The 70988-nt window shown below is 36.9% G+C and overlaps 6 protein-coding genes across 9 annotated transcripts; 3 read left to right on the forward strand and 3 right to left on the reverse strand.

Annotated features, from left to right (window-relative positions):
• The first annotated feature begins 1916 nt into the window (after positions 1-1916).
• On the forward strand, positions 1917-9383 carry LOC148861625 (uncharacterized). Its single transcript, XM_088986614.1, has 9 exons — positions 1917-2174; positions 2407-2519; positions 2667-2839; positions 6472-6565; positions 7694-7804; positions 7921-8010; positions 8172-8257; positions 8401-8465; positions 8835-9383. The coding sequence occupies exons 1-9, from the start codon at positions 1982-1984 to the stop codon at positions 8942-8944; spliced, it is 1035 nt and encodes a 344-aa protein (XP_088842740.1). The 5' UTR covers positions 1917-1981; the 3' UTR covers positions 8945-9383.
• Positions 9384-12280: 2897 nt separating this feature from the next.
• LOC148861626 (putative nucleolar protein 5-2) lies at positions 12281-19650 on the reverse strand. 3 transcript variants are annotated; one of them, XM_088982984.1, is made up of 9 exons: positions 19450-19650; positions 18824-18918; positions 18680-18721; positions 17224-17403; positions 16957-17121; positions 15795-15995; positions 13256-13753; positions 13034-13168; positions 12281-12926 (listed from the first exon to the last, which is right to left on the reverse strand). In XM_088982984.1, exons 2-9 carry the CDS (start codon positions 18899-18901, stop codon positions 12471-12473), a joined length of 1755 nt encoding a protein of 584 aa, XP_088839110.1. In that variant the 5' UTR covers positions 18902-18918; positions 19450-19650; the 3' UTR covers positions 12281-12470. The 3 variants fall into 3 exon arrangements, with proteins under 3 accessions (XP_088839110.1, XP_088839112.1, XP_088839113.1); XM_088982986.1 differs by having other exon boundaries at positions 19345-19521; XM_088982987.1 differs by lacking the exon at positions 19450-19650 and adding an exon at positions 19086-19424.
• A 6386-nt stretch (positions 19651-26036) lies between these two features.
• Positions 26037-26504, forward strand: LOC148861627 (uncharacterized). The gene has a single exon (XM_088985059.1). It carries the CDS (start codon positions 26037-26039, stop codon positions 26502-26504), a length of 468 nt encoding a protein of 155 aa, XP_088841185.1.
• Positions 26505-28159: 1655 nt separating this feature from the next.
• LOC148861628 (uncharacterized) lies at positions 28160-28663 on the forward strand. The gene has a single exon (XM_088985060.1). It carries the CDS (start codon positions 28160-28162, stop codon positions 28661-28663), a length of 504 nt encoding a protein of 167 aa, XP_088841186.1.
• A 14994-nt stretch (positions 28664-43657) lies between these two features.
• LOC148861629 (uncharacterized) lies at positions 43658-47744 on the reverse strand. The gene is made up of 5 exons (XM_088985061.1): positions 47678-47744; positions 46530-46703; positions 46264-46457; positions 45307-45552; positions 43658-44175 (listed from the first exon to the last, which is right to left on the reverse strand). Exons 1-5 carry the CDS (start codon positions 47742-47744, stop codon positions 43987-43989), a joined length of 870 nt encoding a protein of 289 aa, XP_088841187.1. The 3' UTR covers positions 43658-43986.
• A 174-nt stretch (positions 47745-47918) lies between these two features.
• On the reverse strand, positions 47919-58023 carry LOC148861630 (double-stranded RNA-binding protein 2-like). 2 transcript variants are annotated; one of them, XM_088982989.1, is made up of 5 exons: positions 57728-57991; positions 57358-57428; positions 56607-56893; positions 54447-54666; positions 47919-49540 (listed from the first exon to the last, which is right to left on the reverse strand). In XM_088982989.1, the coding sequence occupies exons 3-5, from the start codon at positions 56850-56852 to the stop codon at positions 48213-48215; spliced, it is 1794 nt and encodes a 597-aa protein (XP_088839115.1). In that variant the 5' UTR covers positions 56853-56893; positions 57358-57428; positions 57728-57991; the 3' UTR covers positions 47919-48212. The 2 variants fall into 2 exon arrangements, with proteins under 2 accessions (XP_088839115.1, XP_088839114.1); XM_088982988.1 differs by lacking the exon at positions 57358-57428 and having other exon boundaries at positions 57728-58023.
• Positions 58024-70988: the final 12965 nt, after the last annotated feature.

Here is a 70988-nt window from a genome sequence, read left to right on the forward strand (position 1 = left end):
ATAAAATTAGGGCCCTAACTTTCCCCACCTGAACAGGGCAAGTTTTCTCGAATTTTAAATAGGGATGGGGAGGAGACAGGGTGGGGATGAGGAAAATATTTTTTCTCTAAATCAAGGACGAAGTTTGCATATAATTCCCCAAACCTGATGGTAAATTAGTAAAATATCAGTATATTTAATATTGACTTTTAAGATAGCTCTAAGTTTTCCATATATTATTATAATCCTAGGATCCCACAATTCCATTTATAAAATACCCCCAAGTTGTCAGAATCCAATTCCTAAAATACCTCCAAATTCCCATAGTCCTATTTATAAAATATCCACAAATTAGATTATTTTTAAGTAGTTGCCTCGGGGTGGGGAAAATTAGGGATTCCCCATCCTCGATAGGAAATGGGTGCCTCGTCTCAAACCCACCCTACCACTGAGGACGAGGCAAGGATGGGGTAGAGTGTCTTGACTATGGAGGCAAGGGATAGGGAGGAGTGCCCCATCCCGTGCATCACATGGGGCCCCACTATTGACATACTAAAACCAAAAAGTGTGATCCATGGATCCGTGGTCACATAACTCACAATCCACAAATTTTGTCAAAAAAGGCTAAATTGATGAAACCTTCCTTGAAGTATCTGGTTGTTGCTAAAACCTCCCTTAAAGTTATGATAATTGCAATTATCTCCCCAAAATTTTCTGATATAGTTACAGGCAGATCCTCTTTGTTAGAATCTTGTAAAAGGAAGTATGAAAATGCCCCAAATACTCATGCATTAACTTTTGACCAAAATGTTTATTTTTCAAATTTTCTCTTCATGAGAATCCTTGGCCCAAACATTTCCATGATCCAATCTCTTTTTTCTGAAATTATTTATTTTCTAAATTTGCCCTTCAAATCAATCCCTCAAAGCCAAAGGTAATGCTTCGACTTTAAATTTTCTATTTTTTGTTGTTTATTATAAAAGTCGTATTATTTTTTTTTATAGAAACCAGTCTCAATAATAATTGTATGAGTATTTTGGACACTTTCGTGTATCTTGTTAGAAGATTCTAAATTCTACAAAAGGGGAGAAGATTCTAAGGGTGTCAATGGATTGGTTTTGGTTTGGACCCCACCTAGTCCAAAATCAATTTGAATGGATTGGACGGACCAACAAGACATATTGGACTGGAACAATCATGTCTAAAATATATATTAGATTGGATTGGACCTGATCCATCCATAACAAACTTATATTGGATTAGGTTAGATTAAGCCAATATCTGGTCCATTGGTATAAGATAAGAATATGTGTCAATAGATTGGGTTTAGGCTGAAACCAATTTAAATCAAAATGAATTTGAATAGATTGGACGGTCCAGACATTGAATGGACCGGTCCAAACTCCAAAACATTCATTGGATTAGATTGGACCTGATCCACTTATAATGGACTCGCATTGGACTGGATCGGATTGGACCAAATCCAGTCCAATTGACATGCTAGAAGATTCTAAGTTCTAACAAAAGGGGTTTACGGTCCAGACATTGAAAGGACCGGTCCAAACTCTAAAACATTCATTGGATTAGATTGGACCTGGTCCACTTATAATGGACTCACATTAGACCGGATCGGATTGGACCAAATCCAGTACAATTGACACGCTATAAGATTCTAAGTTCTAACAAATGGGGTTTAATTATAATTGCATCGAAAAGTTCAGTTAAATTACAATTATCAAACTTCAGGAGAGAGATTTCAGTAATAGTTAAAAACTTGTGAGGGAGGAGGTTTCAGCAAATCACAAACCAGAACAAAGAGAATCTTGTCCTACCAATCGTAAGATCTACTGCTCTGTCGCGCTGACGTGGATTCGTCGTGTCCGAAAAGTCAGCGACATGTCAGAATTAAACCCGATACCGAAATAACAAATTACAAACCCAATCCTTGGAGCTGTAGCTTTGCCTTGCCTCTCTGTTATCTACTTATTTTCAATTCAATTCAATGGGAACCATCGCTTGTTGTACTACTACCAAGGTTTCTCGTTCACCATGCCTCTCAGAGCTTAGCTCTTTACCTGCTCTTAGCTTAATTCTCCCGAGAGCTTCGTTTCTGCTCTTCCGAAACCTTTACTTCACACCCAGACCCAAATTACGAATGGCGTCACCGCTCCAGGTCTCTGCATCATCTACAGTTGGTCAGTACTTTATCTCTCTCTCTCTCTCTCTAATTATTGTCTTAATAGTGGCATATTGTCACTGGTTAATTGATTTTTTTTTTCATAAAATGATCTATTAACTTGAAATTGTTGTGTGGTGTGTGGAATTGATTCGTATTTGTTATAATATCTTGGGTGTCTCTGTGATGGGATTACTCTGAAAGTTTCTTTTTAGGAGAGGTGCACTAATTAAAGTTACTGATTGACGTAGGTGCATCACAAGAAGGACTGGAGGATTCGTCTCCCGGTTTGGTGGGGGAAAATGATTTGCTGATTGTTGGACCAGGCGTACTTGGGCGCATGGTGGCAGAGCAGTGGAGGAAGGTATTTATTAAGAGAAATTTTGAGACACAACTTGACTTTCTCTTACCTGATGTATTGAATTTGAATCTGAAGTTAGAAATTAGGACGAAATGGGATAGGTTCAGTCATCCAGATGCATACTAGGTCCTTAATTTCTTTTTTTAACAGGAACATCCAGGTTGCCAAATTTTTGGACAGACGATGACCACGGATCACCATGATGAATTGATTAAACTTGGGATAGATCCATCTTTAAGGGTAACAAGAGCAACTCAGCAGTTTCCCTATGTAATTTTCTGTGCTCCTCCTTCCCGGACTGTGGACTACCCTGGTGATGTCAGGTGCCTGTACACTTAATTTTGTTCCTTGTTTTACATTCGAACAAATCTAAAACATTATGCTCATAACCCTTTTTTAAAGCATAGTTGCTCAGAGACACAAACAAACACACACTCACATTCTTTATTCATGAATACATGTAGATGCATCTTTACTTCTGCTGTTTGTTTTCTTTATAATCGTTTGATTTAAGCAATTGCCAAATACCTAGTTCCTAGTATTTGTCTGAACACCAAGGTAATTAAAGCACTGCAATTGCATAAATGATGCCTAGACAACCAACTTGCCAAACCAGGGTCCTTATTAATTCCATTAGGCTACATGAGGACTTTCATGATTCAGGTAGATGTCTTCTCAAGCAATTGTCTATCTGAATTTGATGGTTGAACTCAATGGTGTATACCATGAAAGGGCATAAGGAAATGGCTTGAATAAATTCCTTTTGTTGCGACTGAAAAGTCAATACCATCTTATTTTTCAACTGCTAGATTCTGCTAGCATAACATATCTAGGTTGTGTATAGTCTTTATGAGGTCATTCTTTGCTTCATTTTTTGCTCTATTACTTGCTGCAAAAGAGAAAGGATGAAAGGTGTGACCAGATATTACTATAAATCATTTTCATCATGATTATTATACCTTGTTTCAGCTGTTTGGTCAGCACAAGGAATCTTGTTTCACCATACTATTTTATCCATGCGAACTGGGAATTCCACCTCATCAATGACACTATGCCTTCACTTGACACTAGAGTTACTCTTCATGGTGTTACATTTGTTGTGGCTGTGTGGGTAAATTTTCTTGGATTCCTGTTAACGCATAATTTAGCCCATGCTTCTCATCATTTTCCAGGGAGTATTTTGGTGAGAAGAGAGCATTTTCTCACTATTTTCTTTTAAAAATAATTAAGAGTTGAAGAAGTTCAGTTGGTATTATTCATAAGTGGCATTGTGATATACATTCACAACACATCTATGGCTAATCTAGAAGGCCGTCTATTAGATTGTTGCTCCAGGATTGCTCTTTCAACCATCCAATTGCCAGAAAATAACTTTCACTATGGTCATTAAATCCAACTGGAACAGAAGAGAATACTTTTTAACTTGGATCCCTAAACTTGTATGTACCCATTCTAATTAAATTTTGCTAAACTACTTTGGTTAGTGGTGTTCTCCTTATAAAAAGATCCATGCTGGACAAATGCCTATTATCAAATCTAGAACAGCTAATAGGTTCTTCATTTTTTATGTAAGTGCTGCAGCAGCTGCCCTGCTACTGGTGGGAAAACCTGCCATATAGGTCGGTCTCATGGCCCAAGGTTGCATAGATAGCACTATTTTGTGCCTACCTTCAGACTTGGGGCCAGTGGACCAGATATGTAGAGCTGTAGAGGTGCTGGGGATAGAGAAACTGTTTAGTAAATGGCCTTAGAACATATTTTTTTATAACATAAGAACATGTTTTATGTTAGAGAGAGAGAGAGAGTTAAGTAGTTTGATCTGAATGGGAATTTTTGTTATTTCTCTTTTGCTAGGAGCCTTTTATAGGCTACATCATCAAGATTCCATTCAACAGTTACAACAAAATGTCATGAGACTTGACATAGCTTACTCTTATATACTTGCATGAACCTGGGATCATCCAGGGTATCCAGAGCCTGATATGGTGTAGGCTTGCTACTGAGAGATCAAGCTGGGCTTGGGCTTCTAACACCTATCATTAACTATATAATTATCACAGTTAGGAAGTCTTACTGAAGGTTATTTGTATGAGACTTATATCCTTATAAAACAGCATGGACTGCACTAGATAAATGGCCATTCCACTTGAATTCTCAATCTGAAAGCCAAGATTTATCCTTACAAGAATCTCATCTGTGGGATCCATAACCACAACCACCCCTAGGGCATGTCAAAACAAAAAGGTGGCTCCCTTAAGTACATTGATGAGATAGGTATTTAGGAGATATTTCAAGTTTCCTTTAATGAGGGTGGTCAGTGGTATTTTTAAAATTGTAACTCTTTTCTTCAGCCTTTTATTATGGATCAATCTCTATTGTTTATTTAAAGCTCTTACTGTCTCTTGGGAGATCATAAGATTGACTAACTCTAGTCATTATTCTAGAAATTTACTGTTTCGAGTAAAAAACTGTTGAGATTGAGCTGATAACATTTGTTTTATTTATAAAGTTTAGTTAGAGAACTATTGAGCCCAAGGCCCATTAGTTTATGTTTAGTAAGAGTGTTCACTTATGTTTTTAGTAGTAAGGGTATACTTCATTATTCTAGAAATTTACTGTTTCGAGTAAAAAACTGTTGGGATTGAGCTGATAACATTTGTTTTATTTATAAAGTTTAGTTAGAGAACTATTGAGCCCAAGGCCCATTAGTTTATGTTTAGTAAGAGTGTTCACTTATGTTTTTAGTAGTAAGGGTATACTTGTCATTGTATTCAATTTTATTTATGAGTATATAAGATAATGAAAGGGGTGGCCAGATCTGATTTTTTTTTTTGGCTTCTCCCCATTCTCTTCAACCTCTCTCTTCTTCTCTTATCTGCACAGTCTTTTCTTTTTCTTCTTTCTATCACAGATTTCAAATCAGATCAGGTCTTTTACACTTTCTACTTGGTATCAGAGCAACTTTAGGAATTTTTTTGAGTTATTCCATCATGCAGATCTAGATCAGCCGACTGCATGATGAGTTAAAGAGCTGATCGAGGACTTCAAGATAACCCAGTTTTTGGATTTTTTTTGGTGGATCTACAATCCCTTGTAGTAGGTCTAGGGTTTATCACCAAAATCAAGAAGAACTGGAGAAAGGGGAAGAATCTTGATTGCAGTAGGACTCTTCAATTTTGATCTAGGAAGTGGTGCTCCAGGTTTTTTGGGTTTCTAGGTGTTTTCTGAAGAGGACGGTTCAAGTCCCAGGTTTTTTGGAGGTCTCTGGAGGGAGCAACAACCTCTTCTCTTCCTTCTACCTGCTCTCTCAGAGAAGATAATCTTGGTGGGAGGGGCTTTTGGGGTATTAGGAAGGTGTTTGAGGCTTCTAAAGGGGGATAAAACTTTTTCTTTTCATCTCCAATTGATTTCCTAATCTGTTCTGGGTGAGGATTGTGGAGTTGAATACAAAATCTACAGGTGAAATGGGACTGGGTGGAGGGAGGTACTAGTATTCTTCATATTTATAGTAAATACGTATTTACTATTCTTAGTAATTTTTAGTTTTCTTATCTTAGGTTAGAAAGTGGTTTCTTATTTTGGATATTTGTCTCTTGCATAAAAAATCTTTGATGAATATGATAGTGTTCTCACAAAGCACTTGCATATGAAAGAGATTGATCACCTTTCTAACAGTCAATAGCATGTGACGGTAATAACAGTTTTCTTTTAACAGATACTTCCTTTCATCTAGCCTATGAACACTCACTGCATCTTTTGTCTTGATTCTCATTATTCTAGAACTTAAAAATGATGCTTAAGTTGTTATTAGGAATGTTTCTAAGATGAGATTACAAGAATTGCAGTCATATGCTGGTGGTTGATTCATGACTCTATGACACTAGTGCACATGTCATTTCTCCGCCTTATTTTTATCATATTTCAGCATTAATTTGGTGTATGAAACAATGTGCAGGTTGGCTGCATCAAACTGGAATGGCAAAGGTTCTTTCCTATTTACATCAAGTAGCGCCCCATATGATTGCTATGACAATGGATCTTGTGATGAGGTGTTACATCTAATATAACAAATTGTTTAACTGGTAACAATATTTATTTTTGTGTTACGTCCTCTTTGCACTTGATAAAGTGGTTTTGCACCATAGTCTTTAAAATGCCCTAGGGATTTTAAAGCTAATGCATCACCCATTTGGCAGTTAAGCACTGATACTTGATTTCAGACCAGCATGACCTAGTTCACAAAAAAAAGTTCTTTACAAGTTTCTATTTGCATGATAAAGATAGGGGGAAGTGAAGTACTTTTTTAGTAGATTCATAATAGTATGTTTTTTCTTCAGATACTTTTTAGTAATAAATGCTTTGGCCTGTGACAATTAATATGGGGATTAAATTGCTTATTGACTTGAATTGACTGCTAATTCAAGTCTTTTTAATTGAAAGATGTTTCTCTGGTTTCTCTAACCATTTGTTATGATTTATGAATACTTGAGTATATCTCTATTTTCCAGTTTGTGAAACCGGTGTGCTTACTTAAAGATGAAAATATGTAATTCTTCATGTTTATTTGGTGGAAGAGTAAAAAGTAAATAACTATACTAATGAAGACCAAAACAAGGCAACAAAGGCAACCATAGTTGCTATTTGTTAACTGCATGTACATACAAGCATGCTTATTTTTGTTCTTTTATGTTTTTATCTTTTTTTTTTTTCTTTGCTAGGTGGGTTATGGTATTTTCTGAGAGATTCCGATGCCATTGATAAACTTGACCTTATAAGAAACACCTCATTCAAGTGGATTGGAAGATCAGCAAACATTTAGTAAATGCATTTGCAAGAGAGGGAGCAAATTAGGTTGATTTGAATTTGGGCTCTGCCCTTCTGGGGTAGACTGCAGTGGACTTTTGTGTATTTTGGATGGACAAGTTTTGGAGACTGCCTCAACTTCTGAAGAGTACTTTTTAATTTCTTGTACTATTAGCATTTAATATTTTAATAAAATTCTCATCATTTACTAATTAAAAGAAACATCTGGATGACCTGTTTAGAGAACTTTTTCCTATAATATCAATAAATTAGATAACCTGAAAAAAATATGCTCATTTTTTTTCCTTGGAAAAAAAAGTATTTCAGATACTGTGTATGGTGGTGGTTTAAGTTATACTCAAATGGTTATGCAGGACTCTCCAGTAGTTCCCATAGGAAGAAGCCCTCGGACAGATGTCCTTTTAAAAGCAGAAAGTGTGGCACTGGAGATTGGTGGTTGTGTTCTTAGACTATCTGCACTTTACATATCCTTACCTTGTGCCAACCATTAGCCTTCATTTCTATCTGGATCTTGCATGGATGAATGGTGAAAGTTTAATATTTACTGTGAACTAGTTAGTGTTTCCTCGACTGTTTATACAAAGCAGATAAAGGTGCCCATGTTTATTGGCTGGAGAAAGGGAGTGTAGAAGTTCGTCCAGATCACATTCTCAATCTTATTCATTATGAGGTTATTATCATCATCCTTACTCTTCTTTCTTCTTCTAGTTAATGAATTATGGCTACTATACTGAATTTTATATATAATCCTTGAAACTTCCATTGTTTATGAGCTTCCAGAATGACAAATTTGTCATAATTTACATATCTGACTTGTAACTTGCATGGCAGGATGCAGCATCCCTTTCAATTGCAATTTTAAAGAAGAAATTCCGTGGTCGGATCTTCTTGGGCTGTGACAATCATCCTTTATCCAGGTCTTGTGGCTAGGCTGCCTTTGAACTGCCTTTTTAGTTCTTACCATGCCAATTTCAGATACAACTTAGAAACAAGAGAAGCAGGATCAATTTTCTTTATCTGTTTTTTATCTGAGACCTGCTGCCATACCTCCTCTTTGCAGGCAGGAAATAATGGATTTGGTGATCAAAAGTGGGAAGTTCAGCAAAAAATTTGAGGGTTTTACAGGCAAGTACCTAACTGAAGTTTAGATGGAAATATCCTAAATTTTAGAATAGGAAAAAGGTTTCTAAGTAGGAAGCTTCCCTGCACAACCCCACACCTATTTGTGTCATCTGAATAAATGCCGTGGCTGATCTAACTCATCCATCAGAGGGCCCTCTAGGTTGGCCATGTGTTCATTCTCTAGGTCCACCTGAGGTCCTGAGCTTTATACTTGACCTTGTATAAGAGTTTTGCCCAGTTAATAATAGCTGTCCAAAATTTTAATTTTTCTTTTTATTCAAAATCTTGTGAACATAGGTTTGAAAGTCTTTTTTCTTTTCACTTTATTTTCCAACAGACTGAAGGCCAGGGCTTTAATTTCTTGTGTTGCAGGCAATAATGATCCTTTAGGAAAGAGGTTAAATAACTCAAAAACTCGTGCAGAAATTGGATGGGAACCAAAATATCCAAGCTTTGCTCAATTTCTTGGACTACAAGAATAACTGCAGTTTCTTTCTTTATTTTCAAGATTTCTTTCAATCAAGAAGCAAAGGAATAGGTTTGGTTGCATTGAGACCCTATGGTCTATGGAAGACCATTTTAAAGATATTATTTTATTGTCTTGCAATTCTCTCTGCTGCATTACAGATCTAAATCATTTATTTGTACACAGAAAGGTCAAACAAGCTCAAGATGTATGCAAGTTAATATAAAAATGCTCGAATTCCATCAAGACTCGTTCTTGGAACCTTTTGGTGAATTCATTTTCTGATGGGACCTGAGCTCTCTATCCTTGGACATGCCCAAGCTTTCCATTGCTGTGAATGCGCCACTGTGAAATCAATATATCAGATTCTTGGGATTATATGTAGTATGTTTCTGGGATCTGTGCATGTTTTATCAATCTTTGGCAATGACATGGCGTGACTTTCAGGGTATCAATTTTATTGATGTATGGTGGTTTGGAATGTGAGGGTGGGTGTGACTTCATAACCATGGTTCATTCTAATGAAACTATGTATCAAATGTGTCTAATGTCCGATACAGAGGTCGCATCATCTTTCTGGGTAACTTCTCTTCATGTTAGCATTTGGCAAGAGCAAAGGATTCCATCCATTTTGCCACTCAAACTATAGGAATTGTGCCATGTGGCAATACGAGTGTCCCTTCTCCCTTGTATTTCAAGTATGATATGAATGTAGGATATGCATGTAATCCACTCGGCTTCGAACAGACTTTATGGCCTTGCATTGGGAATATCTCTCCATGTGCATAAGTACGGAGATGTTTCCGATGCAAGGCTGTAAAGACTGTTTGAACGGGCCTTGCGCTGACTGAAGCCGATCACGAAAAAGTTGAAATCATGGAAGGCAGATAGGTTGTATCCTATAGACTGGATTGGAAAAGAGTGGCATAATACTTTCATTGCCGACACTATTGGGGTGGTTTTGGTTCATCCAATATTGGGTTTGGGCTTCTTAACGTCCACAAAACCCAATTTATGTTTGGCTCCATGAAGTCACATCACATGAGAGGAGTCACTTCAATCCAAAAAAAAAAAAAAATCATGTAAGGGACTGATCATTCTGGTTTAGAGTTGAAATTGGCATTCCAGGTAAAAACAGCAACCGTTCAGAGTTGAAATTCACATTTCAGGTAAAAACAGCAATTCATATTAATCAGCCCAAGACTTCTCTGATTTTTCACACCAATTTCTATTGATCAACCCTAAACGTTTCATGAATGAATGACAATGGTACCAAGCGCTAATGGGTCATGTAGTGTCAAATACATTAGCTGCCATATAGTTGGGATAAGGCTTGGATGATGATGATATTATGTCCATTACGAGACCAAATCAGCCCCCCACAACGTCCCACAACACATCCCCACTGTGTATTGGAAACATTTCCCAATGATAATCTCAGAAATGATGATGTCATCATTGGAAGATGTTCCTTGTACACGGAAGGGATGTGCTGTGGGACGTTGTGAGGGACAATCTTGTGGGGGGCTAATTTGAACTTGCCCACTACATAATGTCATAACCACTTATATAATTATTCATCCAGTCATCTACATTGGATTTGATATTGGGACTTCCAGACAACAGATAATTTATTAGGATAAGTGGACTGCAATCCACCTCAGAAATCTGAATTGCAGCCCCCTCCTAGTCTATTAGTAGTCCCCCCCTATAAATCACATCCTGCCCGTGAATTTGACATCAATCCACAGGCAGAATCCAATCCACCCCTAGAAATCCTAACTCCACCCTAGGGGTGGACTGAACTATAAAAACCCCTAATTCATGTTCCTCTAGGAAAGCAGTGGCCTCATTTTACTTACCATGCTCGGTTTGGAGAACAATCGGATCTGATACCACAGAAGAAGAATTTGGTGAACTATTTCCAGAGTTTGGTTGGTGATTAGAATTCTTATCTACTGTCAACATTGATGGGCCCAGATCTCACATCAATTGCAGTGTCCTGGGTTGAGTGGATTCATGGTGCGTCTGGTAGTTAATCCAGAACAAACAACAACTAGGCCCACGCTTTAAAGAGACTTCTTACCAAATCAATGGAATCTTGCTTTACCAAAATAAATGCCTTGTTTGAGCTCGGTAGATGTGTGTATGCAAAAGCAATCTAAAAAGTAAAGAAGAAAAGATTTGAAACCAATGTCCAGAAAATAACATTTTCATCTCTTCTTCCATTTCCTCTACCACAGCTTGGAGAGGAAAACAAGCCAAAGGGTGATTGCTTCTGCTGCTGCTGCTATTGCTGTTGTTTGGTGCTGGTGATGGGGAAGACCTGTTGCTGGGAGGAATCAGAAGATGGTGGTTTGGACATCAAAGGATTTCTGTTGGCAGTTATCCTTGCCGTCATGCTCTTGGTCATTTGTGTGTCTCAGTCACGACGCAGAGTTGTCGTCCATGAAAGATGGTGTTACTGAAACGCCCATAATTTGGTCTTTTACTCTAAGTGAAGCTCTTCTTCTTCTTTTGTATTAAACCTCTTATTATTATTACTAAGATGAATTGATGATGATGATGATATTCATTAAACATTTGACTAGATGAAATATTTCCATGGTGAAAAGGCGTTTTTGTCTTGAGGGTGAGGAGAGTTTGATCTGTAACGGTGTTGGTTTCTTTTTTTTTTTCATTTATATGGGGCAAGATACAACCATTAAGACTCACCCACAGGTGCAAGCAAATGCGTTTGGCCTTTTACCAGTTACCACGCAGCAAAAGAACTGATCTTAATCTTCTTCTTCTAGGAACCTAATTCTGTTCTAATCCCCATGACCTATCAACACTTTGCCAGAACTATCATAGATGCATCGTTAACCAACAGTTATTAGTGGGTTGGATTATAGAATTGTAGCCGTTTTTTCAAGAGAAATTGCAATCTCCATGTTATATAGGTGTTTTAAGCAATTTCTTGATTGATTGATTTTTTTTTTTTCTTTTGCTTCATGAGACTATACAACAGGGGTAGTCCATCCCTTTCCCTTCACCCCCCTCCCCCCAATCAGAGAACCTACCGACTGAGCTACCATCAGTTGGCAATTTCTCGTGTGATTGATTGATACAGGTAAAAGGTGGACGCAACTTTTTACATTGATTTCTGTGAAAATCACTTTTCCGGTATTTCTCCTCTGTGGTGCTTAATGATACCGTGTCTTGAATCACACAGAACGAAACAAAAATTGTGCCACATTTCAGTTATTCATTCATAATATGCCCCATCATCATCTTATTGTTGATTAATCTTGCTTATCGGATCAGACAGAACTGTTCTAGGGACTGGTTACCGAGTCAAACAGTCTAATCATCCAGTTCAAACGGCAGTCCGTTATAACCTAAAAAATAAAAAACGGCCAAAAACGTTGTTTGTATCAGGTCTGGTCCAGTCTTCAAAATAGTACCTAAAAATGGATATTGATTAAATAACTTTACAAACCAAAAAATAGTACCTAAAATATCGATTTTTCATAATGTAGGCCTCCTGCTTGTCATAAGGTTCACCCATCATTCTTCTTTTTCTCTTTCTTCTTGCTTTGCATCTTAGTTTCTTCTTCATCAGTTTCTTCATGTTTTCTCTTCTTTTTCTTCTTTTTTCCTTCTGCCTCTGGTTCAACATCTTGCCCCTCATTTTGAATTTCAGCACTCTCAGCTTCAGCCTTCTTTTTCTTTTTCTTTTTAGTTTCTGCCTCTTCCCTTTCGGGTTCCACACCACTATCCTTGTTATTTTGTAGATCAATGTCCTCAGCATCAGTCTTCTTTTTGTTCTTTTTTTTCTTTTCCTTCTTCTTATCACCTGTAACTGGTACCCCTTCAACTGCTTCTTGGGCCTGAGATAGTGGTGCTTCTCCATGCTTCCTCTTCTTTGGACTAGTGTCTTCATCCTGTTTCTCCGCCTTCTCAATGACTGGTTCAGTAGTCCGTCCAAGTATTGAATCAGCGGAAGTATTATAAGTCTAAACATGGAAACAAGAGTCAGTCATCAAATATCACTATAGAATTTACTGAAAGAAAAAGCAGGATATGTGAGTGAGTGTGTGTGTGTGGTGGGGGGAGGTCACACCTTAGCAGGAGTTATCAGTGCCCCTGCACCCTTCTTCCGATCTTTGTCATAGAACTCTATCTTCGGTTTGCCTTTAGTTGATCCAGCTGAACGGCTCAATTCTCTGCCCTCAAGATTCCTCAACCGAGCCTCAAGCTACAAAAAGAGTTAACATGAAAAGGCAACATCCAAGGGAAAAAAAAGGAAGTTAGCTTAGAGAAGAGACTTGTGTTTCCATATTACCTTGGCTCGATTCTCTAGCCCCATAGAGTTATCTTGACCATCTCCCAGAGCATCATATCGAATGGCTAATGCAGTCTTAGCTGCAAGTGACCGAGAAATTTTCCCCTTGAGCTTTGGAGCTGCCTGGCCAATCAAGGATGCATGGAAGATAAGTCCATATTTGGGGGTAGCATGTTTGGTTTTCAAAGCTCTAAAGAGGGCTTTCTCTGCACCAAGGATCTGGACAGTGCTTCCAGGTTGCTTTGCAAGATTCAACAAGCTTCCTCCATGTGCAATAAGACGAGCACCAACAAGCTCCCCAACAAGAGCAGTCAAATTAGGGGCAATGGCATTCATTCTGCTTTTCAAGTAGTCATATAGTTGAGCTCTATACTCTGAAAGAGCCAACACTTGATCACATAGGTCCCTGATATTCATCAGATCTAGGTCACTGACTTCAGTTCCCATGGAAATGACTGCTGCCTCTTTCAGTTCTGTCTCGACCTCTTCTGGTAGTATCTATGCATACCAAAAATACAGCATGTTATTCATAGACATCATTATTTTCAAAGGTAATCTCTTTACAGTAGAAATCAATCTCCAACCACATTGTCATGCAAGGAAATAAGAATTGAAAAAAAAAAGAATGCAAATGGACCAGAGAATAACACAGAATTTACATGGTTTGGGGCTTGTGTGCCCATGTCCATGTAAGATCCTTGTGAAATGAACTATTCTTAATTCAACCTTAGTGAACAAACAAGTTTATATAGAGATCACTGAATTACATTTCTTAGGGTTTCTAATTTGTCTACAACTGAGAATAAAACATATACTGCAAATACCCTGTACAATCAGTGTATGAATGAATCACAAACCATTTGGACTGGGGGTTCTGCCTCTCCGCTCTACGTAACCCCTCCCCCCAGGCCCCAGTGCCTTTCTTATTCCCTTGTCCTTTTAATATAAGACACCATTCATCACCATAGTTGTCAAGGCGACAAGGCGCCCCTGGAGGCTCACCTCACCTAATCGCCAAGAAGTTTTCTAGTGTGTTATAAAAAACTTTTGTATTTTTAATCTTTTGACATTATAATTATAAAATAGATATTTTTAAATTCATTTTGTGTTTATATACTAATTTCTTTTTTATTATTTTCTTATTTGTTAGGGTTTAATCAACACAAACATTGCTAAATGCTGTATTGAACCCTCGAAGACTTCAAAACCAGAACCAATAAGGAAGAACATAAAGTGTTGTCCAATCAACACATTTTCTTCTTTTTCTTTACTAAATTTTGTGTGTTTATATGCTAATTTCTTCTTCTTCCACCTTCTATTTTCTTCTTTCCTATAACAGAAAGAGGGGTTCAGCCCCTATATTTTTTTAATTTTCTTTTCTTTCTTCTTTTTCTTCTCATGAATATGTCAGAATATGTTGATTTTCTATACTTTAACATGAAGTTTATACTTTTCTTACGAGAAGTATAGATATTTATTAAGGCTATATGATTATGGAACCTAGGGCACTACCCTAGGATACATGTTTTTACTTAAAAAAATCCATCACCTAGGTGACTAGGCACCCCCCCCCTGTGGCCTAGCCTTGCCTTGGTGCCTTGAAAACTATGTTCATCACACACAATCAACATATAATTGCTGATGGATTTTTAATTAGGAGTTTGTTTGGTGGAACCCATCAAGCATAGTTTTCAAGGCGTCTAGGTGATTCTGGGTGACACTAGGGTGCCTAGTCACCCAGGTGATAAAAATTTTATAATATAAAAAACTAACTTTTGGTTAGTTCCCTAATTTTATATACCATTCAGCATGTATATTATGTAAAAAAAATAGCAATTCTCTTTATTAAGAACATTAAATTTCCTCTAAAAATGTGGAAATCATCACATCTAAAAGATAAAAAATCTTTTACATATATTAACTTCATTATTTTCAAAAATAATACTACAATAATAAGTTTTACTAGAGCAATTTCATATCAATTAGCAGCTAAAAAGGTTATTAACTATATATGATAAATATTCAAGATGGAAAGTAAAATATAAAAAACAAGGATGGAGTTTCTATTTTATTTAATTAGAGAGAGAGAATAGAAAAAAAAAACTCTTTATAATTCTATTCTTTCTTTCATCCTTCTTTTTTCTTTCTTTTTCTCTCCTCAAAACCCTTTGGTCTTTTAAATTTCAATAGTAAAACATTAAACCAAAGTATAATTGATATATATATATAGCATATAATACAACGTATTAAAACATACATTAATGTGATACAACAATATAAATGATATTATAAAAGATGCCCACCTTGTCATTTTTGTCGCCTAGGTGGGCATCTAGTCACCTAGAAGAGCGCCTAGTTGCTAAAAGTCAAGGCGTTTGGGCAAGGTGCCCAGCCAAGGGCACCTAGTCACCTTGATAACTATGCCATCAAGTAACAAATCCCACTGAGTATGAATATGTGTTACCTATATGGCATTAAGATAACAACCTTTCAATATTACTTTTAAGACACATGGAAGGATAAGTGAACAGAGTTCTACCTCAGAGAAATCAAGTTTTCCAGCATTTGAACGATTTCCCATAAGTTTCACTGCCTTTGCATAGAGGATATTGTCTTGTACAATCTTTGCAAGTTCTGGAAAATGCCAACCATACCATTCCCGGACTCTCATTGCGTAAGTGTTAAGCTCTTTGTCAAGATCATCCAACAAACCGATTGCCTGAATAATCATTGTATCCACCTGAAGAGAGCCAAGAAAACTGCAAGTTAATGCATTAACATCAACCCAATGGTTAGTTAGAGAACAACAAAGATAAATTCAATCTTAAGAAACAAAACCTTGAAAAGAAAAGCCCATATTTCTTTTCATAAACATTTAACATGTGATCTACTAGCCATATTGCAAGATGCTGGATATCAAAAGCTGGAATGAAGCATCCAGAGAGAGAGAGAGAGAGAGAGAGAGAGAGAGAGACAGGTAGACCAAAAAAGGAAATGGATATAGTAAGAAATAATTTAAGCACTAATAATTTAACAGCAGAGTAAACAGATTGGTGAAACAGGATTTATGTAGCCGACTCCATGTAGTTGGGGGCAAGGCAAGTACAAGTTTTACTAGCAAGGGAAACAAAATGATAGCCATCAATACCAAACTGAAGAACTTGCAAAGACAATCAAACCTTCTTTTTTTATGAGCATACAAGTACTCAAACTTAATGGGCCTAATAGAACAAAGTTGTTGGAAATTAATGTATCAAGGCATGAAGAATGTCATCCTTTCTGCTGCCCAAACCTTAAGAGGATCAGGATCCAAACTGAGGAGTAAAACCAAGACATTGTCTATGAAAACTCATCCTAACCAGATGATGGTGCAGCAGAAGTACTTACGAATAATAGGTAGAGTCAAAATATTCTGGAATCATTCACCAATCACCATATTTGTTCAGCTGATAGAGTGATCTATTAGGATCATCCCATCAGAGTTCATCTTTTGACCAGCATATCTAACACTAGCAACCATGGGCTACTACTATCTTGAATATGTGTATGTGTACAAAGTAATATACATCAGAAAACCACACAATGAAGCAGACATATTTCTTAATTCATTCAATCAGAAGTAAGGTTTTCACAGTTGAACACGAGTGCATTACAAACAACAAGGTAAAAAAGAAAAATGATAGACTTGAAATTAAAACAACCTTATCAGGGCTAAATTTTAGCTTGTATCTAGACAAGCTGTGAGATAAGCCCAAGCTCATTGGAGCCAAATCTTGGACTGCTAGACCAGATATTAGTTCAGTCAACTGACTTCTCACACCCCTCATCAGCTCCATCACAGCATTGTTGTGCACACATTCTATTTTCTGCAAGAAATTATGGATTCCAATTAGTATGGGATGATGAAGGCAGTAAATACTAATTTGGAATCTATGAGTTTATATTATTCAGTTCAGGGCTTAACATACCAATTTTTCCTTTATTGCATTTCCAAATTTTGAGTCTGCCACTGCTAGTGTTTCCCCATCACAACGAGCACGCAAGAACTTGCGAAGAGCCTTGCTAGGCTTGCTATCAATCAGCAAGGTTGCTGCTGACAAAGCTTCAGAAGTGTTCTCAAATTTGGAAAAAGCTTTCAGCTTCACTACCTGAAGGTGATGTAAAATCATATAGTTGAGAAGAAATCTAAGCAGAAACATGGCACACAAAACCTAATATCAACATTGAAAACATGCAGGCCACAACAAAAACGAAGCAATTCAAAAAGCATAGTATTGTATCTAGCACCCCACAGTTCATTATATAGATACCTTACTGGGGCCTAAAAGTGCCAGCATTCAAATCTCCTACAGGTAAGATTTGACATGATCGAGGAACCAAAAACAGGATTTCCAATTAAATGAGTTAACTTGCAGTCTAAGAAACTAGCAGTTGTACAACAGGGCTATGATAGTGCAATGAGAAAATGGGATAACCAGTTTTCACATGTAAAAACAAAACAAACCAGTGTATGCAGTTTCGAACAAAAGCTTTTTCGTGGGATAGGTTCAAATAAAGGTTTGCACTGAAGCCTTTTTTTTAACTTACTAGGACTACATTTTGTTATACAGAAGGGGAATGAAAACAACCTGTTGCTCCATATAATTTTAGGGTGTAAGGCTGCAAAAAAGTTTTTTATTCTTTCCATCAAAACAAAAACAGTCCAAAAGTTGGGGCAGAGGAGAAAGTCAACCGTGCAGAAGAAATAATTCCATCTAATGTTAAGCCAAATACTTCTAGTGTCGCAGGTAAGTCAGTTTGTTTCAAAGAATCTTAAAGCAGACTATTTGAAGAAACCGTTTGTACACCCACTTAATCGTATATTCTACCTTAAAGTAGCCTAGTAAGCAAAATTAGGTCAACTTTTTACTTCAGTTGCAAGGGATTGAACTGCATTTAGTTGGAAAATGATAGAAAAAATGGTGCTTCCTAATCTCCATAGAGAGACTTCCACTTTTAGCAGAAGTTGAAGACCATGGTGTTTGATAGTTCATTCTGAAATGTTGATGAACAGAGTTATTCTTACTTCTGTTTTATTTAAAAGGGGAAAGGGTGGTCCAGGAGAGAGAATGTGATGAACAAGGTAACATGATATCCAATATTAAGTAGAAGCCGCACTCCTCATAGCCATGTGACAGCCAGGAGAGAGAATGTAATGTTGCAAACACATATAACATTGGCGCATTCCTATAAAATCCCTCCTCCGTGATAAAAAAAAATGGTTGTTTGTTCATAATAATTACAATAAAGACTGTTAATCGCACGCCATTACTCAATGTTAATCACATATAAACATAAAAGAGGAGGACGACGACGACGGACAGGATTTCTGATTTCTCAGTTGCAACGTTCGGGAGGAAGAGAGAAGAAAAGGATAAGCATTACCTTTCTAGCAGATTCTGAAGTTGAAAACTCCTTCCACAAGTCCTGCAATCCAGACTGAGCATAATTAGGAATCCCTGGACCTTACCTTATCAAACGTAAACAACCAACCATATACAGATAAAGATCAGGGAAGACATGTATTACTTCGACTTTAGAGAGCTTCCCTTCATCTAATACTTTGAACAGAGCAAAGCCCGCAGGAGTCTCAAACAACAAGAGCATTTTCAACACTCAGTCACCTAAAGAACAAATCAGCACAAACACCTGATGTTAGTTAATTGACGAACAACAAGCTACCAAATATACTAGTCCTAACTCTTTCTTGTAAAGAAAATATCGCCTTTATGATCTCTATAGTTCGTAGTAAACCATAGAACATGCCAACAGAAGGAAGCAGAAGATATACTTCTCAGAGCACAACAAATGAAAACAAGGGAAGAAGATGGAAGTTTGGGGCTGAAGGAATCCATAGTTTTCGGTTTACTGGTTTTCAACGGATTTGAAGGTTTCGAGAAGTGGGGTTTGAGGTTTTCGGGTTAAGGGATTTATTAGTTCGAGAGCAGAAGATTAGAATGGCAGAATCACTCTTCCGGGGGGGAAAAAAAAGAAGTTTAAAAAACGTATTTGGCGGAGAGACTATGATTTGAAGGAAGGAAGCTATAGACCTGAAATTTATTACGGGATGAGTTGATTAAGGTAGGAGATGGATGTTCTGGGCGCGTAATGTAAACTTGCAGAGGAACCCTAAACAGCAAGGAGCAAACATTCACCTGTTGTTGTCTCTTGGTGCTTGATAGAGGAACACGAGTCAACCGTACATGCAGTGACAGTGATAAAGAAAGAAATGGGCTTTAGTAGGGTTTATTGGTTTAAAGCATGGACTTCGTTGAACGTTAGGGTTGCTGTATGAATTATGTGCGGTATAGAGTCCGACTATGACACCGTACCGAAATGGTATCATACATTAGATTATATTTTATAAAGTCCAATTTTAATATATACATTTTTTTAATTTTTTAAAACTATTCTTATGATTTAGTTAATTGACAAAGTATATCATATTATTTAACACTATCAGAAAATTACCATTATTGTTAAAATGTCCGTTTCACTCTTTATCTTCCTCGATTTACCTTCGATGCCTAGGTCTTTCCCTGCTCTTACATTGCAGAAATTTACGATTACCGAAAGCAGTTGCATGTTTAAACAAATTGTCTTTTGATTCTTATAATGAACAGGAAGTTGGAACCGCGCGGAACTGTAGATCGGACAATAATAATCTTAAATCTCCTCTCACTAGATGGGAAAAGCAAATCGGAAGAAACATGAAGTCGAAATCGTCAAAACTGCATATCAGAACTACTGGAATGTAGATTGGACAACAGTAGTCTCGGATCTCCTCTCACCAGAAGGGAAAAAGGAGATTGGAAGAAACAAGAAACCGAAACCATAGGGACTTCCGGGACTGCAGAGGTTAGAGAGGAGAAGGGAGTGTCGCTGCTCTGCCACTACGTCGAGATTGGGAGGGTATAGAGCATTGGAGCAAATTAAAACCAAGTAAATGCTCGCAAGCCTAGTTCTGTGTGTGTGCGTTTGTGTATGTGTCCAGTTTGGAACTAACCAAGGAGTTTTGTTTGGTTTCTTTCTTCTCTCCGTCTCCCTCTTTCTGTCGCCAACGACCTTTAGTGCAAGAGTGAAGAGGAGCTTTAGCGCGAGGTGAACATGAGCTTTCCATTGTCGACGACGATTTTGGTTGTTGCAAAGGTCCTCGATTTCTATCGCCGACGACCTTTAGCACAAGAGTGAAGATGAGCTTGAAGACGATCCTAATCTTGAAATGATTCCTTGAAGAGTACAGGAAGAGGCGGTTGGCAGAGATGAGAGAGGAGACCTTCCCTCTTAGGCCTCCAACATACCTTACCCGAGAAACAATGCCCCCAGTCGAACCACTGTAACTTCGCAAACTTGCACTGAGCTCCATTGCCATAGAACAGTCCAGTTGCATAGTAACTAGAGAGGGAGATTCTGCAATAGTAATGATCGACGGAGGCTCTGCTATCTCCTCATTTGTTTTTATTGGCAAGATAATCTCTGACATAACCTTCTCCTCCTCAGGCATCTCCGGCTAGATCCGACACGGAAAAGAAAGAAAAAAGCCTTCATCATGGAAGAACATCAACCCATTCTTTGAATTTCATAGCGCTTCTATAGCCCATTACCTCTCAACGATTCTCTGTCATCATAAGCCTCTCAACAATTCCACCACCACCACCAATTACCTCAATTTTTTTTTTCATTCATCCATTATTTATTTATTTCTTTTTCTCAAATTTTGGGTAAATTATAAAGACCCCCCTATATTATGGGTTCTGTGACAAAGACCCCTCCTGTACTATGATTGCGAGACAAAGACCCCCTTCCGTTTGCTTTCCGTTGAAATATTTTTTAATTCCCATATTACCCTAATAACTATTCCAAGAAAAAATATTGTTCATCTTCCCCGACCTCATGATACACGAATAGCAACGCGGTAGACTTCCAAAGTCGTGGATAACATTGTTGTGAGTGTCGACTACATCATCTTTCATGATCACGCTTCTTCGGTGACTGCCACTTCTGAAGAGGAGCCGTATGGAATGGTAGCGAAGCTGCTGGTGAAAAGACAGAGTTGACCGATGGCATTTGCACCATTCCTCTGGCACAACGCATGCAGAGTTGAGAATCTAAAGGAAGAGGAGGAGAGTAGAAGATAAAAAGTTTTTCTTCAGATCTGAAGAAACATATAAGAATGAAACTCAGTGTGGCATAGATTTCATCTTAGCTTTGTTCCGTAAATTTTCATGATCAACAAGCATCGATGAAAGATGAAATGTTGGGAGGTTTCTTTAAATTTCTTATGTTCTCTAGTCGGCGGTGAAGCTTCAGCCTTCAAGTGTGAAACCTCCTTTTGTGTGTGTGTCTGTGGAGATGGACGATTGCCTTCGACCTTCAAATGTGTGAAGTCGAAGGATATTTAGACGAAATGACAGGTCTTGGTCAAAAGGTGGATGCTTTCAGGGGGTTCTATAAGGACTATGTTCTACGAGGATTCGTCGACTTTGTACTGAGATTGCTTTACTACCGGGTAAACAATTCCTGAAAAAAGGCAGCGAGCTCTCTTTTAATTAGATCGTGGTTGTTTTAGACTTTAGAGGTTGCAGTGAGATTCGATTACATCGGAAAACATTCAGTAAGGAACACCAAGGGGTGAAAAAACTGCATACAGGGCTTTGGAAATTTCTTTTCTTTAAGCTAGAACTCTGCAACCTGACTTAACTTCTTTGCTGGGTCTCCCTTGAAAGATTCGACGAAGCCTTTCAAGAATGTATTTCCTTTTCTTATTTCTTTGAATACGACCTTCTGTTTTCCTAAGGAGGTGGTGTGTTTCCTTCCACTCTTTCATTAGAGATTTCTTGCCAAAGTTATCGTTTTACCTCTTCATCGGAGATACTTCTTTTGGGTGTTATTTTCTTGTTGGAATTGAAAGGTAGAGAGGACGGTGAGGGAGGGGAAAAGAAGAGAAGAAAGGGAAAACAATAGGTTAAATAGGTTTTAAGAGAAAAAGGGCAAAAAAGAAAATAGAAAAAGTTTGGTGGGGTATTTTTGGTAATTTAACACATTCTGTCATCTGACTTAACGGTAAAGGGGGGGTCCTTGTCTCATAGTCATAGTATGGGGGGGGTCTTTGTAGCAAAACAAAGTACTGGGGGTCTTTGTAATTTACCCTAATTTTTTCTTTGAATTTCATAACGAATAGGCTTTTGTTCAAGGACTCTATAATGGATTCATCGGATCTCTGCCTCGAGTTGGTCAGACGCCAAACCAATAGCATTTCCATCATCCTCTGATTTGCACTATGCACTCATTCACTTGATTACTTAATTTTAATTTCTTGGTTTGGTTAATATTCAATTAACTCTTCTAGTTCATGTAGACCGCGTCGATGTCAAATTCTAAGATTGGAAAGGGGTGGTCACGACAATGTGCAGTTCCGACCAACTAAGTTCTCGAAAATAAGAAAGGAGGTTCTGGGTTACAGTGTGCAGATTGGAAAGGGGGGTTTGGACTTTGGACTGAGGTTTAGGTCTCAAGCGTCAAATTCTAATGAGCTTCAAACAATGCCAAAGGAGTGGCATGAGTCTAAAAGAGTCTGAGATCTGAACTCTCATATCTTTGGCTTCATTAGGTGAGGAGAGAGAGAGAGAGATTCGAAAAGGTATTTTTGGATTTTTTTAAAAATATTGGTCACTTGATGCCTTATATGACCAAGTGTGATGGAAAGTTAACGGTTGGGGAGGTTTTAGTCAATTGTCAAAAAACTTAAGGGTACTCTAAGACAATAATTAAATAGTAAGGGTATAATTAGTCAATTAGTTAGATAGTAGGGATAGTTTAAGAAATTTGCCCTTTTTTTATTTGGTGTCATGCACGATTAATGACTTTCCCTTGACCCCTTTTTCTCCAAAGTGTTGGTTGCAATATTCAATTCTACGTCAATGCTGGAACAAACCATCTAATATACCAACGAGCCAACCTTCGGTTGGTAACGTTAATACCTTTTTGGTATAGTATAAATTAAATTTAGAAAAGTATATTAATTTGGAATATTATACCGTGAGTTTTGAGGAAATTAATAGTATATACCTTTTTTTTGGCATTGAATCATCGCCTTGTGCCCCCATTAGAGGCCTTATTTCATTTTAAACACTTATTTCAACAACAATCTAATTTCTTTTCAAAGGGGTGATGAGTAGACCTGTTCATGGGTCAAGCCAGACTTTTTCCTATTGTCAACGTAAAATATTCAAGCCCGACCCAAGCCTAGCCCTCATAAAAGCATGAGGCCTAAGCCCGAACCCGAAGCCTAAAGGTTATAATATGATTTTTTTAGGGCAAATTTCTTAAACTACCCTTATGATTGCTAATTGTTTAACTCTACCCTTACTGTTTACATATTGTCTTAAAGTACCCCTACTTCTAATAATTGTCTAAAGCCTCCCTTGCCATTAACTTTCCATCACACTTTGTTCACATGTGACATAACGTGACTGATAATAATTCCTAAAATACCCTTACTATTCCTATCTTCGCTCAGGCATGCCCCAAACCACTCCCCATCTTCCACTGCAATCAAGCTGAATACACCTTCTAAATCTGTCGTTATCCAAGGATCAAAATATCAGTATCGGGTATTATATCAGACAACTTGGATATAGATACAAATACAAATACGGATACAGATATGGATATGGATACGGATACAGATACACTTTGGAAACACATGGATACAAACAAAAAATATGAAAACACTTGGATACATTAGGAAAATAAATATAAATCCCATAAATATATTATTAACATTAAGTTTACTATCAAAATACCTACAAATAATGTATAAATACATAGAAATTGTATATTTTAATGGTATATATGAAGAAATATATTACAACTAATATAGCGGGATGCATATACATCATACAATTTTATTGATAATGCATCAGTCAAGAGTCCAAGACACATTATACAGATTTTTACAATTTAATACCTGCACAAAGTCATTATTGTTTTATTTTTTTATTAAAGTCTAAGGCACAAAACATATGCAACTAATCTATTTGAATTATTGTATCATTTGTTTCTATTTTACTATTTATATTTTTAACATTAACAACAATGTCAACTAAAAATAATAATTCTCAAATTTTTGGAAAACAATATTTTCACTTTTGTGAACAATAAATATGTTATTATAAAATATAAATTAAAATGTTAATTAATAATTTATAAAAATATAATCCCAACTTAAAATATATCAAATTTATTAATTTTCAAAGTTACATATCATATGAAAATTCATAAATTTTAATTACTAAACTAATTATTCCATTATTTATATTTTATTTTGTAAGCTTTTAAAATAAAAAAAAATATTTTTTTGATATAAACGTAGATTAGTGGATTTGATAGATTCAATTCATATTATATTTTCTAATATTTTGAAAATAATAATTTTATTTTTATAAATAAGAAATCAGAATTTTTATTTAATGCAAATTAAAATATTAATTAATAATTTATAAAAACTTTAAGATACATATCATGTGCAAATTTATAAACTTTAAGTATTAAAATAATTATTTTACTATTTAAATTTCTTGAAATTTAAAATCATTTTTTGATATAAACGTGTATTTGATAAATTATTTATTTCATTGATTTATAAAATGATAATTTTAAATATTGTTCTTTTTAATTTGTAATCAGAGTTGTTCAAAATGAGTGTGTTTTATGTAGATATTAAAGTTAATAAAACTAAATAAAACTATTTTTATTTCATTTATTATCGTTAAATATAGCTTGGCTTGATGGTTAAAAGCGCATATGCAGTTTAGTGCTAAGTGACTTGTGTACCTGGGTTTGAGTCATGTTGGAAGCTTTTTATATATATATATATATTTTGGATTTTAATCTGACTCTGATTGAAGCTATCTATTTCAATAGTTGAATGGTCATCATTCACTGCCCATTTCATCATTGATAAGAAGTGCCCAAAGTCATAAGAGAGCCTTCTAAATGTGGTCCAGGGGGAGAACGAGTCAATTAGAAGCTACAACAAGCACTTCAATGAAGAGTGTTTGCAGATTCTAGGGCTTAATCCAGCTATGTGCCTCATTGCAGCGCAGAAGGGAGTGAAGCACAATGAGTTCGCATGGTATCTTGGAGTAAATCGTCCGAAGAACATCACAGAATTCCTTGCGATAGTTGAGAGGTTCATGAGCACAGAAGAAGCTCTCGGCCCAAAAACAGAAAGCCAACAAGGCGAGAAGAGAAAGAGATAAGAAGAAGGAACAAGCAGCATCAAGCATAGGAGAAAGAAGAGCAAGTCACCTTGCCAGAGAAGTAAGTCCCCTTCTCAGAGCTACAGGTCAGGCCGGCGATCTAGAACCCCTCCTGTGGAAAGAAAGTCCTACACCCCCTCAATGCAAAGCGAGGAGAGATCCTGATGGCGGTTAAGGATTCTTGCTTCGTCAAGTGGCCACCCAGGTTGCGGGGAGATTCGGCAACCAGAAACCTGAGTGTTTATTGTCATTTTCATCGCGACATCGGGCATAGTACTAAGAATTGTCGGAACCTCCATGACGAAATCGAGGAGCTCATTCACCGTGGGTATCTGAAGAAATATATCTTACGCGAGGGGAGGGAACAAGGGGACCGACAAACTGATTAGAGGAGGGATGCTCCAGAGTCAAGCAGGCAGAATGATCAGCCACGTCGGCAGCAGCCACCAGAATAAAGACCGATCCGTGGGGTGATCAATATGATTACTAGTGGGTCCGTTGTTGTAGAGTGTACTACAGCAACAGGGAAGACATCGGTTAGGGAATTGGAGCAGGAAGCAGAGAACCCACCAAAGCGACCTCGGGTGGAAGAACCCATTTACTTCACTGAGGACGATGCACGTGGGATACAGTATCCACATGACGATGCTCTTATTATGAAGCACGTCATTAATGATTTCGAGGTAAAGCGGATCTTGGTGGACTCCAGAAGTTTGGCTGACATCCTATTCAAGGGGACCTTCGACAAGTTGCAGTTGAAGCAGAGCGACTTGAAGCTAGTGGATACACCCCTGGTGGGGTTTAGCGGTGAAGAGGTCAGACCTCTTAGCTGGGTCACAATACTAGTTGCGATAGGGACGTGGCCAAACTTAGTGAGATTCGAGCACACGTTCCTGGTGGTCACAACTCCATCCCTCTATAACGCGATTATAGGTCAGCCCATCTAGCACGTCTTGCGAGCGATAGTGTCAGCTTACTATTTAGCAATGAAGTTTCCGACGAGCTAGGGAGTAAGGGTAATACAAGGTGACGAACTCAAGTCTTGCAAGTGTTGTGTGGCTACACTGAAGGGTAAGGCAAAGTTGGTGTATGACGTTGAACTGGAGCAACCATCTGACTACACGGAGGAGTGAGCTGCCCCGATGGAGGAAACAATCCATGTACCAGTTTCCAAAGCCGAGCCAACGAAGACCCTCCAGATTGACGATATGATAAGCGAACCGCTTCGATCACAACTGGTGAGTTTTTTACTTAATAATTTAGATGTTTTCACTTGGTCTGCAGAAGAAATGCCTGGCATTGACCCTAGTGTGATTACTCACAAACTAAATGTGGACCCTTTAGTCAGGTTAATTAGACAAAGAAAACCCAACCTTGCCCCGGAGTGGTGGAGGATAGACAGTAGTCGATGAGGAGGTCAGGAAGCTCTTCGCAGCAGACTTCGTTAGGGAGGTCCATTACCCAAGCTGGGTGGTCAACCCCGTGCTGGTGAAGAAGGCTAATGTGAAGTGGCGCATGTGCGTCAACTACATCGACCTCAACGGAGCTTGCCCTAAGGATTGCTTCCCCCTTCCCAAAATGGACCACTTGGTATACGCGACCTCGAGGCACGAGTTGCTAAGCTTCATGGATGCCTACTCTGGCTACAACCAGATTAGGATGGACATAGCTGACCAGGATAAGACCGCTTTTGTAACCGAGCTAGGGCTGTATTGTTACAAAGTAATGACCTTTGGGCTAAAAAATGCTGGAGCAACTTTCCAATGACTTGTAAACAAGATTTTTGAACCATTGACCAGTAATAAGATGGAGTGTTATGTTGACGACATGGTTGTGAAGACCCAATTTTTGGATTCTTTAATCGATGATTTAAATTGCGTTTTTCAAATTCTAAGAAAATTTAACATGAAGCTCAACCCGAACAAGTGTGTCTTCGGGGTTGTGTCAGGCAAGTTCCTTGGTTACATAGTGAACCGATGTGGTATCAAAGCCAACCCAAACAAAATCAAGGCTATATTAGATATGATACCAACCCAAAAGATAAAGGAAGTCCAAAGGCTAACTGGTTGGGTAGCTGTTTTAAACCGGTTTATGTCTAAATCGGTGGGTTGATACATGCCTTTCTTTAAGGCAATAAAAAAGAATGAAGATTTTGCGTGGATTGAAGAGTGTCGGCTTGCATTTGACAAGTTGAAAAAGTACTTAAGTACTGCCCCGATGTTAACTCGACCTGGTGAAGGTGACAAGTTGAAATTGTACCTCTCTGCGAGTGACGAGGTGTCAGCTTGGCACTAATTAGAGAAGTAAACCGAGTCCAACGACCTGTCTACTATGTAAGTAGAGTTTTGTGGGATGCAAATACCAGATACCCTGACATTGAGAGGTTAGCGTACGCTCTAGTAGTAGCAGCATGGAAACTACGCCCATACTTCCAAGCCCACACCATTGTCATCCTTACCAACAAGCCTCTGAAGCATGTTTTGCTCAAGCCCAAGGTGTCCGGTAGGTTGACGAAGTGGGCCATCGAGTTGAGCGAGTATGACATCCAGTTCGAGCTACGACCAGCAATCAAAGCCCAAGTCTTGGCGGACTTCGTAGGAGAATGTATGTTCAGCGCGTCAGCCTTGAACTGATTGAGCCCGCTAATAAGTCAGAGGAGTCAACCCGCACAGCACCGGTTCCAGTCAAAGTAGCAACGATCTGGGATGAGGAGCCCTGGATTCTCCACATCGACGGCTCATCTAACCAGCGAGGAAGTGGTGCTGGACTAATACTGTACGAGTCAAGCGAGGTGAAGCTGGAGTATGCTCTCCGGTTCGGATTCGAGGTGTCGAACAACGAGATGGAATACAAGGCATTGAATGCTAGGCTCAGTTTAGCAAAGGAAATGGGTGTAAGGCACCTCGTAGTGTGCAACGATTCTCAGTTAGTAGTAAACCATGTCAATGACGACTACGAAGCTCAAGATTCTACTATGGCGGCTTATCTAGCCAAGGTAAGGGAACTCTTGCCCTGCTTCCTTTCCTTGTTCATCAGGCAAAGACCGAGATCCGAGAATGCTAAGGCCGATGCCCTGTTGCGGTTGGTGGTTGGCAAGTACCAGTGACAATATGATGTGGACAGTGTACATAGAAGACTTGCCTTAGCCCAACATTCTCGGGGGGGGGGGCAGAAGAGGTCACTCCTATGTTGCAAGTAGAACGAGTTGGATTGACCCACTAGTTGGTTATCTACTCCACGGGACCCTACCAACAGAACGCAATGCAGCTCAGAGGGTAGAGAATCAGTTAGCTCGGTACATCCTTATCGACAGACGACTATATAGGAATTCCTTTACGCTCCGCGGACTGAAACCTCGGAGCACACCTGTAGGCGAACAGACAGGCCGAAGCGACGAACAGGGCTATCCTCCGCGGACTGAAACCTCACTTGGCGCGAGCTAAGGGGTTGTGGGTGGACAAATTGCCTAGTGTCCTTTGGGCCTATAGGACGACTATCAAGACCGCAACTGATGTAACTCCCTTCAAGCTGACATACAGGACGGTATTATCCATTTGAGAAGGTATTATCCATGAACTCATGACTCCAACATTCTCAAAATTTCACTAAGTCCACAAGACCATCGAGCTAGTCAAAAGGACACCGAGTTGGGGAGGGAACTACGAGTCTCTCCCAGGGCCTAAGGGCATTCTGTCAAGCTGACAAAAGATATTGGCACAATACAAGTCCTAGTCACCTTTTTTCACGGGCAGATAAGTTCCAGTCGCCTCTTCGGCATGGGCAGATAAGTCCCAGTCACTTCTTCAGCATGGGTGATCTAAGACCTTGTCGCTTCAGCATAGGCAACATAAGACCTAGCCGCTTTGGCATAGGTAACTTAAGGCCTAGTCGCTTTGGCATAGGCAACCTAAGACCTAGTCGCTTCTGCTGGGGTAAACATAAAAGTAGCCCGTACGCAAGCAGGTTGGGCACATACCATATAGTGTCTACTTACTCCGAAATACATTGAGATCGGCTTATTCCTACTCATGCCTAACTTGTCAGCTCAGCACTTCAGGGTAATGCACACTTAGAAAAATTTGCACAAACGAAGGGTTCGAAGTAGATTCAAAAGAGAGAACGAACTACATTGTATTGATGTAAAAAAAAAGGTTCGAAGTGCATTAAAAAAAAAAAGGAAAAAGATAATGCTCTATTACTGAGCTTGGAGGCTCGCTACATATTGTATATATAGGGAGGTCCAAGAAAAGAGGCACAATTTAGTCTTGATGGGGCTCCTCGTCCCCTCCTTCAGCGTTCTCGGCATCCTTGGTCTGGTCTACCTCCATAGATGTGTTCGCAGCAGCAACCTCATCGGTCTCCATGACCTCATCGACTGCTACGCCAGAGTTCCCCAACTTCTCTCCAGCTTCCAGTTCAACATCATTGTCCCCATCCTCCTCGGAGTTTGGATCTTCGCTCGTCGCTTGAATCACAGTCTCACTGGAGATCCCAATCATTGTGAGCGGTTGAAGATCGAGTTAGGGAAATGTGCGCCTCGCCAGCCAGTGATAGACCTTGAAACCCTTGTGGAAGGCCGAGGTATCTGTCTTGCTCACAAAATTCTTGAACTCCGAAGAAGTCTTGTAAGCTTGAACAGCGCGAGAACCGGCTTCCTTTAGCTCCTAAGAGAAGATATCCTCAAGCTCAGAAAGTAGAGCCTTGTTTTCCTCGACCTCCTTCGTCATTTTGCGGATGCGCTCCTCCTTTTGCTTCGCTTCTGCCTCTTGTTTCTTTGTCGGCTCCACAGCCTTCAACGTCTTGGCCTGGCACTTCGTTGCTTTCGACTCGGCATCCAAAACCTTGGCCTCTAAGACCTTCGCCTTTGACTTTGAAACTTGTAGTAGCTCCATTTGGTAGTCGGACTGCTCCACCAACGAGTGGATCATTGAGTTTGTCTACAAAAGAGTTGTACCAGTCAGTAGGGCAGGAAAAGCACAAAGAACAGAGAAGTGAAGTTAGAAACGTACCACCATCAAATGGCTCCATGCAGTGGTAGCGAGCTTGGAGCGCGACATCCCCACATACTTTGACACCTCGGCAGGAAAGACTTCTTTTCTCTCGAGAGTGGCAACCCGGGCATCAAAAATACTTTGGCCCTCCTCGGGAATTACACCAGAAGCGGCGACCTCTGGTTGGACGGGTTGGGGCTCGAACTCTTGGGACACCTTGGGTTCACGAGCTGGTGACCTGGTTCCCTGGTCATCCTCGACCAAGTTGATGACGGGCGCACCCTCTTTCCTCCTCAGGGCAGCAGGTGCAGTGGGACTAGCAACGGGCTTGGTGGCTTGGGGTTCAATGCGAGACGCCTTCCTCTTTTTCCTCTTCTTCATATTAGAGAAAAGCTTGGAGACAGGGATATCCGCCATGGTACCTGCAGCACAGATACGAACTCAACGAAGAAGTCAGTGAGAAAGGAAAAAGTCTAAGTGTGTGAAACAGGAGTGGAGACCTACCTGGACTCAGCCTAGCATTAACTAAATTCTCCTCGGCTAAGAAGTTGTCCAATTCCAACTTGAGTTTCGCTTAGGTGCAAACCTATTTCTTCATGTCCTTATCTAACTTGATGTTGGGGTCACTGATGGTTGTTCTCCGGTGCGTTGGAAATGGCCACCCCCAGCCATAGTGACGATAAAATAATGCCTCTTCTAGGCCACGACTTTGTTGGGGAGACCATACAGGATCTTCTACCCAGGTTGGGGGGTCAGTTAGTAACTACGGTATTTGGAAGAAGGAAGACTGTCAAAGTTCTTCTTAATAGAACTGGCCGAGCTAAAGGTGTCCATGGTCAAAGGCTTGCCGAAGTAGTGAAATAGGGAGATGGTACCTACTATAGAGCAAACTGAGTTCGAGTGAAGCTGACCAATGGTTATGTTAAAAAATCGGAGAATCTCCATGATGAACGGGTGGAGTGGGAAGTGCAGCCCAGCTGTCAGCTGCTCCTTGAGCACCACGACCTCATCGGGATTATGATCCCAAGGATATCCCTCTAAAGGGATACACCAGCTATGGTCCTCAGGGAACTTATAGTGCTCAGCCAGTGTTTGCAGCCTCTCCGTTGTCTTCATGGAAGGACCAAACCAGTCCAGCCTCGGCCTCCAAGAACTACAGGAGCTCGATGCTTCCTTCCCAGAGTCTTCCCGTTCTTTTGTTTGGGAATCCACCTCGGGCGGGCTGGGCGCTCGGAACCTTGTGCCAAGGTGCCCACCTCAGCAGGACCAGACTCTACTTCTTGGCCCAAGGAGTCCACCTCGGTCCCACTTGACTCGTTACTGGCATCCAACAGACTACTAGTGCTAACACTCGACATCATAATCAGAGGAAAACAAGTAGGAGCGAGGGAGGCTTACCTAAGCCGAAGAGAAGAGAGATGACTTCGAAGAACAAGAATAGGTGACACTGACCTGGAAGTGGACACACGAGCTCAGAACACGAATGCATAAATCACGATGAGGAAAAAGGGGACCCCATGGGCCCTATTTATAGCCACTATAGTTTATTTTGGATGGGCAAGATCAATGTAATCCGACGACTCCCATGAAAATCGGATGCACTCCTCTCGAGGCTGAAATCAGTTGAATGCGCATTTTGATGTCCGCAAGGTTGATAATTACCGTGTTCCTGGTACGCGATCTGGTTTCCTGGTCGAACCGGATGAGTCGTTAAGATCAAACTACCATATCGGCCAAAGTCAAATCCACCTCAACTTGAAACCTGAATTTGTACAACTTACTCCTTAGAATCCTGAATTTGTCGGTAGTAGGATTATTTGAATCCTTAATGAAAGATCTAATAGTGTTGGGAGTGGACACCATGCCATAAAGACAGAGAGAAAAAGTCCTTCCTTTATTGTGGAGTCAATTGTTTATAATAGATAGATTGATTACACGTAATTAATTCTTAATTACCAATAGACTTGGACCTTTAGGATGATAAGGTTCCAAGTGGTCGGCCCCACTAGCTTATATAAAGCATGTGACATGTTGGCTCTCCCATTAACTTATGGATCCTACACTATATAAGTTATAATCTTTTAATTGGATAAATATGTTCTAGAATTAATAGAGTGCTAATGGGTAATTAAGAGTATTACATAAGAGTCCTAGTAAAACTATGTGCTAGATAAGTCTAGTAAGACTGGAATTTGACTAGTTTGATTAATTAGATGGATTCCAATTTAATGGTTAATTTAAGAGAGTTGGTCTCTCTCTAATCTTATTCTAAATAACTTAAGAGTTGTAAATAGATTAGGAGAGGGATCTTGCATCCCCCAAGTTTATAAATAGAAAGGAATTAGAAGGAATCGAACCATGCAAATTCTCCCTTACTAGCTGAATTCAATTCCACCATTGTAAGACTTTTTGGCTAGGTTTTGAACCCCACTCGACCAAACCTATTATTCATTTTTTCTAACACTATCCCAAACTTGTTTTAGGTCAATAACATCACCCAAAAATGTGAGAAAGGTCAGACCTTTGTTGCTATAAATTATGGAGATGATTTCCAAGACTGTAAGGATAGAGTTGCACCATCTTCAACTTATTGCAGTATTTTTGGAAAAAATCAAGCTTGGGTGTGAAAACCACTTCGATTTATACACTTGTGAACATCAAAATCAGGTAATAAACTCAATCTTGAACCAAAAGATTTAATTTTTTTGTGGTCCACGAACCTAATCGATCTAATGAAAAAAACCCGTTTTCTCACTTATGCAATTTCATCATTAGGGTTCTATTAAGTTTTGAAATTCTACCTCTAGTTGTTGGGATTTTTTGCATAATATGATCACTGGATGATCAACTTTCAAAGCATTCACAAGGCTCTGACAAACAACTTACCATACACAGTTACACTCTTACAACTAGTGTCAATAGGGATATAGTGTCAACAGGGATAAAGATGGTCTAAGAATATTGAAAATGGATTGAGAAATGTCTCTAAACTCAGAGACAAAGAGTAAGTCAATGAAAGATTTTGGAAAATGACTAAATCTAGGTAAGGGATTGGAACACTAGTAATTGTAAAGAGTTAGCTAAGGAATGAATGTCCCCTAATGTCTTGCTTGCTCAACTATTTATAAAGGCTGGGAGGGTTTTCATCCAATGCTTGGAGAACAGATCCTGTCTTTATCTACCCAAAGACATGTGTATACAAGGACTACAAGGTTGTTAGAGCACGCTCTAAGGATTTATAAGAGGGTGACGCATATTAGTGTGGTCACCAATCACAACCAAATGTGGTTTCCCTTGGGCAACAATCACATGTCTAATGGTTTTAAAGCAACATTCGAGTGTTAAGGCCTTAACCGAGCCTCACAAGGTTGGATGTAACTGCGAGGTCATGTTTATGGCCTCTAAATGTCGAAGCTTTGAATTGACCTCACAAGATTGAATATGATTACTCAGTCCTTGAGTCACTAGCCTTTAAGTGCAAGAAATTCCATTATGGCCTCACAAGGTTAAGTGCCTTTGCAAGGACAACGACTCGATGATCACAAATTCTATTCTGCCTTGTGAGGCCTTTCCTCACAACCATTGTTTTAAAATGCTTAATCTTAGAGGCATGAGGTTCACATCTTGAGGTGAGTTGCATAGATTTTGCCTCAATGCTCAAGGCTTAAGCCTTTGCCAGGTTGAGACACACAAGCCTCAAATATCAATGATTACTTCTTTATTTAATTCTAAAAAGCATAATTTTATTATTTAAAATATATAGAAAATACTTCAATAATTATAGACCAAATGAAAAAAAGTAAGAAAGAAAAATCGATAAGTCAAATCAAATTGTATTAGTTTTTCTTAGTGTTTTGGTGTTAGATAGTGTATGCCCTTAGCTCCAATTGGATTAATGTATAGATGCGTTTATTGTAAATGAATAAAAGTACATTATTGTTTCATGTTGATATTAGCATGTTTTTATGTAATTACTCCTTAAATTGGACACTTATGAGACTCATGTTAGTTTAGAATGTTGTCAACCATTGGATAGATTTTGAGAGTTTATCCCGCCAAGGCTGACACTGATGTGTTACTAAAGAAGTTGGGGTAGCTTGTCTTAACTGTTAGGGTTAGGCCCAAAGCACATGTAGTGTGTGTTTGGATGAAACAATGAACTTGGACAATTTTTCCAGTTCTGCCCTAGACCTTAGATATTAATAGGCAAAACTGGAAAGTTACATTGGGTTGCCTTTGATATGCTCATCAGTAAGATCCATCAAGTGTAAAAAACCTGGGTATGTTGGGGCAGCCTGAGAATTTGCTTGAATGGGTGATTGATAACTCTGCATTTTGATGCCTTAAGGGCATCAATTTAGGGGTATTTTTGGCTTTAGAGTAGTCAAAATGTACAATTTTCCTAGTTAAAATCAATTATGTGAGGTCTGAGGGTCTTTGTGCAAATTATGTAGAAAACTGGGAAGTTTTCAAGGTTGAAGTATAGTTTTTGGGAAACTGGTGTGAAGACTATTTGAGAGAGGGGGAGTTTTTGTAAAGAACTGAGAACAGGAGAGTGCCTCCTATCTACTAAACCCAGTTGGCGCCCATCATACTGTATTACCATACTCCCATCTTCTTAACAAACCCTAGGGAGCCTTTTTAACCTAATCTTTTCACTCTTATCAAACCCTAGCTGCCCCTAGGTGTTTAATCTCCACCCTCCACCTCTTTTAATCTCAACCACTCATTTTAGAGCTCTTCTTTATAGCTTTTAAACCCTAGTGTGCCACCTATTTTGTTAATCCTCACCATTAAGCTCTTCACCATTAAATCTCAGCCACTCCCTCCATTTTGTATCCCAACCATCCATTCTAGGGCACTCTCTTTTTAGCATTCTAACCGTAGGAGCCACCTAACTTCTAGTCTACACCCTCCATTTCTGGGTGCCCAAATCTTAGCCCTACATAATATTGGGCGCCCTCTCCTTTTATTTTCATCCATAGGATCACCCCAAAACCATCTTAACCATTCATTAAAAACCCTAGGGCATCCCTAACTTTGCTAAATCCTAACTGTCGCCCCATATCTTTCTCCCTATTTCCAATTGTGTCCACCCTTCTCTATAAAAAGGGTCCTAGGGGCCCTGTAGAAGGGGTTGGTCAATTCACCCAATTAACAAGGCTAAGGTTTCTTGAGGAGTCCAAGGGTTGTAGAAGGGGAGGACGCCCAGATCTTGTCAGGAGGGGTTTCTGCAAGCTGTTCAACCATTTTGCAACTACCGCCACTGGATCTAATCAACCATTCTTTTCTTTTCTGTTATTTTTATTTCTGCAATCTTTTAAATTTAATTCTTTTTTCGTTTCTCTATTTTACATATCTAAATTCATTAGATTCAAGGCTAAGGTGTCTCAAGGGATTCGAGGTTTGCAGAAAGGACAAACACATGATTCTTGTCAGGAGGGGTTTCTGCAAGCTGTCTGGCCGATCTACAGCTACCGCTACCGCCACCGGATCTAGATTCTGGATCATTTTTTTTATTTATTTCTTTTATTTCCTTTGTTGATTCCCATACTTTATTAAATTTTGATTTTTATTTATTGTATTGTTTAAATTCGAAACATTTAATTTCAACAGTAATAGATTTTATTTTCGTATTTTCTGCCATTCCCGATTACATTCTCTTGTCCAAATCTAAGTATATATTAATTTTTCACTTGCTTCCCTATGGATACGACTTGTTCTCACCCATTTACTACGTTAGTAATTGTTTAAGAAACGGTAAGAATTATAAATGTTTAAACTAGTGTTTCGGAGTGTTTAATGACGCGCTTCCGGACACACCAAGTTTTTGGCGCCGTTGCCAGGAAAGCAATAGAGAAAATTTTTTATTTACTTTGTTTTGGATCTGTTTCATTATTTTTTCTTTTTCGTTTTATTACTTGATCCGTTATCTCAGTTTAGTTATTATTTTTCTTTGATTCAGCAGGACAGAATAGCAAAAGGTGGGGTACCGGAGCATTGCGGAACTACGAGACATAAGAGAAGAGAAGAGAAATTGGATTGCGTTTCAGGCGTAGTCGTTCAATTTTAATTTTAATTTTCTTATTTTTATTTTCAAACTCTTTCTTTTATAGAATAGTTCTTTTTGAATTTTTAATTATGTTTTTTCTAGATCCGATTTATTTTTTTAGTATTATTTTGCTTCCATTTTGTTTCTAGATCTATTCTTCTTTCTTTATTTTAATTTCTTGTTCGATTTTTTTCTTTATTATGTTTGTGTTTTTCTTTTATTCCAGACTTGAAAAACAAAGAAAATCGTTTATTTTATTTAATTTTATTTCTTGCAGCTTAATCTTTTATTTTATTTTATTTTATTTTATTTTATTTTTGGTTTAAATTTTAGATTCATTTTTTCTTTTATTTCATATAAAAACAATAAAAAACAAAAAAAAAATAAAAAAATTGTTTATTTTTAGATTTGTGTTTTCTTTTATTAAAAACAAAAACAAAAAAAAGTATACAAATAAAAAAAATTTCAGCATATTTTTTTTCTTTTGTTTATTTTATATTTAGTTTATTTTTTTTAGATTTGTATTTTTTCTTTTGTTTTATCTATTTCTTACATAATTTTCTTTTTGATCATTTTATTTTCAGATTAGCAATTAGTTTGTTAGAATTTATTTTTGGTAGTTGTTAATTCTGTTTAGCACAATTATTTGTTGTTTTATTTTCTGTTTGCAATTATTATTTCTTGCTTTATTTAATTTCCTTTCTTTTAGTTGTTTAATTGAATAATTAATTGCCAAATAGGAAATTGTTGAAGTTTTTGAGTTTGAGTTTAAATTTTAAATCTGAATTTAAATTTAAAATTTAATTCGAATCTGAATTTGAAATTTAAATTTTAAATTTTCAAACTATAAAAAAGAATAAATTTAAAAATAAAAATTTAAATTTAAATTTTAGGAATTTAAATTTCAAAATCTGAATTTGAATTTAAATTTAAAAAATTTAAATTTTGTATAAAAAAATATACAAAATAAAATAAAAAAAAGATGGTTAATATTTTTTGTGCATTTTCATTCCATTTTTTAGGGTTTGATATTCTAGAGCATGCATCATATAGTTTTATTTATTTTCTGAAATTATTATTGTTAGTTGTGAATGTGTTAGGTATTCTCTTTATTATTTAAATTGTTCATTTTGCTTAGTTGTTTGCTTTATTCTTTTATGTTTAATTGCTGAATTACATCTTAGAAATAATTGTTCATGCATTGTAGTTAGTTGCCTTTTGTTGTGTTTATTTTGTGTTTTTGTTAATTCATTTAAGGGTATCCAACCTAAATAAGATAAGGTGGGGATTTCATCACCCTTCCTTGGCCCAAAAATCACCACCATTCATGTGCGGTTTCACCCTAACCCTAATTTTAAATTTGGATAGAAAGATCCTTTAGGGAAGCCTCAAATTTGGTTCAAAAGTGTGTTAAATTTAGGAGAGCTTGAAATTATTTTCCATAACCGGTGGTTGGTGCCTAAGGAAAGAAGTTAAACGACTAAGCCTAAGCGGGTTTTGTGGTTACTTAATTAGGTCCTTGCAAGAGTAAGGGGAGCCTCCCACATCCCCACCTCTTACCTGACTAACCAAAGGAAATGATGTAATTCCAAGTGAACCTAAAAGGATTCACATTGGTTGAACCGCTAGTTTAGGAAACCCTAGGTCAGCCCCTAGGTCGTGTGGTTGATTTGCTTGCATTTTTTTAAAATTTAAAAATTCAAATCTGAATTTCAAATTTCAAAAAAAAGAAAAAAATAAAAACAAATCTAAATTTGAATTTAAATTTCAAACTTCAAATAAAAAAATAAAAAAATTAGAAAATCAAAATTGAGTTTAAATTTTAGAATTTAAATTTCAAGATCTAAATTTGAAATTAAAATTTAAAATTTAAAATTCAAATTTCAAAAAAAGGGGGTTAAAATAAAATGATTTCAATGGCCAAAGTTTGTGGAATGAGAAATTACTTCCAACCTGAGCCACAAATAGATTGGAACCACCTGTCTTGACAATTGGACAAGATTAATGGTATGGCCTAAAGACTTGACGAAGTCCTTGCACGTCATCAACAAAGTGACCTACACCCAACCTTGTCATCATATCCATCATGTTCCATCTGTGCAAGCCCGACCCATCATGTCAGCCAGTGCCCTGTGGCGGGCCCATGTCAACCAATTATTCCAAACCAAGTACATGCGGCCCATAGAATTTTCCAACCCAATGCTAACGCATTCTCTAGTCCATATAACATTGGGTGGGAAAATCAACCCAACTTCAATTATAGGGCCCAAGTCCAAGAAAACCCCTACCAAATATGCACTCTTAGTGGTCCAGAGCCCAAACTCACTGGTACCATGGGACTCAACCGGCTCAATCATGTCAAACCTACTCACAGTCCCAACAATATCATCATTCATTTAACTCTATGGCCCGAAATTTTCAGAGGACACAAGTATAGAGTTCATTCCAGCAGGTGTACCCTAGGAACCAACACCCGTTCAACCGTATCAGACTTACCCACAACCTCCTCAAACCTGTACCATCGATGACCAATTAATGAAGCTTTAGCAGTTGATCCTAAATCAACAGCAGTCCATCGATAGATTAGAAAGCCAAATAGGACAACTAGTTGAAGCCAAGAAGAGGAGAGGAGTAGGGCAATTACCAAGTCAACTGGTTGTGAGTCCTAGAAATCAGCCACTGAGTTTTCCTCCACAACAAATTCAACCACCTCCTAGGAACCCTCAGCCTGAAAATGCCAAAGTTGTTACAACCTTAAGGAGTGGGATGATATTAGAGGACCCGTGTGAGAAAAAGAGAGTTAATGGAGAAGAAAATGAGCATGAAAACCCTAAGTTGGGGGAAGAAGAAGAAGGAAAGGAAACTTCAGAAGAAGAACCTTTAGTGAACCAATTCGTAGTTCCCTTTCCAACTGCACTCACAGTCGGGCCGGTGCGAAAGAAGAAAGAGACTTGCAACGAGGAGAGCAGGGAAGTCCATATTAACTTCCCTCTCCTCGACGTGATCCAACATTTCCCAGCCTATGCCAAGTTCTTAAAAGAGTTGTGTATTGAAATGATGGAGCCACACTTGGCCCCACAAAAAATTATGCTCTCGGCAAATGTTAGTGCAACTCTCATAAATTAATTCCCCTGGAATATGAAAGACCTTAGTGCTCCTCTCATAAGCTGTGTCATCATTGGAATAACCTTCGATTGGGCACTAGTGGATCTTAGGGCTAGTATAAATCTGCTTCCATCCATTTATGATAGGTTCAGGATCGGCGAGTTAAAATCAACCCCACTAATTCTGCAACTTGCTAATTGGTCAGTCAACACTCCTCGAAGTGTTATTGACGATGTCATGGTCAAGGTAGAGGGTTGTCACTTCCCATTTGATTTTATCCTAGACATGACCATAATCGAGGAATTGAACTACATCCCGATAATCTTAAGACGTCCATTTCTAGCAACGGTCGATACAAATCTCAACTACAAATCGGGAAAAATGGACATTTCATTAGGGGAGTAGAAAGTCTGGTTAAACATTTTTAGTGCCTCTAAGTATCCAAATCCAAGGGAAGATGAGTGCAAGGTGGATATAGTTGATGATCTTTTAGAGACCCTGTCTACCCCGTGGTTAGCCCAATCTGAACCTTGTCTGTCAGAAGATGAAAGTGAGTTGGGGAGTATGGATGGAAATAGTGTGTGAATGTGTCCGGCTGAAGACGTTAAACTTAGCGCTGGTTGGGAGGCAACCCAACATAGTTTTCAATTGATTTTTGTCTGTTAGAATTATTGTTTCTTTTCTTGATTCAAGACCAGGTGGCATACCTTGAACCCCTCAGGAAAACCCTACTCGTTGTTCCCTTTGGCCCAAATCTTCTTTGCATCATTTTAGTCATGCCATTAGGGACAATGGCATTTAAGTTGGGGGTGAGGAAAGAGAGCAAAAAGTTGAAAAAAAAAGTGAGAAGCTAAGCCTTTAGAAATGTAGAATTAAAATTTCACTAAAAAATTTAAAAAGTTTTTCTATTAAAAGAGACTACCAAACAGAAAAAGTTGAGGAAACTAATAAAAGAATATCAAATTTTGTAGAAATTGGTAGCAAGTGATAGGAGTCAAAATTGGTCTCATTTGAATATTGTCGAAATCATTTAAAATTTGGAAAATACTTTCAAGTTTGCCCCTGTTAAGATAAGAAGAGAAAGATTGAAAAATTAGACAAAAATTCTTCAAATTGTTAGAAATAGTGGACTACCTTGAACAATGTTTCTGTACCAAAAAAAAGAAAGAAAAAAAAAGTCAATGGACACCCTAGACTTAGTAACTAGGTCTCTTCACCTAAGTTAAATGTTGAGATTCACATCAAACGGGAAAGGGAATGCCAAAGACACTCACCTAACACTTAATTACCGGGTCTCTTCACCTAAGGCAAGTGTCAAGATTTGAGTCAAACGGTGGAAGGTAGCAATAAAAATAAGTGTGCATGTCAAGTTCGAGGGTAGAATCCACTGTAAAAAATGATAAGAAGATACCTATCTGATTTTAAAATCAATCTCTGATTATCAAGACAGTCTACAAATGGAAGGGTATATAAGATTTTTAAGCTAGGTTTCTTTAATATTCAAAACAAGATGGTTTTACCCCTAAAGCACAATACCGATCTATACAGAGTTTAAGAATGCTGGAATCAGGATCCTTGGCAAATTCTATTAGGGATGATCTTGAGATGGGAATAATCTATATACTTAGTGTAATTTTAAGGTTGCATTGCTAAGGGTCTAGCAAATGTTAAGTTGGGGGGTGTGATAACTCTGCATTTTGATGCCTTAAGGGCATCAATTCAGGGGTATTTTCGGCCTTAGAGTAGTCAAAGTATACCATTTTCCCAGTTAAAATCAATTATGCGACCTCTGAGGGTCTCTATGCAAATTATGTAGAAAACTGGGAAGTTTTCTAGGCTGAAATGCAGTTTTTGGGAATCTGGTGTGAAGATCAGCTGAGAGATGGGGTGTTTTTGTAAAGAACTGAGAACAGGAAGTCACCTCTTATCTGTTAAAATCAGTTGGCACCCATCCTGTTGTATTACCATGTTCCCCTCTCCTTAGCAAACCCTATGGAGCCTTTTTAACCTAATCTTTTCACTCTTAGCAAACCTTAGTTGCCCCTAGGTGTTTAATCTCCACCATCCACCTCTTTTAATCTCAACCTCTCATTTTAGGGCTCTCCTTTATAGTTTTTAAACCCTAAGGCACCACCTATTCTGTTAATCCTCACCATTCATAGTGATAGGACCGGCCCTTTTGTTGGACAAAGTGAATGATAAGGCTTACACTTTCTCTAATGGAAATCTAAACTGTTGGTAGTAGATTTCAACTATGTTTGAGATTTATGTGTGTGTGTGTGTGTGTGTGTTATGTTTTATGAATAAATGTTTGCAAAATGTTTTAATTCCTGAGATCCATCCGAGTAGAGAGTGTGACACTATACCTTGCAGTAAGGGGAGAGGTCCTTCCCTGTCGGGCAGGGTTGTGATCATTATAGGTTGAGGGGTTAAGTGTAAGAGACCATTACAGGGTTGATTACTTGATGTGCTTTATTTTACTTAAGCCCATTATCCTTGGATTTTCATAGGATAGCTGAATTTGAAGATCATTTAGGTGTAAATGTTGAGCCCATATTGAGCCCCATGTGGACTTATGTGAGGTCATTATGGGGTCCCATGCCATACAAATCGGGCCTAAGTTGGTCGTGCAATATATTGGGTCGTGAGCCTTTGAAGAAAATGGGCCTAAGGCCCATAATTAATAAGATTAAGTAAGTTGTTAATGACAAATTAAGTTTTCATGTGCTTTGGGTCAAATTTGGGTTTGAAAGTGGGTATAGAGCACCCATCATTTTAAGAGGAAAAGGCTTATCTCTTAATAGAGTCTGGATCTAAATTAGATTTGGATAATCTCCTAATTTGATTGGGAGAGTGCTCTATAAGGAGATAAAAGAAGAAGAGGGCAAACCAGACAAAAACACCACACTCTCTTATTCTCTCTTGTTCTCTTTTGTCTTCCAAGAAACTATATCACGACCTAGCTTTCAAGGACTAATAGAGATAATTTTTCTTCTGATTTTTGCAAGAAAAATTCAGACGAATTTCAGGCTCACCTTCCCCAATTCGACCCAAGTAGTTGGATTGCAGTTTTGCTGAAAACTGTGTTACTGAATCAGCTTTACCTATACACTATGCCATCTTCAGTGGAGGCCAGTTTTGGGGCTGATTTGGGTGTGGACTTCCACCTTGGGATTTGCGCTTGTGGTATTTGTATCAGGTATAAATTCCCCTCTTTGTTTGGTTTCAAATCTGGTCCGGTTCAATGCAAGACCGATCCTGAAAATTACAGTTTTTTAAAACATAGGGAATTCATTTCCCAAAAGGATTAAGAAGTTTTTGAAATTTTGTCCAATCATTTAGCATAGTTCGGCCATCCATATGATGAATCCTAACCCTTCCAACATTTAGGAGAGTTCAATGCAAAGAAGACTAATTAAGTTTCTCAGTTTCTTTTGGATAAATTAAGTGAGATTTTTCTTATTAATCTAAATGTAATGTCCCAAGTTTGTTATTTTTCTCATTTTTCAACTAATGGATCTTTTTTCTTTTTAATAATAATAATAATAATAATAATAATAATAATAATAATAATAATAATAATTAATTAATTAATTAATTAATTAATTTATTATTATTATTAATATACTTTCTATCAGTTTAATTCGCATTTATATGTTATTTTCATCATTTTACAAACTTTAATTAATTTTTTCCTTAAAATATGAGGCTTATGCCTTGCAATGCCTTGAGGCTTACGACTCACCTTTTTGGGCCATTACACCTCAACTATGCCTTTAGCCTTTTAAAACTTTGTACTCTGCTATGAGCTCCTGTAGGGCCATAGTCTCATTCTACTAATATTGTTGCTAGGTCATAATTTCGCTATTTGAAATTGGACAGACATAGACATGGTGATCAATTCAGTTCTTATTGCATGAACCATCACAAATGCAAAACAGGATGCATGGGATTCCATCACACAAGAAATCACAACTAGTAAAAGATTGGATTTCATCTTTTCTTACAACAATTCATCTTCCTTATTTTAGCTTCTACAGTTCTACCATTACAATTCACATCATATTCACACAAGTCAAAGCACATACAAGCTTAAGTGAAGTAATAACAAGCATCTCACCCAGCATGCAGATCACAATTATTCACAAGTAGTAGATAATATACATGTTATAGAACACTATTATGCACACATGGTGCATCAACTAGCTCTGTGTTTGTATATTTGGGAACGCCCATGAGGTGCATTTAGGTCCCACAACCAAGATATGAACACGTAGAACCTCATGAATGGCTCCTCGATCTGAACACAACCAAGATCTGAACACGTAGATCCCCCAAAGAGACCACACGAGAGTGAGACTCATCACGCAAGTGGAAGCCATAAAACCACCTACCAAGCTTCCACCATCTCACACAGACTTCCTGTTCTGATATATGACAGCCACACAGGGCCTCCATGACCAAATCAGCCTGTCAATGATGATTGCAAAACAAGCACTATAAATGACGATTAAAATACACACAAATTCTCAAATGATTGAGAAGTTTATACAAAGTCGAATATGGTTAGTCCAAGGAGAATCAAATATGTGAATGTCGAACTGGTGGTTAGTAGAATACAGCTTGCAGAAATGAGTCAGATAAAATTTCACTTGGTTGGCCTACAGCTGAAATCATTAAAGCATCTCAAAATAGCATTTCAGATTGATAGAACCATTGTAGAGTTTTCAAAGTTCGAAAAAAATGCTGACTGCATCCAACCTCTTGAAAGAGATGAATGAATTATCAAGGAAACTTCATGATGATAGACTATATCATCTTGTTTTGGGTATATTTTCTTTAATAAATAGTACCTGTTCCGAATGGAATATCAGAACCAGGGTTATTACATACAATTACAATAAAATTGCAGTGATTTTTTATCATTAATGCAGTGAACTTATTTACAGTGTTTATATATCTAAAGCTAACCATACAACACCATTTCTATTCTATTTTGATAGATAATGAGAGGGTATGCCTTGAAGAAATGAAGCGACCATATGCCAAAAACATATAAATAAATGAGCAAGAACAAGACAAACCGAGCATGCAACACACTGTCAGATGGAAAACATCCTTCTATCTAGTGTCTCATACCTATTTAATGTTAAACCTCTCCACAGGTGAACTCATCTTGTGTTCGCCACTCTCTTCCAGAGAGGGCTCACGGCTCTTTTGAGAAAATGTCAAGATTTAAAGGTCTCGTTATCAGATGCAAGCCCAAGGGGTGGCTTCATAAGGCCAAAAGGTAGGGATAGCCGGATAGGGCCAAGGGATGTCTTTATAAGGTGAAATATATGGTCACCATTTTATAACTGAGAAGAGCACAGGGTATAGAGTCTATCCAGTGGTCTACTTGAGGAACTGATCCCAGATTCTAATCTATGGTTTCCCATAGAAGATATCCAGAGAACCAAGATCATGCTGACCCATCAGCTAGAAAGAAGGTTAACAAGCTTCCACTGTAAACTTTCATTAAAGAACTATAGAGTTCCAAAAGAAATCTATCATCAGTGTCAAATGGTAAACAATGGAAGTGGTGATATCCATTACCCTTACCGCAGTTTGGAGCCAAAATATGGAATAATGTACACCAATCAGGTTAAGAAGCACATTCTTCTTTGTGAACAAGAACATCTGGACATCCTTAAATTCCATCTTCATTAAATAAAGGTCTTCAATGGCTTTGAGGTAGTCAGCTACCTCGAGTGATTTACATGGGGAGCACTGCTCAACAAACTTAACCATGGCGGTAACTTTATTATCCATCTCATAGTGCCTCCTGATGTAGAAACCTTTCCACCCCTGCAGTAACAAACCAAATTTATTATTGGATTTTCTGCAAAAGAAACCCTGTATAATCAAAAGAACAATAAGAATTCAGCGCAGACCATAAAAATGACTGGTAGCTCATTATTTAGTATTAACACTATAACATAATATACCATCCAAATGCCAAAGAGCATGAAATTCAATGACAGGTTAGCTTCCAAATGGTGAAATGCAAATCATTGTTATTTATCCACACACAATTTGTTTCCAATTGATTACCAGTCCCTTATTCTGGTAAGCCTGATTACCAATCCTTGTTTATAGTTGGCTTTGTCAGAAGGGCCTTAAGGAAGACAAAAGTAGCACCCAGGGGAACTGGGTATTCTTCTTAACATTTTAAAAGCTCGAGCTATCATGAAATACTCCTTTCGAGGTTGGGTTTTGCCAATCTCTATAAATGAATGGAAATTTTATCCTGTTCAACTCTGTTATTTCCCGGGCATACCATCAACCATGTTCTGGATCCCCCTACCCTAATAATGGATAGAAAAAAGAAAGAGAAAAGCTCATAGATTTCAATTGCCAAAAAAAAAATCAAATTTGCCGATGTTTATACGAATTATAATCCAGGCTTTCAAGATAAACTTAAAAAAGAGGAAACAATAGAACTCTGAAGAAATCAGGCTTTAAATTATAATGGAAATGAAGGAAATTGTAACAAAATTTATGAGAACTAATCATAACCTTCATGGAAGAGAATCGATCCGTCGAAGCTTCTTCAAGCTGTCCGTTATCGACGTTCTGGACAGGGGATTGGGATGGGAAATCCAAAGAAGGCCATCTCTCCCTGGAGAAAGAAAACCATATACAATCCGACGCGCAAAAATCACGCCAAAACCGGGAACAACTACCCAGAGAGCATACATCAGTGACCTTCCCTTCACAAAAAATAAAAATGAGGAAAAATCAACTTCACAACCGAGAAAGTTCAGAGAGAGAGAGAGGTGTACCTGGAGGAAGGATGCGATATTGAGAGCAATATCGTCGGGGATTGAGGTGTGTGTCCACTCCCACCGCTTCATTTTTGAGGAGAATTTCTCTCTCTAATGCGCATAGATAATGTAAAGGGAAGAAAAGAAGGGATAGGATAAACGATGAAGTTCCAAATGTCACAACAGAAAAAACTGAAAAAGAACAGGGGAATGTTTAGTAAACAACGAGTTTATGCTATTCTCTGATACTTCTCCCTCTAGACAAGGTGGGACCCGTGCCTAATGCTCGTAGTTGTAGGATGAGAGGTATGCTATGCCAAGAGTTGCACAAAATGTCAAAATACAAATTCCATTCTCAGCATAAAAAATAAGAAATCTTCCATTCAACACCTGAGTTGGTTGGGTATGGTTGGACCCGACTCAGTAAAAACTAAAAAGGTCTGATTCTCATTCCAAAATAGAGTTGCCTAAGCCTAAGCGGTGTCGGGGCTGGACAGCCCAAAGCCCACAATGTATTTAGTTAAATCATTTGTTGCAAGAAAGGTTCAAAATATCGATATATTCGATTATCGGTGTATCAGTAATATCGATACTTTTTTTTTTTTTGTTTTTTTAAATCAATTCAGGGGAGCTGGTTTAAAGTTCTTCCACCCTTGAATTGGTCAGAATGTATTAGAAAGCTCCCGAAACGATATGTATCGACCGATACGGGCTAATAGGTATCAATACTTTAAACCTTACCTTGTTGAATTGAGATTTCATTCGCTTTTATTTATTTAGATAAATAAATAAACTTTCAGCTTTTTTATTCATTATTAATTACTCGGGTAAAAAGAGATGTGAGAGTAAGAAAATGCTCATCCTCTTCAACAATTAGATAAGTTATTTACCTCGCAAGAGATATCCTGGATTACTGTAAAACCCAATATAACAGCAAATGAACATAGGTATCGTGGTCACTAATAAATGGCTGAGGTGAAAAAATTGGCCCATGATTATTATATCGAGTAAGAGCTAATAGCCACCTGGTTGGATATCATGTTATTATCTTATCATGTTGGACTGTGTCATGTCACATGTGAAGTGATTCTCAAGCATCAGTGCATCACCTCACCTTGTATTACAGCATTTCTTCTTCCAAAAGATTTAGTGCAGTGCAATTAAACCCTGATTATCATAATTCATGGCTTCATGCAGCTGAGCCCATATGGTTGGGAGTTGGGGCAAGGCCATCGTGATAAGCAAACCCTGTTTATTATTATTATTCAATCAGATAGATATCGTAGAAGTAGCTCCTAATGTGATAAAACAAGAAAAAAATAGCCTAAAATGATTTGATCACACATAGAAAACCATCTACAACAAAACAAGGGGCGAGAAAGGCTAGAGGCAGACGAAAATAAGACATTAAAGAAGAAAGAAATGACTTAAATGTTCATTATTTACCAGAATTCATGTAGCCAACGATTAGATGATGACGATGATGATGATAAGGTAGATACCACAACTGGATCATTTACTCCCCTAATTATTTTGTTTTGTATAAGCTCGACATATTATGGAACTCTGATTGCCCTCAATCGTTTTATAACATGGCTAGATAAGCAAAGGGGAAAAAAAGGATGCATTCTATAAATATATATTTATAAGGGATAAACAGCAAAATATCTAACTGATATGGAAAACAAAAACATATTGCGCTCATATTCGAAGCTTTCCCAGCTCAGAACTTGCTGCAGCCACGTCTTCTGACTCTTTTGCTATCTTCTCACCACCTTGTGGAAGCCCCTCTTGGCCAGACGGCTCCGGCATCTTCCTGGCTGGGGGTGCCGAACAAACAGGTATGACTGATCTGATCTGAACTGCTGGTGCCATGAAGTTAACAGAAGGTCCTCCATACATCATTCCTTCAGGCCTTGATCTAGCTGAACATGCAGGAATTGATGTCCTAATTTTTACTGGAGCAGGCATCCTGACGTTCAGACTCTCAGGTTGGGGGCTCACTGAAGATACATGCCCACCAGTTCTAATCATTATGGGGGCTGCAGATGAAGGTGATATATAAGATTTGGTCATTACTGGAGAACCTGCTCTAGGAGAATGATGTGGTCTAGGATTAGACTTAGCTGAATCAAAACCATGTGGATGACGCAACCCAAACTCAACACTGCCTGGATTTGCAGCTCTGTGTCTAAATCTAATATCCATTGCAGATTCCCGAGAGCCCCATCCAAACGGTTCACTGTTGCTTCCTTCTGCCTTGACAGAGTGCCCAAGACCAGATTCTGACCCAAGATTGTTCTGTTTGTCATCCTCCTCCGGCTTCTCTGGTGTAGCTTGATCAGTTCGGCTGTCACCAGAAGCAGGCGGTTTTGGAGCTTCAAACGAAGAAAACCCTGGAGAATTTGACCCTATATTGATTTTATGGCCATCAGTGTCCATGTCACCATGAAGCCTCTCCTCATCTTTCTGGGTTTTTTCCTCCTTTATCTCTTGTACAGTTACCTGTGACCTCCTGATTGGTACTGGGCTCAAAGGATTTGAGAAATGCAGAGATGGGCCTGAGGAAGACATTGCAAGTGCTGGAAATGATTGTGTGGCCTCTTGCTCCCTTGCTGGAAAATACTGCCGATGGTCTGGCCCGAACATGGATTGAATAAATGGAAGAATCTGAGGGCCAGGTGGAGGAGTTAGTGCCACCGGAAGTGTCAATAGTCGACTTTGCTGCTGGGATGCCTGCTCTTGCTGCCAAATTCGGTATACTTCAGGGGCGAAGTTGGAATAGGCCCAATTCTGATAATGCACAGGAAACAATGATACACCACCACTGGGAGGGTGCATGTTCCTGCGGACAGGTGGAGCTGATTTCCTGCGTCGACGTTGACGATCGTTTTGTGTTGACTTGTTTGCATCTGCAGGAAGCAAACTAGCAAGAGCACGAGCAACAATAACCTGTTCCTGTTCCTCGTTGCCTTCAGACTCCAATGAAGGAGAGGAAGCCGAAGAAGAAGAAGAGCCAACATGTGACACTGCATAACCACCATAAAAAAATTAGAATGGACAGAGGTCTATACAGTTATATGCTATCAAAAACAGCTTAACTGGTTATGGATTTTGCAGGTAAAAAGAAATTATCAAAGCAGAGATCAAATAAAAAGGTCACTGATATACTTTCTGGTCTTTATTGACCATATAACCACAGGCTGTAGTTCAGGAGAGTGGCATCCACATCACCACTCAATGCAGCTAGGAGAACTTTAGACCAATTGACCGAAGTCAAACTTATTGTATGGTTAATTTTATTTAGCCAATAGATATCTTCAATACATAGTTTTAAGTTCCAGATTCAATTTGGTCTGAAACCCATAATTTTGATGCCAATGTCAGTTCAATTAATGATAATCTCAGTCAAGATATAAGAAAATAGTTTATCAGAAATAAAAAAAAAAAACCTTAATAAGGATGACTTCTTTACTTGTGCTTCTTTTTCAATGCTCTCTCACAGTCTAATCCTTAGGGAGAGACCTTCCCAGTGAAAGAAATGAGTAAGCCTATCCCACCTAGAGTTCAAGCTTTGTGTTGAGAAGTATTCCTTAGAAAGATAAATACCTATGACATGCTCCAAAAAAGAAGGCCTAATAAATGTCTTTCTCCTCATTATGTGTTTCCTTTGCAAAGCAAGTGGTGAGACCACTCCTCATTTACTAATCTCCTATCCTTTCAGACTTTTCTTTGGGAGTACTTCTGTTCTCTTTTTGGTTGTGATTCCTCCCGCAAGATGTGGTGAGTCTCTTTAGTCCAAATTTCTTGAGGCAGCTAAAAAAACCAAGAGGGAGAATTATATGGAAGGCAGTCAAGGCAGAATTGGTCTGGACTATATGGGAATAAAGGAATGGGAGAATATTCAATGAAAAAAGTAGGTCCAAGGAGGAATTAATAGACATTCTTAAGATCAAAGTTGCTCATTGGGTAAAAACAAGAGATATCTTAAAAACTTTCTTAGGGAGGCTGGTAATATGGAGGTGCATATGAGTATGAATGAGAGTGTGTATGGGAGGCTGAGATTGCTCAAGAGGAGTTTGGTGGGATGATTTGTTTATTTGGGTCCAGATGAGGAAATTGTGCAGGAGTGGGAGGTTGCTGCATGGAAACCAGATGGTTTTTTCCAAGTGAGGAAACTGAATGCTGATTTCTTCTTGTTTATTTTTGAAAATGAGGAGGCAGAGACATTTTGCTTCGAGAACATAAACATTGCTGGTCTCCTGATCTGATCTCTGGTTGGTGCCATCAGAGATGTTGGACCAACAAACTTGGTGTGGATTAATGTTTGTGGCATTCTTCTCCATGCGTGGTCTTTCAAAACTTTTGAAGCTGTGGGTGAAGCCTGTGGCAGATTCAGATTTATTGATCCAAGAACAAGCTCCTGGAAGATTCTAGATTTCGTGTGTATCCTAGTTGAAAGTGGATAAAATCCATCTAGTGCCTTCCTCCTTGCCTTTGAGGTTTGCGGGAGAGACACATGACTTGAGACTCGTGATTGAGGGCTCGCATCCAAAGAGATGAGTGGAGAATATGGATTTGTGGGGGAAGAAGGATAACAAAATTCTGCAGATTGATGTTGTTACAGAGTGGAAGTCCAACAGTCTGTATGACTTAGAAGTTTCAGAGGTTGAAGACAAGGATAGTTCCAGAATTTTGGGTATTAGTACCCCTAAGGAGAGCGGTGAATTGGGTCTTGAGTTGTGTTATGACAGCTGGGTTTCGAAGAGTTGAGGGGGGTCCCAACCTAAGGACATTTCGAATTCTAAAGTTGGTTTGTTGTCTGTGGAAAGCTTTGGGGATAAAGTGCAAAGGGGCTGATAGGACACATGGAGGGTCAAAAGGTTAAAGATGTGGGGCTAGGGAAAGAGATGGAGAAAACCATGAATAAGGGAGTGGAAGAGTCGGCTAGGGTCACGAATTTGGATGGCGAACCAGGAGGGGACCAACGCAGGAGGTCTAGTTTTAATAAGAGGGGAGACCAGAACAGGCTGTCCAAGTTACCGGTTGTTAAGAGACAAGCAGTCTTAAAAAAAATGGAAGTCCTGAAAATTAATATAAAAAGTTGAGAACATGCTTAGGGAGATTTCAAGAGATGGCAGAGATTAAAGATCAATCTAAAGAGGTTGAAGGGGAGAAGTTCACTGGTCGCAGTATCGGTCGTATTGATCATATCAATGGTGAGACTGGTCTGTCTACAGGGACACGTCATCTGTGTTACGATGGATCTACAGTGGTATGTGGTGATCAAGTTAATCAAGACAATACACTCAGATCATCTAAAGAAATTGTTTGGTGGAGTCACGATTGAGAGTTTCAGAGAAGAAAGGGGAAGGGGTGGAGCCGCGGTTGGGGGTAGGTATGGGGGACAGCAAGAAGACATTGGATTTTATGTGGAAGACTAAGAGACTATTGTTGCTGATGAGGGTGATGCTGTTGGAGAAGGGTTCATCTCTGTGGTCGAGCCTTCATCTGTTTCTCCAGTTTGCTTTGAGGAAAGGAATGAAGCAAAGGAAGCTGGTCTAGTTCCAAAGAAGACTCAGGCTTCTAGTAAGATGCATATTGTCCATGTTACAAAGACTAAAGCCCGGCTTGGTCAGAGCAGGGCCCACAAAAAATTTTAAGAAAGTTCACAAGAGAATGGATGTGAAGACGAAATTGTCAAAGTTAGTTTATCCTGGTGGGGGAATTCAGAAGTAGACTCGAGTTTTTTTTTTTTGGATAGGAAACGGCAACTTTCATTGATGAAGTTAAATAAAGATTACAAATATCACCACCCACAGAATGATTGGAGAAGCCAAAAAAAGTTACAAACAAGCCCAAAACAAAGCCTCCCTATTAACTATTTGCTTAACTAAAGCGGCAGCCATTCCATTTGCTGACCTTCTTACCCATTTAAATTGCACCCCAAGCTCCCTTGTTAAGCTTACAAAATTACAATTGCTCTTAGAGGCTATCTAAGTGATCACACTCTCAGGTTTCTAGATTGCATCCACCCTATTACCAGCTTGGAGTCTCCTTCCACTTCTAAGTGTTGCATTCCCCATTGTTGCCAATCTCAGGCCTTGGAGTAAGGCCTTGACTTTGGCCCTTAAGGAGTCTCCTGTCTCCCACCCCAATCAGGCCCAAGTATAGGGCCAAAACTCTTCCTTCCTCATTTCTAAAAACACCCTCAACTCCCAATGGACCTGGATTACCTAATGAGCTTCTATCAAAATTTAATTTCACCATGTACTAAAGCGGTGGAACCAACTCTCTTGAACTAAAGGGGAAGAGGGAAGGATACAACTATAGAACCCCAACTTCTAATTAAATCAACTGAGGAGAAGTCCTTGAATAGATGCACAGCTTTCAGCCAATGTAGAAGCTTGATGGTAATACCCTCAAAGAGTGCTTCCTAGGATTTTTCTTGCCCTTTGAAAATCCTATTATTTCTCTCTTCCCAAATCAACCAAAGGATGGCTGCTCTTGTTATTCTCCATATTACCCTACCTCTTTTCTTTGGTTGTTGGAAGAAGCTAGAGTCAAAATGGTTCAGCACACATTGGGGGGGGGGGGGGGGGGGTCCACCTACAACCAAAAGGTGAGGAAAATCAATCCCACAAGTAAGAAGACAAAGGACAAGAAATCAAAAGATGAATCACCGTTTCACCACTTCTTAAGCAAAAGCGACAGACATGTGGGGAAAGGCACCAATCTGGCTTTTTCTTTGAAGTACATCCATACTATTGATCTTTTGGAGAGCCACTTCCCAACAAAAAGCCCTAAGCTTTGGAGGAATAGGAATAGAGTACACCATACTTCTTTAGCAGGAAAGGAGATAGACACAACAGAAAGCTGAATTAGGGCATTGAAAAATCGAGGAGCAAGAGAAGAACCCTGAAGAGGACTCTATCCAAATTCTACTGTCTGGGCAAGAAAGATCTAGGAAAACTGAACTCAACAAAGTGAACAGTATTCTCTAGACTAAAGCTCAGCTTGGTTAGAGCAGCTCCCACAAAAAAATGTTAAGAAGGTTTACAATAGAATGGGTGTGAAGACAAAATTGTCAGAGTTGCCGAAAGCTGAACTAATGGCCTTGTTACAAGGATTAAAATTAGCAAAGCAAGTTGGCTTCCACAGGCATGCCTTCAGGCAAAGCAATTTGGAAGTAGGGGGAACTCAAAATTGGTCATATCTTGGGCAAAATGCAACTCTGGATCTACAGGCATGCCTTCATGGAAATAGAATGTCTTTCAATGGAGCCAAATACCATCTATAATTGGGTTTGAAGACTACAAAAGGGATGGTGGATTCACTGGAAAAACAAGGAGTTAATAGGAAACAGTTATTTTGGGCTTTAATGTGACCTTCAGTGTACTTTGTGGGTTATTGTACTAAACTTCATTCACATAATTAATAAAACTTTCTTTGCTGATAAAAAAATAATAACAGAGATAAAAACAAAAAGAGATTTTAATAATATATAACTTTTCACCTTTCTTTTGTTTTTTTTTCTCTTACTACTTCCCTGATTTTCTATATCATTTGTATATCTTTTATTTTATCTCTATTAGGACCACAACTAATGGAAGTTTATCCATGTAACCTGTACTCAAGCTCAAACTTAACCTCTTGACATTGAAAAAGAATACGTAGTTTTGAATCAAAATTTAGATTCATACTTAATGGCCCCACTTAAAGGATAGTTTTGAATCAAAATTTAGATTCATATTTAAAGGCCCCACTTAAAGGAATACGAGGCAAATGTGTATTATTTGTCATCTACATGACTTGGACCTTATATTTTTCTTCAAAAGGAAAAAAAAAGAAACAAAAGAAAACTGAAAGCTGATTAATAAAAGGAAAACTAGACCACTATATAGGAGAGAAAAAAGAAAAGAAAACAATGCATACATTGTTTCAGGGCAGACCAAGCTGCCATTGCAGCATTCTTCTGAGCTTGCTTCTTGGTCTTAGCTGGTTCTCCTGTAAAGCTCATTCCTGCAAGCTCAACCGTGCATGAGAAGACAGGAACATGACCTGGTCCAGATCGAACAGTAGTATAAACAGGAAGGTTTAACCCTGCTCTGTGGGCTGTCTCTTGTAGCAAATTTTTGTAAACTCCCGTTTCATCCTATGTGGCAGAAGAAACACCAACAGAAAAAGCATAAATTACTCACTATATTATTCATAGGAGTGCCCGCAAATTAAGTAAAATAAAAAAAAGATGTGAGGTATATATATATGCAGAAAAATGACATTTCATTAGAAGCTCCTTATTGTTCTGCAGATTACTGAGATTGACATTTATCATAGTGGACCAAGGACAAATGTTGGTGTAACCTAAGTCATCATGGGGCATATATACAAATGCACATACAAGCATACTGTTGAGCTATTGGACTGCAGTGGCGCAGTCTTTGTTTAGTAGTGCACTACATCCACATAAGTACACATATCAAATGTGCAGTGTGAATCTGTGTATCTTTGATTTCATCTCTAAGAGCTTACTTGTTATAAAAGTGAAAACTCAGGTTAACAGGTAATGTTGATAGGTTAGTGGAGTCTGTGGAGATGATAGGAAAACATGGAATTAATGGAGTTGGTGAGATGGGAACAGATGAAGCTTTTGAAAAGGAGATGTGTATTTTTCTTATCATAAGACAGATGAGTGGTTAGTGGTAAATGTGTGCTGATGGGTAATTTGCAGTTTTGCACTGCCTCGGGGTATGGCTGGATACCCGATAATTGTTAGTTGCAGTCGCTGCTGACGTGTGTGTGTGCATGTGTTTCAGCAGTTGTTGGTTATTCTGATATCAATTTTCAAAATTTTGGCAATTCTGGGTTTGAGGGTCAATTTTTGTTGGTTTGTTCTCTGTATATTCTGTTTAGGATTTAATGAATTCTCACTTACCATAAGAAAAACAGGTATTGTCACTGGAAAATATGGTATGCTACTGGTCAAACTATCAAAGTAAATCAATCCTATTGGCAATAAGATTAAAATAGATTGCTCTATTTCTGCTTTTTATTTCGCAGCTCTCATCTCTCTTTAAGCTTGACCCAGCATCCTCCATTTTCCTTTCCAAGCTTGGCACAGTTTTAAAATATCAAGAAGATCTCAAGGATTTTGAGGTTTTGTTTCAATTGCAAGCAATCTTGGAAATTCCAACTAGTTCAATCAAGAACTTCTGTAGTTTCTATTTGATTTGCACAGAATTCGAAATGTAAGATTTGAAAATTTACAATTTGGTCCTTCAAGAAACAGCTGGAATTTGGTCCTTGCAACAATGTCTCAAGATAGAGACATTGCATTGCATCAAACTCATGCCATGATTCCTCAAGATAAACAGCTTGTCAAACACCACTAACCAAAAGAAAAAAAAAATCCTACCATAAGCCCACCGGTGTATTAAATCTACTTTATTTCTTTAAAGAGAAATGCAGAAACAGAGAAGATTGTGCCAAGTTGACAATAACTGACAGCGCGTAGAGAATACTGTATTAGTTCCAATTGTTGTTTTTCTTTTTTTTCTTGGGGTCATCAGAGAAGAAATAAAACAAAAAAAAACGAACATAACAGGAAAAAACCTATAATTTATTTTAATGTTTCAGGGTTGGTTGAATTTCAGTTCCACAAACTTCTAGAGAATTTGATATTGACAAACCATTAAGAAAAAATATATGCTGTAAATGCAATAGGCTGGTCAACTATTTACAATGACAACTAATAATAAAGCAAACTAGGCTGCTTAGAATTCACCACCTCCAACCTACAGGAGATAATATAGACAACCTTTGCTTTTCCTGAAATGGGGGACACTGTAAATTAGTATGGCCAATGATCAAATAAGTTAAGTATTTGCCTTTTATTTTTATTTTTTTTTTTTGGGGGGGGGGGGGGTGACTTCCACGTGAAATAGTTTTGCCAAATGCAATATTCATGTCAAAGATTTTTTTTCTTGCCCCGGCTAGAGTATACAAAATGATGGAAGCAGAAATTCAATCAAAAGGGCACATGTTGAAATAAGTTTGAGAATATGACAGAAGGGAAAATGTTTTGCAAATACATACCAAAACCTTTGCAGCCAGTGATCTAGAAGGGCCTCTCTTTGAAAGCGTATTAAGAGCTACTTCAGCTGCAGCATGTTCAGCTTGTCTCAGGGTGGTGCAAAAGGTTGGGCTTTCAAAGATCTCCCCATTGAAGTTAACTGTGGCTTTGAATCGAGGTGCATGATCAGGCCCCTCCCTTATACATGCATAAGATGGCAAATTAAAACAACTTCTTTGAGCTAATTCCTGCAGCTGGTTTTTATACATGCCTGGAGCTGGTCCCGACCATACGCGAGGAAGACAAGGATCTAAAAAAAAACAGAAGAATAAGAAACACACCAAACAGAAAAGGGTACCATACAAAATGAAAAATAAGATTTTTTTTTCTTTTTCTTTTATTTTAGGGGGGACATATTTCTTTTTCTCATAACCTGCTTGCAGTTCTAATGTAAAGCACCCTCCAGTTGAGCTACAAGCTCAACCCCAGGATCTCGGAAGTTAAATGTATGTATGAAAGTAGAATATAACACCAGTGAAGGTTCATCGCTATGTTCTCTGGAGGAAAATGAATTCAAAAGTTCATATATAACCATGTGATAATCGAGAGTCTCTCAAGAAAGAAATCCTAAGAAATTCTATAACAACAAATTAGGGCACAGAACAGCACTTCAAAGTTCAAAGGCAGCCAGCAATTAAAACCAACGAGAAAGCATCGCATAAACCAATAATTCAACTAAAGCACGCAATAAATTATTTGCTCCTAATAATTTACCTCGTCAGTTGAACTCTAACCACACTGCATTAATCAATTTCCCATTGAATTCGAAGCAAAGTACCAACATCCTTCGAAGATCAAAACAACAAATTCAATATCCAAAACCCACCTCGATTAGATCACCCAAAAAACGAAAAACACCAGAGAATCGATTAGATCAAAATCCAACTCCAGCCAAAAAAATCTTGAGACACAAAAAGGGCCCCCAAAAAAATAGGAAGAAAACGCTATCCGAGCTACTAGTCCGTATAAAATTTTCACTTCAACCATCTCCAAAACCTCACGGAGACAAAAATATGAAACCAAAAACCGTTTGATTCAACCCAACCATAGCTGTGAAAGAAAGAAGCCCGAGAAGATAACTGACCTAAGCCTGTCGGGGTGTCGAATTTCCAGCCCGTATGCCGGTAAAAACGATCGGAAGATTGTTTGAAACTGACATCTGATTCCCCGCAAAAGTTAAAAAACCACTGTGGAGGGATCTCTAAAGGAGAATGGGTTTCAAGAAGATCTGAACAACAAACTGAATTTTCACGCCCTTTTATGATATCTACAATCTCTCACTGCTCGCTCGCTCTCTCTCTCTCTCTCTCTCTCTCTCTACTACTGCTGACTCCTTCACAACTACGATAAAGGAACTACTTTTTCATCAGTCATTAATACGAATTAAGTTATGGAAGTTTTGCTAATTTACACCTACCGCACTAAATTTTTGTGAATTCACCTAAATGCCCTCTTTAATGCACAGTGACAGTGGACAATAATGAATATTTTTTTTCGGTAAATGACTAAACATAAAAAAACGCAATACAACATTGTTGACACGTGTCATCTAAATGCCTTTGAACCTGGCCCACGTTTGTTGCCACGTCACCCCTCTGACGTGCTTAATGGCCCCAGAACACGTGGCAATACATCTAGCCGTTCTATCACAACCTAAAATAAAGAACCCAAGAATATTTGCATGGACCACCAGAGTGTGTAACTGGTACTGCAAGTTTTAGACATGGGAAGGGAGCCATACACGTGGCATTGCCATCTAACGGATGTTCTAGATTTTCCACGTCAGCCTCCAAATGGATTAATCACAACTACCTAACCTGTGGGACCAGCCCAGACATCTCTTGATTAGGCCTGATAAACAACCATTTTGAATGTACGGTTTAGCCACTGGATCAAAATTGAGAAATAAATTAAAAAAGTAAAAAAAAAAAAAAAACAAATTGATCCTTGGATTTGTCGATGGCCATCAAGAAAGCAGAGTGAACTTGTGGGTGCGCACACCGTTGCGCGACAAGTACAGTAGGGCCAACCCTGAAAGTGGCACAGGATGGGCTGTTCAACTCGATTTTTTCCTGGTCCAAGCCCACTATGGCCCAACCTAGGGGTGATCAAGGCCGGACCGGGTTTAACACCTTTGATAGGTCTATAGCCCGGACTCGGGTCCGACCTTTATTTATAAAATACTGAATATATAACATTTGATATTATTTATTATATAATATATATCAATCAAAATCCTCCGTAAACTTTGATGAAAATCCATTGATTATGATGCCACTTGATTGGTTATTAGTTTTTCTTGTATTATAGTCGAATCTCATAAAAAATATTATATGTATGTTAATTAGACCTGTTCACGGGCTGGGTTTCAGGCCAACTTTTACCTGTATTAGGCTCGGGTTTCTGGCCGGACCCATTAAAATTTTGATAAAAACCAAACCTAAGCCTGGCCCATGAACATATCTATTGTCAATACATGAGTTCTGCCTAGATCCTACCAAAAATTTGCATACTAATACAAACCTGAGCCAACACAAAACCTAAGCCTAAGCCCGAAATTTTTTAGATTAGATTGAAAATGACTCTTAATCCTAATCCTAGGCCCCAATCCATATGGATAAAAGGCAATAGCTAATTATTGCATAAACTTTCCATATAAAAATGATTTAATTTATACTGACTTCAATTTTTTAGGGTCTAGCTGTCTAGCTTGAACCCTGGGGCATCAATATCCATTGCCACCTAAGCAATTATAATCTTAAACTGTTCCAATATCTCCAAATTTTCTACTTCTTATGAAGTGACTTGCTTCCAAAGCTTAATTTCATAGTTTCAAGGACAAAAGTTTGAAGTTACAATGCAACCTTTGTGAATTTCAATGTAAACTCTTTTTCATTATTTTATGTAAAAAGAAACAAAAATGTCCAATATATATATATGTTTGTGAATTATGATTGGAATAACATCTAATAAGATGAAAACCAATCGGATTGGGGAAGTGTCAATAAATGAACCACAGAAATCCCATTTATAGGCTCATAGCGGAAAACAAACATCAACTACTATTTACTTTTAATTGGGTGGCTTATCATCAGGAATATTTATTTCTTAACCTTGATACTAAATATTATACAAAACAGTTTAGTTTATAATAAAAATATAATAAGAATTTACTTATCTTGGACTTAAACCCGCATTTTCATGTTTGTCAGCCCAATATTTTATTATTATACTAAATAATGATCATATAAGTAAATAATAAAACTTAGTTTTGAATATTTCAAAAAGTTGCAAAAAAACAAAAAATAGAAAAGTACACTACACCACACTACAGAATTCTGAATTCCACTGCAACCTTACACAATTCAAAATAACAAACACTGAAACACCCCCACCCTAAAACACTAATACCCACCTGTGTATTGGCATAAATTCCGATCTGAAACCTACGACAACTGTATTGTGGGTTTAAAAATTCTTATGGTGTGCTGAACAGTCGTTCTCCCCAAAAAATGGTTATACTGCATAATATTATCTATAACTTCTTTAGGATATATAGAAAAAGGGTCTATAGTAAAATAATCAAAGGAAACTAAAAATAACTTTATTAGCTTTATTAAAGTATAATCAGAAATGGAAAATGAATTATTGAACTAATGTAATAAATCTTTAATTAATAATTAAAGATTCATTCTTTGTTATTCCTGTATCTTGTTTGGTGGATTTAGTAATGACTATTTGATGATTCTGTAATGAACGAATAACTTAGGTTATGCTTAGTTTGGAGGAAAAGATAGGGAAAAGAAGGGAAAGTTAATGAAACCTATACAATGTTTGTAAAGGTTTCCCTAACTTTCCCTTCCTTTTCCTATTTTTTCCTTCAAACCAAACATAGCATTAAGGTAAGTGTGTAGGAGTAACTTTAGAAACCTTGTGTGGATATTTGCAATTTATCCATATTTTTTTTTTAAATAGCAAGAAGAAAATAAAACATTAATAGCTAATATTAAAATAGGGGGAAAATAATTGTTGCTATTATGCTAAAACCTTGAAAAGAAAAAATATAGCATGTATTAACAAACAAGATTATGTCCAAAGTCTAAAATTATGATTAGAAAAATCACATAAGAGCATGGACCATGATACCTGAAATAGCTGAACTAGATATAGATAAAATATTTTTTCTTGATTAGTTAGTGGATAAAATAATTAATCAACATCCAAATAATTAAATTAAAAAATATTCGAGGGTGTAGTAATCAATCCAACTTCAGTTTCAACCATTAAGAGCTTCCAACCTCCCAAATAAGCTTAATTCAACCACTTCAGCCATTATCAAACAACCTCTAACAAAACTTTGATAAATCAATAACAATTTTTTTTCTTACTCTATATACATATTCCTCTCTCCCCTTATGTACTTTATTTTATATAATTTGATATGCTAAACCTACAATTGGCCTCGCTTCTAGTTTTGCGAGGGTTTGAACAGAAGGAAGGGGCGTCGGATGTCCGGTCATTCCATCGTAGGCAAATAACCTAGAATTGGTAGCAAATAAAACTTTTTTTTCCCTAAAGATAGATAGCACAAACCAAAAAGTACCAACATGTTTAATGGAATAAACAATACCATATGAAGGAAACTTTTTTTTTTTGGAAACCCTAGCAAGAGAAAATATGAACATGAATGAAGCAAATCTATACTAAAAACATCAATGAAATGCAATAGCAATGAAAAATTAGCTAAGAAATAGCTAATGCTAATTAATATCTAGCAAATCCATACATAAACAAATACATACCTGATGGACTGGAGTTGCTTCTCTTTCCATCAACCATCTCTCTAGCCCCCTTTCCCCTCTCTTGCCTGTATCCTTCTAGTTTACTGAATCACATGTGTTATTGGTCTTTTGGGATGATCATTGTTATATATAGATGCAAAAACTAACATTTAGGCTCAGTTTGGAAAGAGTATAAATACAAATATATATAGTATAAATATATATATATATATATATATATATATAAAATAATAAAAAATATAAAGTTTTATATTCTACATTGTACTTCTTCCAAACTAAACTGATCTTTAAGAAAAATAATGAATTCTTTAAATTGAAGAGGGATAGAGAGCACATGGAATTGAGGGTGGAGACGGTTTTTGTAGACCATTTTTAGCTAAGTTATTAAATGCTTCTAGCTGTTAAACACATAATCATACTCAGTGAGTTTCATATTAATAAATGACCATTTTTGAGCATTCAAAAAAATATAATCTTTATAGTTTTTTTGGGTAGAATTTTTATTTATTTTTATAACAACTGAAGTGGTTGAAATGAAAACCTTATTACTTTGTCTTTTATTTAGTAAGTTTTTATTGACGTTGAGGGATCCTTAATGGCTAAAGTTAAAGAAATATTTATACGCTTAAATATTTTATTATTTAGTCATTTTATCTACTAAAAGACAAATCAATAAATCGTGCAGTTCATCAATTTTAGCTATAGACCAATAAGCCTCACAAATATTCGGTTTCTAATTTTTGCAAAATGTCTTATCAATAAATTTAAACCTAAGATGGTTTGATATCATTGGTTACAATCAAAGGTGCTTTTGTTGAATTAAGACTCATTGCTGATAACATCCTCGTGGTGCGCAAGGTTTTCCATTGCTTCGGAGCTAAAAAGAAGGGGGTGATCTTACTATTTAGCATAGTTTTCAAAATCGGTTCAGATTGGAAAAAAACTGGGTCCTATAATTCACTATTTTTTAAATCGGGAATCGATCATCTGATTGGTTTTGTTTTTTTTTAAAACCGTTTTTTTTTTCTTAAAACTGTTGATTTTGGTCAGCAAACCACTGAATTGGTCAGTTAACCATTCGAACCTTTCGAACGGTTTTGACCATTTTTCAAAATTTTAAATTTTTTTATTTTTTTGTCAGAACGAATCAGCAGTTCATGTCGAACGATCAAACCATTCAAACCGATAACCAGACCCCTGACTGATTCAATCACCGGTTCGTTTTTAAAACCATGCTAAAATCGTTATTTTCTCAAAGACCATTGATTTGGTCACTAAACTGTTTGATTTGATCAACAAACTTACCCCAAATCCCATTTGAACGGTCCAATAAAACATGTGTATCATAGATTTTCCCAAAACTTAATGAATAAAGCACAATTAACTGTCAAACTGGAAACCATCCACCTGACACCATGATTGCCCTGCATCTCAACGTGCATGATGCATCAACTCGGATTCTAATCCTATGGTTGACAGCTCAACACCGATTTTGAATCATTCCAATTCGAATATTATATGTTTTTCATCAGATCTTTCTCTCTAATATCCGTAGTATCAATTGGACCAGAATTGGTCCAATCCGATTCAGTCCAATATGAGTCATTTTGGATCGGTCCAATTTAATATATGATATGTTTAATCTATTCAAATTGATTTTAATTTAGATCGATTCCAATCCAACCTTGTGTTTTTTTCTTATATCAATAGACCCGATATTGATTCAATTTGACACAATCCAATATAAATCTATACAGATGGATTAGGTGCAATCCAATCCAATAAATACTTTGGACCATTAAATTTGGACTTATCCAATTCAATATATCATATTGGTTTGACCAAACTATATAAATTGGTTTTGATTTGGAGGGAGCCCAACCCAAAACACGGTCCATTGACACCCCTATTTGTCAGTGGTTTTTATGCTTTTATACTTATTTCTCTATTTTCTTTTAGTTTTTGTATGTATGTTATGATTTGTTGCAAAGTTTTTAATACATTTCTATAGTTTTTTTTTTATTTTTTTAGGTATTTTATAGGTTTTTTTTTATTTTTTATTTTTATGTTTCATTCATTTTGAATTGGATTGGCCCCCATTCGGTCCAGTGAAGAACAACTTTTGTCTATTCCATAGACATAGGCTAAAATGCTAATTATTTGTGGCATGGTGGTGTTTGTTTTCTTGTCTCTCCTAGATTTCTTTTTTTTTTTTTTTGTTGCTATTTTGTTTTAAATACTTTGTGTTTTTATCCCATGGGTGATAGTTTGTGCATGGGTTTGACATGAATTACTTGCTTTTTGAACATTGAATATCCTTGTGTGAATTAGCCAAAACTTTTTTAGAACATTGGATATCCTTATCCATTCTCTCTTTTTCTTCATAGTACTAGAGTTAAATTAGTCAAAACTTCTGTTTGTATTTTTAGAACATTGAATATTCTTATGTGAATTCATGTATATAAGTTTCTTTAGAATTTTGTTAATATGTCGGAATCGGAATCAGAATGGTCCACTCCCATAATCTGTTTGGTTCAGACAGGAATGAGAATGGGAATTAAAATCAGCAGGAATGGGATAGGGAATGGTCATTCCCTCAAATGGAGGATGGGGCCCGGATCAATCCATTTATCCTTCCAAAATTTGACATTTCTACCATTACCAATTCTTTATCCAACCCCTCTATTGAGTAAAGGTCTAGAGTTGAGAATACCTCTTTAATCCCAAGAAATACCATCTTTAGGATTAGTATTCCAAAAATTTTCCTTTCTTAGGTATTTTTGTATCACCACCTGCACCCATATATTTTGCTTCTACTTTAGTATTTTCCATCCTAGCTTAGCAAGGCAAACCTCATTAACCCAATAGAGGTTTTTAAGGCCCAGACCACCCCATCTCTTGGGGAGACATACTTTATTCCAATTCATTAGATGAATAGGCTTCTTACCATTTCCCTTATCCCATAAGAAATTCCTCTAACTTTTATTTATATCTTAAATAACACTATTTGGGATTTTAAAGGATCTCATGATAAACTGGGGCATAGAGCTGATAGTTGAGTTGAGAAGAGTAACTTTGCCTATCAGAGAGAGTATTTTTTTTTCAACCTACAAGTTTGTTATTAACTTTTTCTTTGAGATCCGAGAATAATTTCTTGAAAACTCAACCATTAATAACTGGAGCCCCTAAATAAGAGTCGTTATTTTTGTTTTTTAAGAGGCATTCTCATCAATCTCGACATAATTTTTTGAAGTCTTCTTGGAATATTATTAGAGAATTTCAAAGATAATTTAGCAAACTTTAGTCTTTGACTTGAAGCTTTAGAAAATTTTAATAAACTTACTTTGACTTTCAAGCAAGCAGGAATGGTTGTTTTGGTAAATATCAAACAATCATTAGCAAATTGGAGAATATGCAATTATGCACACAAGGACCACCTTTAGAGGCTTTACAACCAATGGAGCTCTTGGGCTTGTTTGCTTCCTCCATAAAATTTTTGGTAAGTGCTTCTGCACAAAGAACAAATTTATAAGGGGATGGAGAATCACCTTGCCTATTGCCTAATGCTCCTAGAAGGCTCAATTCTACTTGTAGGAGACCTATTGACTAACACTTTGACCCTTTGACCCTTGGAGCTGAGATCCTTTTCTTTCTTCTCTTAGTTGGTATTACTTTGGCAATTGACCATGACAAAGTAATAGTATGGATCTTCTATTTGATGATTAATAGAGGGGGTACTTAACAACTTTCTCATTCCACGGTAGAATCTCTTATCCATTTATTCAGCAAGTTAGACTCTTTAAAGCCACTTCATCAACTATTTGCTTCAAGACAATGGAACTCATTGTTCCAACTTTTCTTCAAAACTTCTTCGGGCCTTGCTTGGTGGTTGTTTATCTTCTTTGACATAATGGATTCTATAGTGCTCATATAGATTCTTTTTTCTTTTTCTTTGTTTCATTTTATATAAACATGCATTTGTCTGATATAAGCATTGCTTAAAGATTCTAACATATTGTTTCAACCTTTTGTTTTTGAAAACAAAAACAATTGTTAACATGGCAATGTTATATTGCTTTATTTTTTTTTCTGACGTATTAGTTGTTTTTCTTATTTCCAAAAACAAAACCATGTTGTCGAACACAAAACACCACCCTCCAAGTGGACTGAAACTTTTGTTTTCACTCCCTATCTACAAAGCCATCTTTTGCAATTGAGTGCTAGGCGAGTTTGGACTCACAGGATGTTTTTCATGTTGCTTACGACATTATCTATAGCTGCACATCTAATTGTGGTTAAAATGTTCAGATTTGCTATTCATAAGATGATATTTGATGAGGGGTAATTTGGCCCGACGTGTTAGCACGTGGACATGTGGAATGACCTGATGACTAAATGACAATTCAGCACAATCCAACACCTCAGCTGGCCAGGTCAGCTTGGGCATCTCAGGTACCTCAGCCAAGACCAAGGTCCAAACAGCTCGTGGTGTCCCAACCTGCCGAAGTTTCATGTAGCCCACTTTTGGAAGCTAGCCAGCTGTCTCCGACCTTTCTGGGATCACACCGCACGTTTGCGAGCTTTATCAACTCACATGAAGTCCATCTTCGGGTACAAAACAGACTCCATGTAACGCAGGCCGGATATCTCAGGTACGCTTCATGAGGCCTACAATAGCTTGCCTATATAAAGGGCTCACCTCCAACCTTACAAGGTATGTGCAATTTAGTCCTCTAGCTCTCTTACTCACAATCTTTCAAGCTCGCAACTACCCTATTTGCTAACTTAAGCATCGGAGTGCCCACACCGGGTAAAGCACCCCGAATCCTCTAATCTTGTTTTCTTGTAGTTCAACCAGCCACGTAAGCAAACCAACATCTGAGCTACCATCCAACAGGGAGTGACCAAATCGTGCTCCATCACTATTCATGTTGCTTCTAGGTGAACCAACGAGGGATGGCTCGTTGGTGTGTTAGCTGATTTGTTCCAGCGTTAACATCGTTTATAGGTGCACATCACAAACATGATTGCTTGTCTCTATAGGAACCATTAATTACAACATAAGTATGAAGGGTGTTTGAAATATAGGCTATATATAGATTATTAGAAGCAATGTAAGTACCATTTTGTGGGTAGTAGATCCCGGACAAAAACTCTATATAGACTTGCCAAAGCATGGGAATTGGGAATTCAGTCATACATTATAAACATCTTTCCATGAATTTAATATATATATATATATATATATATATATATATATATATATAAGAGAGAGAGAGAAAGAGAGAGAGAGAGAGAGAGAGAGAGAGAGAGATTGTAAATTGGTCTGTCCACTTTACCATACCTCTCCTTGCTTCAAACCCCCTTCCTAATTTTCAGTTTTTTTGAATTTTTTATTTTTTAATTCCACATAATTACCTATTAAACCATTAAGGAAATCACATATGCTTAACTATTTCTAATAATCATTAAAAAAGAGGGATTTTCTTTTCTAATGTTTAGTCAAGTGGCACCACTTTCCCCCACTTCCTCCTAAATTGTCTCTAATTCCTATTTATCTCTTAAATTATCTCTAATTTAGTGGAGAGATTCTCTCCTAAACTATCTCTAATTCCTATTTATCCTCTCCCCCACTTATTATCTATATCTATCTAAAGAAAGTTTCAATTAAAAAAAAAATTCAGAACTATTTAAATGTTATAACGGAATTATATACTAAATTTAAAATATCTATTCAAAACACAAAAAAATAATAGATTTAATAATATTCATATTATTAATAATTCAATAATTTTACAAAATTCATCATGAAATTATGTAATAACAATATAAATTATAATTTTACAAATTATTCAATTTAAATGTTATTCAAATAATCAAAATTTAACATTAAAAAATAAAACATTATTTAAATATTTCAATAACTAAAAATCTTAAATAAAAACATTAAAAATATCCAAATAATATAACAAAATATTTAATATTACATAGTAACTTTAAAATAAATAAAATTCAAATAATGAAAATTTTAAATATTTTACATATTATTTAAATATTTAAGTAACAAAATATTTAACATGACAAAATTTTAAATAAATTTAAAAAAAAAATCTTAAAATAGAAAAATAATTATAATAGAATTCATAATATACATATTAATAATAATTTAATATTTTTACAAAATTAATAACGAATTATTTATGTACTAATAGTACAATTATAATTTTATGGATTATTAAATTCAATAAATAATTAATATTTTAAGAATTTAAAAACAATATTATTTCAATAACTAAATAATATTGTAAATAACTAATTTTATTTATATCAATTAACAATTATAGAAAATAACTATCAACAAAATTATATTTATTAGTAATAATTTTACAATAATAGTGTCTATTCATTATATATTTATATATACTATAAATAATATTTATTTTATTTTTAGTAATTATTTATTATTTTTATAAATGTGCTTTCAATAATTATTTATAAATGTATTTTTTTTATTTAATAGAAAATTATCAATAATTATTGGAGATTAAACAACTATTATTTAACTTTTGAAATTTAATTTATTGTATTTATTGTATTTTTATTATAAATTTATTTTTAGTAATTATATATTTTTATAATTTATAGATTAATACTTATTAGAGGTTGAACTATTATTTAAGATTACACTATTTATTGATTAATTTATTATATTTTCAGTAATTATTGTATTTTTATTATATATCTATTATATTTTCATTATAAACTTATTTTCAATGGTTGTATACGTTTGCTTTAAAATTTCAATAATTATTGGAGATTAAACTATTGTTATTTATTAGAGATTAGACTATAAATTTAGTTGAAATTAAGAGTGTTCAATGACTGGTTTAGTTCAGTTGCAAGATGCTTTGCCAACCAAATCGATCTCGTCAACTCCATAGTTTGTCACTCAAAACCGATTAACCATTAGCGAAAACCTACCAACTAGGGTTGTATTTATTTGGGTCTATTTTCGGTTTAGTTTGTTTGTTCAAAAGATTTAAACTTAAAAATTAACTTTAAATTTCATAAATTACAATGATATTATTAAAAAATAAATTACAAAAAATAAATCTATGATATAAAATATTTTGAACTAACAAATATGGGAATTTTCCTACTTTTCCATATTAAAAAATTAAATTTAAAATATAAAATATTAATATATATTTATTAAACCAAAGTCAATATGAAATACTAGAAAATCGACAAACTTGGGTTGAGTTTGATCGGATTGTTTATTAAAAAGTTAAAATATAAAACAAATATATACTCTTATGTATTTCTTAACTTTCGCTTAACAAAGCACACCCGTCACCATTCCTCTCCTTGCTCCATTATCCCCACCCTACATTTCTCTTTGACTTCCTCTCCTCTCCCCTTCCCACCACTCCCATTAAGCCATGTCACCCAACTATCTAAAAATATTCATATAATCTCTCTCCTAAGGTATCTCATTTAAACCAATAGGAAAGTATCATGTTGCCCCACTCCCTAATCAATTCCTAAAATGCACTCCTCCTGATCTATATCCACTCTCCCTCATTTAAAATGTTCATATTAATTAATAAATAGTTAAATACGGTTAATATTTAATCCCACCCATATTTAAAGAGTATTAAATAGTGTGATTACCAAAAATTAATAAATACGGTTAGTAAATTACCAAAAATTAAATATTCTTATTAGTACGATTAGTAAATTACCAAAAATTAATAAATATTGTTATTAATTAACTCAAAACAACATTTTATAGAAATTGAAAACCCTTTAACTAATTTCTATAAAATTGAGAATTATATTTAACAATTATCAAAAAGTATAAAATTTTAGTTATTGTTATTATTATAATTAATAACCAAATTAAAATGGGGGAAAATATTATAATGTTAGATAATGAAATTATTAATTAATTTATATTGAAAAATAAAATATAAATTAGTGTAATTTTGTTAGTAAACTACCAAATAAAAAAATATATATTTGATAACAATTTAAAAAAAATCAATAAATCTCCATAGTTACACAAATGTAATAATTTTTTAAAAAAAATTTCATAAAACTACCTTTTTGGAATTAAAAGATATAAAGTATTTGAATGTTTATTTAAAATGCATTAAATAATTATTGAAAAATATTAGAATATTTTAGAAAATTGATTATATTTGATAGATTTTGGAAAACCATTGAAAAATTATGTAATTTTCATTGCAAATTATTGAAAATTATTAAAGATAAATGACTATGGGAAATGGAAAACTATAATTTGAACAATTAATTACACAAATTATTAAGATAAATTAGTATAATATTGAAAAAGCATTGTTAAGATAAATAAAAATTAAAATTATTAAATCTTTCAGATTTCCCGTGGATCGCGCGGGTCCCTACTAGTATGAATTTACAAAAGCATTCTAAAATATGCCATTTGGTATAAAAAAGCATTCAGTCACTAAGAACACACCATAGATATGTTTGGGGCCATCGGGCCAAAGGTACATCTAATAGCATAAAATCACAATAATAAATGATAGGGATAAGTGAATTGCAATCGACCTGAGAAATCTGCACAACTGCACAAGATTATTCTAATCTCACTTAATCCAACGGTTGAAAGTTTCGTCTGGCGTTCTGGGACCACCTAAATAAATGATAGGGATATGTTTGGGGACGTCGCTGTCGCCATCTCATCGCCGTCGGTGAGCGTCGAATCATTCTCCTCCTCTTCCTTCTTCTTCCCTCCTTCCCTCTTTCTTTCCTTTTATTTCTCTTCTTTTCCTTTTTTTTCCTTTCTCCTTTCTTTCTTTCCTTCTTCTCTTCTTTCTTAGCCGACAAAATACTCTTCTCCACTCCTCCAATCCTCCTTTTCTATTTCTCATGACTCATATACTATTTGGCCATTCCTAATATGAACCGTTCAAACCGTTTGACTCAGATGGTTGAACCGCTCACCTAGAAACTGGTAGCTAAAACGGTTCTGTTTCCGGATCAGTTTTTAAAACCTTGATCCTACCATGTATCAGGATTATCTCCCATACTTTTCTGTTATTATTGAGGGGAGATCTTCCCAATCCACTGTGGGATGTATCTGTGAAGTCGGTGTGAGGTGTGCTTATAAGGAGCAGATTTCATCTCTACGAATACGACTGTAGATGAGTTTGGGCTACTGTTAGAGAGTGTATGAAGTATGAACTACATTACATACACAAAGTATGTTCTATTGACTATTTTCTTCTAGTCATTTTCAGCTCCTCCGTGAGTCAATCAATCAATGATCGGGATTCAAAAATCTGCAATTGGCCTTCTATACTTGTCCATATGACGGTTCAGCCTAGAGTCAGAATTTGTAGGCTCAAAATACATTTGGGATAGGTGCTAGCTTAGAATTGATGCCAACTCACGGGTGACTATAAGTGCATAAAGTGTGGATTTTTTTACCTTTTGAATGTTTTATAGCTCTGTAGTGGAAGTCAGAAATCTGTATTGGGTCTGCCCGTACTTCTC

This window comes from Nelumbo lutea, chromosome 4, assembly GCF_056320005.1.
Source record: "Nelumbo lutea isolate HS-2025 chromosome 4, American lotus-T2T, whole genome shotgun sequence".
NCBI classification, from domain to species: Eukaryota; Viridiplantae; Streptophyta; class Magnoliopsida; order Proteales; family Nelumbonaceae; genus Nelumbo; species Nelumbo lutea.

What these genes read in the sequence shown, in the direction of transcription:
- LOC148861626 (XM_088982984.1), bottom strand. Translation starts at nt 18,901, where the DNA reads ATGCTCTTGTTGTTTGAGACTCCTGCGGGCTTTGCTCTGTTCAAAGTA. An exon ending in GGAAGCTCTCTAAAGTCGAA is followed by an intron (nt 18,722 to 18,823) that starts GTAATACATGTC and finishes TCTGGATTGCAG; the next exon opens with GACTTGTGGAAGGAGTTTTC. An exon ending in CTTCAGAATCTGCTAGAAAG is followed by an intron (nt 17,404 to 18,679) that starts GTAATGCTTATC and finishes CATCACCTTCAG; the next exon opens with GTAGTGAAGCTGAAAGCTTT.
- LOC148861625 (XM_088986614.1), top strand. Translation starts at nt 1,982, where the DNA reads ATGGGAACCATCGCTTGTTGTACTACTACCAAGGTTTCTCGTTCACCA. An exon ending in TGGCAGAGCAGTGGAGGAAG is followed by an intron (nt 2,520 to 2,666) that starts GTATTTATTAAG and finishes TTTTTTTAACAG; the next exon opens with GAACATCCAGGTTGCCAAAT. An exon ending in GACAATCATCCTTTATCCAG is followed by an intron (nt 8,258 to 8,400) that starts GTCTTGTGGCTA and finishes TCCTCTTTGCAG; the next exon opens with GCAGGAAATAATGGATTTGG.
- LOC148861629 (XM_088985061.1), bottom strand. Translation starts at nt 47,744, where the DNA reads ATGGCCTTGCCCCAACTCCCAACCATATGGGCTCAGCTGCATGAAGCC. An exon ending in ATCGATTCTCTTCCATGAAG is followed by an intron (nt 45,553 to 46,263) that starts GTTATGATTAGT and finishes TTGTTACTGCAG; the next exon opens with GGGTGGAAAGGTTTCTACAT. An exon ending in TATTTTGGCTCCAAACTGCG is followed by an intron (nt 44,176 to 45,306) that starts GTAAGGGTAATG and finishes CATCATTGACAG; the next exon opens with GCTGATTTGGTCATGGAGGC.
- LOC148861627 (XM_088985059.1), top strand. Translation starts at nt 26,037, where the DNA reads ATGATTACTAGTGGGTCCGTTGTTGTAGAGTGTACTACAGCAACAGGG.
- LOC148861630 (XM_088982988.1), bottom strand. Translation starts at nt 56,852, where the DNA reads ATGTATAAAAACCAGCTGCAGGAATTAGCTCAAAGAAGTTGTTTTAAT. An exon ending in CACTGGCTGCAAAGGTTTTG is followed by an intron (nt 54,667 to 56,606) that starts GTATGTATTTGC and finishes TCTGCCACATAG; the next exon opens with GATGAAACGGGAGTTTACAA. An exon ending in TTGGTCTGCCCTGAAACAAT is followed by an intron (nt 49,541 to 54,446) that starts GTATGCATTGTT and finishes GTGGTTATGCAG; the next exon opens with TGTCACATGTTGGCTCTTCT.
- LOC148861628 (XM_088985060.1), top strand. Translation starts at nt 28,160, where the DNA reads ATGTATGTTCAGCGCGTCAGCCTTGAACTGATTGAGCCCGCTAATAAG.